The sequence below is a fragment of the Salvia miltiorrhiza genome, chromosome 3 (genome assembly GCF_028751815.1).
Source record: "Salvia miltiorrhiza cultivar Shanhuang (shh) chromosome 3, IMPLAD_Smil_shh, whole genome shotgun sequence".
Lineage (NCBI taxonomy): Eukaryota > Viridiplantae > Streptophyta > Magnoliopsida > Lamiales > Lamiaceae > Salvia > Salvia miltiorrhiza.
This window is the reverse complement of record NC_080389.1, coordinates 3,314,563-3,386,651: the sequence shown is the minus strand read 5'-3', so window position 1 is coordinate 3,386,651 and position 72,089 is coordinate 3,314,563. Positions and strand designations below refer to the sequence as shown.

General features: G+C 38.4%; 3 protein-coding genes and 1 long non-coding RNA gene across 4 annotated transcripts; all 4 read left to right on the top strand.

Moving 5' to 3' along the window:
* Positions 1–3,806: 3,806 nt before the first annotated feature.
* On the top strand, positions 3,807–6,995 carry LOC131017009 (uncharacterized). The gene is made up of 3 exons (XR_009099317.1): positions 3,807–4,197; positions 6,138–6,189; positions 6,689–6,995. It is a non-coding gene; the product is annotated as an uncharacterized LOC131017009 (long non-coding RNA).
* A 20,600-nt stretch (positions 6,996–27,595) lies between these two features.
* On the top strand, positions 27,596–28,856 carry LOC131018100 (putative late blight resistance protein homolog R1A-10). Its single transcript, XM_057946822.1, has 2 exons — positions 27,596–27,616; positions 27,699–28,856. Exons 1-2 carry the CDS (start codon positions 27,596–27,598, stop codon positions 28,854–28,856), a joined length of 1,179 nt encoding a protein of 392 aa, XP_057802805.1.
* A 16,803-nt stretch (positions 28,857–45,659) lies between these two features.
* LOC131018098 (putative late blight resistance protein homolog R1B-16) lies at positions 45,660–49,608 on the top strand. The gene is made up of 2 exons (XM_057946821.1): positions 45,660–47,732; positions 49,414–49,608. The coding sequence occupies exons 1-2, from the start codon at positions 45,660–45,662 to the stop codon at positions 49,606–49,608; spliced, it is 2,268 nt and encodes a 755-aa protein (XP_057802804.1).
* Positions 49,609–56,915: 7,307 nt separating this feature from the next.
* Positions 56,916–57,944, top strand: LOC131018097 (uncharacterized). Its single transcript, XM_057946820.1, has one exon. It carries the CDS (start codon positions 56,916–56,918, stop codon positions 57,942–57,944), a length of 1,029 nt encoding a protein of 342 aa, XP_057802803.1.
* The last annotated feature ends 14,145 nt before the right edge of the window (positions 57,945–72,089 follow it).

Here is a 72,089-nt window from a genome sequence, read left to right as displayed (position 1 = left end):
TTTAGTATGCCACCGAGAAGAAGAAACCAAAATCAAGAAGAAGAGGAAGAAGATCCTAGAGATCCTACACCGCCACCACCTTCACCAACTGAAAGAAGGATTGAGGAACTCTTTTTACAACAGAATCCACCAATTTTCAATGGAACGGGAGATCCTGCAGAAGCAGAAGAGTGGATTCGTAGCATGGAGCGAATCTTCCGATTTCTCCGGTGTAACGACCAGGAGCGTCTAATGTGCATGTCTTATCAATTGAAAGGATCGGCGGATTTCTGGTGGGAGGCTAAACAGAAAACCTTAACTCTAGAACAGTTAGAAAACTTTACTTGGGAGCAATTTAAAGCAGCCGTCTACGAAAAGTATATACCCAGGAGCTATCGCAAGCAGAAAGAAATGGAGTTTGTTAACCTTAAGCAAGGACAGAAAACAGTAGCGGAATATGATCGAGAGTTCTGCGACTTAGCCCGTTATGCGCCATATCGGGTAGATACTGATGAGAAGATGTCTGATTTATTCTGTTCCGGACTGAAGCAAGAGTTTAGGGTTGTGTTAGCAAGTCAAAGTGCACTTACTTATGCGGAGGCCTTAAATAGGGCACTCGACATGGAACTGGCCATGCAACCAGATAGAACTGCACAAGAGCCAGTAATCACGGCGACCCCAATCACACAAGTATCTAATTCACCTATTTCTGGACGAGGACTGAAGGAAAAGCGAATGTGGGATAATCGTGTTCCAGAAGCTAATAGGCCATGGCAAGGTGAGAATGCGCAGCCACAGTTCCAAGGACAAATCAAGCGACAGTTAGGTAGACCAAATGTTCCACCACAAGGGCCCCAAGGAGCACCACCATGTCCTAAGTGTCACAAGCTACACTTGGGAGTATGTAGAGCTGGAACCAATAGCTGCTTCACATGCGGGAGAATTGGGCATTTCTCCAACCAATGTCCCAATCGTCAGCAAGGAACGAGTGGGAGAACATCGAGCCAGTATCAACAACCCCAGCTCAGAGCGATGGAGGAAATTCTTCCACTACCTCAACCTTTACGACGTCGACGACGCCGCCGAAAATATCAGTCGAAGAATTACCATCATGAGTCCCAACCAGATCAACAACAAATCCAGTATCAACAAATTTTAGCGATCGAGCAAAAGCCTCAGGACGAGAATCAAGAGAATTCGGCAGGTATGGAAGGACTTAAATGAGCACTACTCGTAACCTTGTTTGATTCGGGTGCTTCGCACTCTCTTATTTTTTTTTTACACGTGCGTGAACACATTAGAACTCGATATAGAACCAACTCGGTAGCATTAAAAGTAGCTACATCCTTAGGCCATATCGCCACCATTACGTGTGTATGTCCTAACTTAGAATTCGAATTAGGAACGCATAAGCTTATGGCTAAGACTCTGAGACTAATGCGTGCGTGGAGCATAGATACTATTTTGAAAATAGATTAGTTATCCGATTTTATACGACGATACAACGCGAGGAGAAGTGGATTTCGTTCCAGCCATCCGATGAGGGACCTACACGCGGCACTAAGAGGAATTGGAAGAAAACACTAACTATCAAAGACGCGACATATCAATAGTTACCCGAACGCAGAACAAGAATCTAAAGTGAAGAACGATGACAAGGAAAATGATCTGCGCCTCACAGCGAAGCATCTACGGAGTTTCAGGACTTCAAGATACAGAAAGAAGACATCCCAACGATGGCGTTTCACACAAGATACAGTCTCTATGATGTTATAGTGATACCTTTCGGACAGAAGGATATAGATATAGGTTTTAGTTATCGAAGAAAAGAAATGATTACTACCCCAATACTCACAGTCCTCGAAACGGACGAGGAATACGTTATTTATGCAGATGTAGTAAAGAATGCTACACAGTACATTTTTGAAGCATGGAACATTATCAAGACTTGAAGACAAAGTTTCGATGGAGAGGCATGAAACGAGAAGATAGCTTCATTCGTATAACGATGCTTGGGCCATTGGGAAGTGAAGGCGCTACATCAGCAATCCTATAGGAGGCTACAATTGTTAGCAATTCCAGAAAGGAAGTCAGACCACATTGCTAGAGACTCGGTCACAATATTGCCGAAGGCGAGGAGAGAAAAGACGATAGTTTGTGAGATCATGTGATTGCATGAAGCCTCGACAACGATCACCATGGATGGGGATTCTAAGTTTACCTCACACCTCTGAATGAGCCCGCCGAAGAAGTTATGCCTTAGATTGAATTTCAGCACTGTTTTGCTTTTTCATAGACGAATGGACAATCTGAGAGGACCGTTTACATTCTAGATGATATAGTTTAGACTGTGGTTTTAGAAAAATGAGCTCAATGTGAACAACTTCTGCTCAAATCAAGTTTTTCGATGACAATAGTTCCTAGGCCGCTATGACCATGGCACCGCACGAAGCGCTCAACGGAAGAATGTGTCAAACCCCATTTTATTGGGATAAAAAAAAAGAGAGAGAAAGAGAAGATACCGAGTCATGAAGCAGTAAAAGAAACGATCGCTACCCTGCGACAAACTCGACAAAGAATTAAGGAGGCACATAACCACCAAAACTCTTACACGGATACCAGAAGAACGAAGATTCAATTCGAAGTTGAAGATAAAGTTTTTCAGAAAAATTTCCCCATCTCACGGAGAGCGTCGATTGGAAATCAAAAGACAAGCTTAAACCAATATACATAGAACGTATGATGTACTAGAGGAAGTAGGACCCGTTGCCTACAAACTGGCGTTACCGCCAAGCTTCGCGAATGTCTATGACGTTATCACGTGTTTCAACGGAGGAAGTACACGCTAAATCCTAAACTTGTCATTCGCCAAGAAGAATTCTCTCTTGAACCATATTTGAGCCATGAAGAGAAGACCTGAAGTTATTTTGGACACGAAGATTCAATAACTACGATACGAAGCGATTGTCTTGGTGAAAGTACAATGGAGACATCACGATCAAGAAGAAGCAACATGGGAACTTGAAGAGAAGATGAAAGAAAAGTACCCAGAGCTTTTTCCCGAAGGTGAGTAACACAAATTTCGGGACGAAATTTTTTTTAAGGGGGGTAGGATGTAACACCCCGCAGTTTTCCATACTATTTATTTTGAGGATTCGCTATTAGAGTGTCGAGATTCTAGCATTAGCTTATTAAGGATGAGAAATTTTTTTTTAAGATTGAGATGTGAGTATTTTAGAAGTTGATGATAGAACTAGTGGGTGAATTTTTTTTATAGAATGAGTTTTTGATAGAAATGCTGATTAAATTGAGGAGATGATGTAGTTTATGCTTCCGATAAAGAAAGCTTAATTATTATTGAGACGATTTACAATGTTAAGTTAAGAGGATACCTGGCTAGATATAGAGCCGAGGTGAGTGAGTGAGACTTACTATAGAGATGAGTCGAATTCATGAGACAGTTAAATTTTTGTTAGATTTTGACTGATTGAGAGGTCATGTTTGAGTGAGAAAAAAATTATTTTTTTTTATGTGACCTACGTGATGACATATTTGAGATTGTTTGATTTATAATTTTTCTTGGATGTTGTAACATAGAGATAATTTTTTTTTAAAAAAAAAAATGGTGAATTGTAATCTCACTTTTATATTAGAAATTTCTCCTATTGGAATTTATTGGAATTTATTTTAATGAGCTAGATGTGATGTGAATTAGGTGTATTCTAATTATGATTAATTATTGGATCACACTATTAGATGATATTGATTTATGGTTTTTAATTAGTAAGTGATTTTCCCTAACTTAGCTTTTCCTACAAGCTTGATCTCATTAATTAGTGTAGTATTTAGCAAGCCACATGTGAGAGTTTAATTTTGCATTAATTAATTGGATGACTTAGTGGGCAAGTTGCATGTGTGAAGTGTTGGAGAAGCTAAATTAGTAGCTTAGTGAGCAAGTTTAAGCTTTAAACAAAACATCTCTCTCTCTTCCCTCCCCCTCATTTTCGATCCCTCTCATTTCTCTCTTCCTTCTCACTTTCTTTTCTCTCTCTACCACCATTGATGATCTTTCCAAGCTTCTAAGATCATCTCTACACCATAGATCTCCATCAAATTCAAGCTTTAAACATCTATAGCCTTGAATCAAGAGCAAATTTTGGAGGAGTTTTCAAGATTTGAAGCAAAAGAGGAGATTTTTATTTTTGTTCAAATCCTTGAGTAAGTGATGAATCCTTTTAGATCTAGACTTAAATGTGTTGTATATGTGTATATATGGATAGATCAAGCAAGAAAACACCCCTATCCCTTCTTTGTGATTTTCGAAAATTTGGGTCTTTTACCCTTCAAAAATTTTTCTTTTCCTTTTCTTAAATTGATGTTATTTAAATACTATTGGGTTCCTAATTAGTCTATTTACATGTGTAGATAATTGAATTAAAAAGAGATATGAGATTTGAAATAGTTTAGTTTGTGTAAATTTGGGAAGTTTTGTATTTGAGGCTTGATTGATGAATTGATGGATGATATATGCTATTGAGAGTGTTTATATGAGATTTGATGGATTGGATTGATGGTTGAAATTGATTAGTAATTTTTGATATGAGTTAGTTTGATGTAATTTGGGTAAAATTGATTCTATGGTTTAATTTACTAATTGATTGTTTATTTATGCTATTAAGTGTGTCAATTTGATAGATCTAAGGTTGGATTAATGATTTATGCATGTTTACAAATTTTCAAAAAGTTTAGTTTGTTAAAAATTGGGACTTTGTGATCTATGTGTTAATTGATTAAATTGGCTAAGTTTAATTGTTATTAAGCATGATAGAAATGATAATTAGGGATCAATTTGGTTAATTGTCAAGAATGCCTAAAATTGGTTAAGTTTAGTTTGCTAGTAATTGGGAACTTTTGAGTAATGAAATAAATACTTGAATTGATGATGTTTATATGATAGTTAGACTACTAGCAAGGAGAAAGCATGATTAAATTGGTTAATGATGTTGATTTGTGAAAATTTTCCGAGTTTAGTTTGCGTGCATACATGAGATCCTGTATATAAGATGAGTTATGAGCCAAGCATGTCTATATGTGGCTTTTTGATGATTATTTGAGCTTATATATGCAATATGAGATGAAACGGACCAACCCCTAATGACCTATGTGTTGGCCGAATGTAGGGAGAAAAAGGGGAAGTCGATGTTTGAATTTTCTTGAGTTATATGATTATGTATTTATGTTATTGTGTATTATGTGAGCTTAATTTGAATTTTTGAGAATTTTGCATCGAAGAAATCCAAAGTCTAGGTATAATTGCTTGTATGTTCAAGTTTGGAGTCATTTTATGACCTTTTATACCTACTGTTTCGTTGGGTTATTGTTACCTAAAGACCTTGAAACGTTTATGGTAAGATTAAATAAGAGTCAGGAGCATACCGGTAAAATTTCACGTCAATTGGACTTTGTTTATTATTTTTATAAAATAGAAAACTAAAACTGCTACCTGCTGCCGAAATGTTCGGTGAGTATCCAATAGAGTCACCTCTTCCAGTGTCCTTCCCTAACTTTTTGGAGCCTAAATTTTTATTTTTAAGACATGAGTGTCTTATCTAAGTACCCACCAAATTTCAAGCCTTTTCGGCAACGTTTACTATTTTTCAAAAATCAAAGTTTTCAATTGCTCAAAACTGCCGAATATGGTAGACTGTAGGAAAACAGTCATATCTCCTAAACTACTTGGAGTTTTTCATCCTACTTTTTTTTGAATGAAACTAGACTCAAAGAGGTTTTAAATGGTATAGGTCATGACTCCAGTGGAGCTCTGTACCGAATCTGCTGAAGTCTTTAAATCGAATCAGTGCAGAATGATGTTTGTTTGTGACATGTCTATGTGTGAATTTATATGTTTATGTGATTATGCTTGTTTATGTGCTTGATTGCTATGGGTTTAATTTGAGTTGAGTGTTAAGTCGAGAGTAGGACTTGTGAATCCTTAGGAGTTAAGTATACCTAGGGATTGAGATTTATTTGGGTAAATAGAAGATGAGTGATAAGTTAAAGTTTGAGACGAGATTGGATTTTAGTAAATGAGTTTCTAACTGAGGTTTATCTTATCTCATGAACCACTCCGACATTGTGACATCTGAATATACAAGCAGAGGACGGAGGTAAGATCGTCCAAGTACTACGAGAGTAAGCTAAGTTTGTCAGGTGGGCATTATTTTGATATACCTATTATACGAGCTTTCTTAAATGATATGATATTTATGATTATGAATTGAGTTAATGTTATGCTTGAAACTAATTGACTTGCCGAGTTTTGTTAATAATGACTTGTGTGTTACCCTCTACTGTTGAGACGAATTCGGTCCTGCCACAAGCGGGATTTTGTGCACAGAGGTGACTGTGAGCCGTCTATCGGGTCGGCCGGTCACGGTACTTGAGAGGGAGGCCTACTTCTCAGTACCTTTAATGATGAGTAGTGGATGTGGTACATACATAATGAATGTTTAAACTGCGCAGTTACTTTATTGTGATGTTATGATTTGCGAAATTGCTTACACAGGTTCATTTATACTAAAATCCCTGTGTGATGCCTATATTGTGGCAAGTTCAATTTATAGCTCTAAGAGCAAGCTTTCTTTTGTTTTTCGGCATATGTACACTGAGTACTTTGTACTCAGCCCTGCATGTATTTCTAAATGTGCAGGATAAGCGAGAAGGAGGAAGATCGGTCTGGTGCTGGCGGGGACTTATTTTGGATGACATTGTTCCTTTTACCGTATTTATATTACATACGGTAGCTTTTTGATGTCGATGTTTATATTTTGGACTTAGTCAAGAAGTATACTCTCGGCTATATGTCTTCATACATATAGTCTGTTCACGTTTTGCTGCGAGACTCTGTAAATTGTGAACCTTTGTGAATTTTTAACTATGTCCGCTTTGTAAACTTTGTCGAGAATCCTTGTACTTTTGAACTTATGAAGCCGATAATATTTGTGTCTTTGAGATGATGTAATTGTTATTCACTTTTGCTTGTGTTGTTGTGAGCTTCCGCTTGTTGTTTGATCTAGTTTTTCCTTCTTTACTTCATTATTTTATTTAGTCGTATTGATACTCGGTCTACGCTATCACTGGCTAGACGTCGGGCTGCGACAACAAATGACACTATAATATTTTAAATAATACTATAAGATTGTAAATGGCACTATAATATTTTAAATGATATTATAATATTTTAAATGACATTATTCTCATATACAAATAACACTATAACATTTTAAATGGCAATTCGTACAATTGACATTATAAGGTTGAAATTGACACTATAACATTTTAAATGACACTATTAGATTGTAATTGTCATTTGAAATGACACTTAAAATGACACTTTGAAATTTAGAATGACACTTCAACACTTCAAATGACACTTGAAGAATGTCATAGTGTCATTTTTAAATCTTGTAGTGTCATTTGAAATGTCATAGTGTCATTTTGAATTGTTATAATGTCATTTGAAATATCATAGTGTCATTTGAAATGTGATAGTGTCATTTAAAATGTAATAGTGTCATTTGAATTCTCCAAGTGTCATATGAAATGTCATTTTGTCATTTGAATTCTTCGAGTGTCATTTGAAGTGTTGAAGTGTCATTCGAAATGTCATAGTGTCATTTTAAGTGTTGAAGTGTTATTTGTATTCTTCTAGTGTCATTTTAATTCTTCAAGTGTCATTTCAATTCTTCAAGTGTTATTTGATGTGTTGAAGTGTCATTTGAAATGTCATAGTGTTATTTGAATTCTTCAAGTGTCATATGAAATGTCATTGTGTTATTTGAATTCTTCTAGTGTCATTTGAAATGTCATAGTGTCATTTGAAATCTTGTAGTGTCATTTGAATTGTTGAAGGATTCAGGTTTAGAGTTTGGATTTCAGGTTTAAGGTTTAGGGTTTCATTTGAAATGTCATAGTGTCATTTGAAATCTTGTAGTATCATTTGAAATCTTCTAGTGTCATTTGAATTGTTGAAGTGTCATTTAAAATGACATAGTGTTATTTGAAATCTTGTAGTATCATTCGAAATGTCATAGTGTCATTTGAAATGTTATAGTGTCATTTAAAATGTAATAGTGTCATTTGAAATATCGTAGTGTGATTTGAAAGTTTGTAATGTCATTCGGAATGTCATAGTGTCATTTGAAATCTCGTAGTGTCTTTTGAAATGTCATTTGAAATCTTGTAGTGTCATTTAAAAGGTCATAGTGTCATTTGAAATATCGTAGTGTCATTTAAATGTCATAGTGTCATTTGAAATGTCATAGTATCATTTGAAATATCATAGTGTCATTTGAAATCTTGTAGTGTCATTTAAAAGGTCGTAGTGTCATTTGAAATGTCGTAGTGTCATTTGAAATCTTGTAGTGTCATTTATATACTACATACTTAAAAGAAAGAAACTACAAGTATTAAAAGAAAAAAAAACTACATACTTAAAAGAAAGAAACTATAGAAACTTATAGAAGAAAGAAACTACAAGTAAAAAGAAAGAAACTATAGAAAAAAAATAAAGAAACTATAGAAATGAAATGATAAAAATAAAGAAACTATATAATTTAAATCTGAAAAAACAAAAAGAAAGAGAAAAAATGCGTATATATATGTCAAAAAAGTGAGAAAAATGTTAAATGAAGAAAGAAACTACATACTTAAAAGAAAGAAACTACAAGTATTAGAAAAAAGAAATACTTAAAAGAAAGAAACTATAGAAATAAAATAAAAAAATAATAATTAAAAAATTGAAACGAAAAAGAAAAAAGAAGAAGACACTATATTTATATCTAAAGGACACTTTTAATATATCTAAATGATACTATTTTTCTTGGTAAATGACACCATTAATATGTAAAAAATACTTTAAACACAAAGAATAAAAATATTAAAAATCATGTTTGTCGAAAAGAAATTACACTATAACATTGACACTATTTTTGTTAATAAAAAACACTTTAAAAATACTATAACATTGACACTATTTTTAGTGGTAAAAAACACTTCAAAACAAAGAATGAAAATATTAAAAATAATGTGTAGGGAGCTGGGATTCGAACCCAGCTATAACACTTCAAAAGAAAGAATGACACTATTTTTAGTGGTAAAAAACACTTCAAACACAGCTATAACACTTCAAAACAAAGAATGACACTATTTTTAGTGGTAAAAAACACTTCAAACACAAAAAATAATGTGTAGGGAGCTGGGGATTCGAACCCTCAACCCAGTGCCTACACATAGACCTAGCCGCCCAAACCACTGCGCTACCTCCTCAATTGTTAATAATTTCATTCACATTTTATAAAACTAGTAATAAAGTCATTGCAATTTTTTTTTTTAAATATAAATTGGAGCCGGATCTCGGGTCCGACCCGACCCAGACCCGCGCTCACATACTGCGCGCAGAAATAAGCCGACGCTCATGTAAGTGCTTCTCTAATGCTTATGGAATTCCTCTTTCACACTAGCGGATCCAGCGTAGAACTTGGGGCTGCAGCTGCATCCCCCAATTTTATTTTTAGTAGTATTAAGATTAATATGTAAATTATTTTAAAATTAGTTTTTGTACCCTCAATTAAAAATATAATCTTAAAGAAAAATATAAACCCAACCTAAAAATAAACCATCAACTTTAAAATTAGATAATATTTAGGTATGTTTATTTCTATCATTAAATGTTTTTTTATATTCATAATCATGTAATTATTTATCGCATCCCCAATTTGAAAATCCTGGTTCCGCCACTGCTCTTTCACCAGCTGAAAATGAAGCATATCATTTTCAGTTTAGACGAAAGCAATTTCCTATCAAACTTCATTTTGCAATGGCAATAAACAAAGCTCAAGGACAAAATATACCAAATATTGGTGCATATTTACCATCTCCAGTATTTTTTCCCATGGATAATTATATGGTGCTCTATCACGAGGAACTTCAATGTCTACTACTAAAGTGCTAATGAAGCCGAACACAACAGATACAAGACAAAAAATGTTGTCTACACTCAAGTTTTGATCGCAGGTAATTTATTTATTTGAAAATTTATTTTATGTTTATTTATCATTGATAATAGTATATTTACATGTTTAATAGGACAACAAAATCATGAAGAATCAAAAGATGCAATTGATTCGCATTGTGTTGAAGACACTCGGCATGCAATTGGAATTTCATAATTTTAATTGTCCTTGTTGTTTTTTGAGATAGCAATATGCATTTTTATTTTTTTTTACAAATTCATAGATTTTAAAATTCATTTTTTTAATATGATTGTTTTTAAAAATTTGTCGATTTTAATATTTTTTTTAATATGATTGTTGATTCGTTATTCCATATCTTTATATATATAAAGAGTAAAGTAAATGTAAATGTAAATAAATTCAATTAGAAGGATATAATTGGAATTTATGGAAAAAATTATAAACACCACTAAACCACCTAAAATTAATTGATTACCTTGAAACCGCCGGCAGTTTAACTCTTTTAAACAAAATAAGCTATTAAATATTCCATAAAATGATAGAACAAACTAATTCAATATTAGCATTATTAAAATGTTTGCATCTTTCGAAAATTAATAGTCTATATTGATTGTGATTTAACCCATAAACTTTATCATATTAACAATTTATGTTTTAGAAAGTAATATTTTTTACTTAAAATGCGTAACTGCAATTTAACTTCTATAATTTTCATTTTTTTCTTATTTCTAATATTTTAATTATTCAAATTATGTATTTACATTCATTTTCTAAAATTTGATTTGTTAATTATAGCAACTCCTTATATAAGTAATACAATATCTATATGTACATGTTATATTTTTCTATAAATTATATTGATTATATGAAAATATTAGATTAATTTGCAAATAATAAATTTGATATCAAATTTTAATTTTATTGGTTTATATTAATAATTATAAGATATATGCACGAACTTACACGAATCACAATTACTGCGCATAGCGCGGGAGGTACACTAGTTTGACAAAAAGTATAAAATATTTTATTTACAAGTTATGTTTATATATCCTAATTAATTCAATCAAGGTGGAAATCTCAATATTGTAGCAAATGAAATTTCATAATTTTTATTGTCTTTGTTGTTTTTGGAGATAGCAATATGCATTTTAATTTTTAAAAAAATTGTCGATTTTAATATAAATTTTTTAATATGATTGTTGATTCGTTATTCGATATTTGACAAAAAGTTTAAAATATTTCATTTACAAGTTATGTTTATATATCCTAATTAATTCAATCAACGTGGAAATCTCAATATTGTAGCAAATGCAATCCAAAAGATGCAACCAATGGAAAGCATTAATGTTGGAGAAATTGAAGAAGAGCTAACTCAAGAGGAAGAAAAGAAACATTCACCCAAAAAAAAAAAAAAAAAAAATAAGAGTAGCCAATAAAAAGTTTGATGAATACATTGAAATTACAAGTGACGGCGATTTGCCACTGAACAACATTCTGAGATTCTTAATCGTCAAAAATCAAATAAGAAAAGATTTAAAATTCGTCTTGCTCCTTACTTAGATACTTTACGACATTTTTCATAGATCTGTTTGCATTTTTATTTAGACGTACATATATTATGAATATTACTTTTTTACATTTAAATTTATTCATTAATAGTTTTATTGATTTCTTTTTAAAATTTTAATTATAGTCAAATGAATAAGACAATTTCATAAATACAATTAATTAAAAAAATATTCAAAACTATATAATAATATTTATGTATTTATTTTCATAGTATAAAATCGTATGTACGTTAAACATGCATCGCACGTTCTCACTGCTAGTTAAGATAAAGTCAGTCATTAACAACTAGACGGAAGAAGTACGAATTAATTCATTGTTTATTTTTTTTACTTACGGGAGTTGGGGAGGGGGAGCAATGGGGTTTGAACCCAAGACCTCACTATCATATTTAATATGTATTTTAATTTCTTAATAATGAAAGTAAAAATTCCCAAAAATAAGAAACACAGGACTTTGGAATATCACTACAAAAAAACCGGCGATTATCGGCGGCGTTTTGCCGTCGGTAATGGCGAGACGGCCGCCGAAAATTAAACTACCGGCGGCGTCTCGCAGTCGGTAATTTTCTCGTCGGTAACACAATTACCGGCGGCAAAGTCACCGTCGGTAATTAACGGCGGTAGGTTCCGCCGTTATATTTCCTCGGCGAACGGCGGAGATATACCGGCAAATTACCGGCGGCATATACTTTGCCGCCGGTAATATTCACCGGACGGCGGCGGTGAATATCACCGGAGATTATTCTCGTTACCGGTAATTTTTTTTGTAATTTAATTAATTAATTAATTAATAATTATTATTTATTTATTTATTTATTTATTATTTATTATTTTTATTTATTTATTAATTATTTATTTATTTATTTATTTATTTATTTATTTATTTATTTATTTATTTATAAGTTAGACGAACTTCCCAGTCGGTCACCCATCTTAGTTGTGCTCTAAATCAAGCACGCTTAACTTTGAAGTTCCTTTCGAATGGTCACCAGTACAGAACACTCGTATTATTGATATATATAGTACCTATTAATTCATTTAAAGTCTAATTCAATATACAAAATCATATATATATTCATAACCTTATAATATATCGAGATGGTATCGATGAGATGCTGTTAAATACGGATCGAACTCGTTTTTGTCTTTATTTTTATGTCGCAAAAGTATTTATTTATTAATTTATTATTATTATATAATTTTTTTTAATCAATATAGTTTATATACACCATTAGTATTTTATCATGATAATTGTATTTTGAATTTATTTCCATACGTCCTTATTTTTATAAAAAACAAGGAGATAATTTGTTATAAGATAAGTAATTTGAATTTATTTCCATTCGTCGTTATTTTGAATTTATTACTTTGTTACGAAGTAATTGTAATGTTGTTTGAAAACATGAAATTAATAGTTGCTCAACATAACATAAATGTAAAAAGAAAGTGCAAGTGTAATTTTGTTCCTAAACATAGTTCAAACAAATAGTTCCAAAACATGAATTAATTAAATAGTCCAAAACATGAAATTAATAGTTCCAAAACATAAAGTGCTGCTCAAGGTAGCTGACCCGACCGCCTCATGAACTCCTCGAATTGAGCCATACGCTGCTGGAGGGCCTCACGTTCTGCTCGAGAAGCCTCTCGTTCGGCCTGAAGGCGCTCTTCCAGCGTGGAGATCCGTGTCTCATACAGCTGCTGAGACATCATGGAAGTGCCTGTGCTTTGAGAAGACCCCCTACTAACCTGGCTCCTACCGGCACTTCCAGTGCCGTAGAGCCGGGACCTGTCGGGCCATACGACCTCCAAGTAGATCTCAGCCAGCCGGTCCTCTCGGTTAGTCTCAACAGCAATGCGACGAATCTCCGCCTAATTCAGACATAACAATTGAAAATTGTATTAAAATAAATACATTTCACTATGAATTACTAATATTTGATTAAACTTAAACGCTTACATCAATTAACTCATCCCTCTGTGACAGAAAACTTCCATCCTCGCGCATGTGGAGGCGGATGAATGTGCTATAGTTCTGTGCAGTCGGGGGGAGTCCAGTCTCCAAGCTCTGTCTATGCATGCATGTAAGATAAATAAGTTATTATTTACGATATTATATATATATACTTATGAATTTATTTGATAATTACTAACCAGACCCTGCTGCAGGATACGAGTGGACCGAGACCCTCCCACGTGCCTGCTGATCCCTGTACCGGGTCCATCGGGCTCAAACATCCGGTTCGCACGTGCTCGCTCGGAAACGGCCTGAACAGCCTCCTGACTCCAGTATGCCTGGAGTCCTGTCCAGAATTCGGCAGACATCCAGAAGGGTCTATCCATCTCCCGACCTTCATCGGTACTAGCCCTGAGCTTCCTCTTGTAGTCGCTCATCATGTCACTGTACCTCTTGCTGGCTTTCTGTTCCCACATGCCCCTGACCTCAAGCTCGTCCTCAGGCGACCAAGCAAACTCTTTCTGTTGAAAAAAATAGTTAATTTAATATATAACATTTTACAATAGATAATGATAAATTTATATGCACTATAAATTCAATCATACCTGTAATTCGGCATAGTACGCCTCCTTCACATCCGGGGGAGTCAACTTCCAAGTGTACCCGCCTGGGTTATCCACCCTCTTAAATGCTTTAGTGCAGGCTTTGGCCAGGCCCACTGGCTCCATCAATGCACTGTGTAAAACTAATTTAAGGATTTGTTTGCTATACGAAAAATAATGATTTAAATTAAAATACTTACCCATTAGGCATCCTCTGAAAGACAATCCTCCCATGTGCTTCCCTAGGCGTGTTGGCCCTGTTGGTGGCAGCTGGAGGGGCGATGGGCCTTCTAGCCCGTGAACTACTAGACGTCTGGGGGGTCTCAGGAGTCGCAGAAATCCCTGTACCAGATCCATCAGATGTGTCATCAGTCGGCTGCTCATCTTGATCAGATTGACCAAACGAAAATATACTTCTACGGCGAGACATGTTACCTGTTTCAAAATTATTTATATAAGCATTGACACGTATAAAATATCATGAATTACTTGAATCTGATTACAAACAAATATTGGGTACAAACAAATACATTATCAATATGTTCCCTAACCAACACTACTGTCATCATCACTATCGTCGTCATCAGATGTCAATGGTTGATCATCTGATTCTGGTTCATCGTCATCGTCAATGTCGACGATTCCACCGAGGGGATGAAGAAGAAGTGGCTGGTCAATGTCTATAGTTGTGTGGGTAGACATAATAGTAACAACCTCTTCTTGGAATGGTTGATCTAATGTTGAATTAGATGCGTCAGTAGAGACCTGAACCTTTGATCTTGTGTTGACCTTGCATGCTGACCACCAGTTTTTCTTTGATTGGTTCTGTCACGACCGGACTTAATTAAGGATAATTAAGCCGGGAAACCATGACCAAGGGTTGGAGATAAGAAGCGGGATAGAAGGGGATGAACGAATAACAATGAAGGAACTTACATAATCATTAATAACGAGGGAATTATATGTACAGAGTTGGAGTCGTAATGACTTAGTTAATCTAATAAGTTCGGATAGTTTCGACTTAGCCAAAAACACGAAGTTTCTTTGAGTATGCAGCGGAAGAAGGTTCTGATTACATGTATGAAGACATGTACTCAAGAGTTCATTAATACATATAACTTCAAACAAAAAGGGATTTCCTACTCGTCACTTCATCACCACCTGCTACTGCTCAACCTGCACATTTAGAAATACATGCAGGGCTGAGTACAAAAGTACTCAGTGGGTACATATGCCTATAGAAACTTGCATTGAAATAATCAAATTGTCATGCCATCTTAACAGTATAACAAGGGAGTTTTCGTGAAATAGGCCCAAGCTTACTAAATTCTTTTGTGATTCTTAAAGTTCGACTGATCAGTCTAAGTTCTCTTGTAATCTATCATATCTGGAACTGTGTGTCGGAGAGGTGGCCACCTCTCACGAACACTTGACCGGCCAACCTGCTAGATGACTCACGGTCACTGGTGTACACTAGTCCTGGCAGGATAGCTATCAACTGCTCAGGACCCGAATTCGATTGCAACATTGGCAAAGCCAAAGCAGATAGATATCATACTAAAATTTAAATATTTATGGCAAGACAATAATTGAAATGATTTACAGTTCAAATAATTTGGAACGAAATAACTTGCTCGATGTAACATTTAATTCATTTGATATATATGAAAGTAAACCCACCTGATAGCAAAGCTTTGCTACAGATTAGTGACTCCTTGACGAGCTCTTATTCTTGCGCTCGACCTTTAATCCGAGAAAATAACGTAAGACTTTAAATCGAGGGAAAAATTCTCAATTAAATGAGAATGCGTAATTTAACTATGCATGAATCTCGTATGCATGAACTATTATTCTGAAATAATAATCAGGGAATTTCTATTGTTAATCCAGGCTATCGGATTTAAACAAAAGCTAAGTCTCGTCTCATGAAGCCCGATAATTAACTAAAATTAATCCGTTCTCTTCAGGGTGTTCTAATCCGTCAATTAAATAAATCCCGCTCCTTGTAGTTGATAGAAAGAGATAAATACTTCGGATTATTCGCTTTGTATCCTCATGAATTAATCGGCTTAATAATTAATATGAGAGGCCCAATTGAAATACATAATTGATTAGCTGGGCTCAAATAAATAAATCAAACGAGGCCCAACTAAAATAATACAACAGCCCAATTCAATAGAATGCAGTTGGGCCTTAATTAAAATAAACTCGGCCCAATTGAAAAATAAAATAAGTTAGGCCCAACTGAATCTGTCTCTCCCTCTCAATCAGTCGAGCTCTCGCTCCCTCTCTCTTAGAACAGTCGAGCTCTCGCTCAATCAGTCGAGAATTCCCATCTCACATCAGTCGCGGTTTCTCTCCGCTGAGGAGCCCTCCGCCGCCGCTCTGGAATCCGGCGACCATCGACCGCCGTGCCATCTCTCATCCCAACATCAGTTCCAATATCTTCCTCGGTTGCCCAAAATCCCAACGAGGGAAGCCCTAATTCTCTCCGCCCAAATGCCGCCCAGATTCCTCTCTATCAAGCTCGGCGTCTACTTCTTCCTATCTGCCCCTGGAGAAATAGAGCGAAAAGCCCTAATCTCGGCCTACTACTATCGCCGCCGCCGCCACTGTTCTCTGGCCGTCAATCGGCGAAGTCGGCGTCGTCTCGCCTTCTCCTCCGAGCCGTTCAGGTCTCGATTCAGTCGTCAAGGTGGGCAGGGAGTCGAGCCCTGTTTCTTTTCCACCTCCGCCACCATGGTTCTGCCGCCATCTCCACCGTCTGTGGAAGACCGGCGATTCAGCGTCGTTGCTCCATTCGCGATGCTGCTGCTGCTGTCACCCGATTTCCGCCGAGGCAGCAGGAGCTGCCGTCGTCATCGTCGCCGTCGTCCCCTCTCGGTTCAGCCACGCTGCTGCTGGTCCAGAATCGGCCAGGGTCGTCGTGAGGTCGGGAGTCGTCTGCCTTTCACCGCTCGGCGCCGACGATGCTTCTGTCCCCGCGAGTTGCCGCCCACTGGACGTATCTCGGTCTGAACGAACAGGGCAGCAGCCCCGCCCTCTCTAAAAGCTATGTTCTCGTCTCCCTCTATTTTCTATTAGTCCTTAAGTCTACTGATGTTATCTCTTAGAGAACATGTAACTTTGCTAAGTTTAACATGCTTATGGTCATTTATTACTCGAGACTAGTCATGCTTTGAAATGAATGCGAACTGGATTGAATACTTGGGAATTGGGATAGTGAAATACCTAGAATATGTTCAAACTGATTGGTTGGTGATTTGCTGCTGAGTTCAACGGACTGGAATGATTGAACTGAAAAGATCAAACTTGTTCCTTTCAATAAATGCAAGTTGCAATTTTGAAGGAGATGATGAATCAAGGCTACTCTTACCTTAAAGTTTGGCAGAGAAAAGAATGAATGTTTTATCTTGCTTTTTGGATACGGCATGTCGAATGAACTGGAACTGAAAATTGGTGTTATTGTTTCAGTAATTGCAGGTGAAAGCATGGAGAAGATGGAGGATTTAAAGGCTGGATTTACCTTGAAGTCTTGGCAGAATATTCAAACAAGTCCCCTTTGCTCTTTGCATTCGCTGGTGCAAGATGGAGGAGAAGTGTGAAGTGTTGGGAGCAGAAATGTGAGACTAAAGGAGGGGGTTGTGTGATCATTGAGCAGCCTAAGGAGAGGTACAACAGTTGAGTGGCTGATAGGAGCCCTTTGTGTACTAAGGCATGGCCTTGAAGGGATGGGGGTGTGGTTGTAGCTGCAGAGGTAGGGTGGCTGATTACTGTAGCAGATATGGGGATGGGATGGCTGCTCTACATGGGAAGGAGGGGTGCAGCAGTGAGAGGAGTTGGGGCTGTTACTGCAGCTCTCCTTATCCCACGCCCCTTTCCCCCTTTTTCTTTCTTTTTATTGCTGCAGTTTCTTTTCTTTGGTGGTGACTAGGCGGTAGGTAGAAGTAGGGATTTGATAACTATAGGTTGTGGAAGTAGAGCTTGTAATGTGATGATAGAAGAAATTAAATCTCGGTCTATGTAATTCTATATTCGTAATGAAAGATTCGAGTTTTGCTAATATATTGAATACACTAATAAATCTCGTATCTCGATATTAGTCTCCTTGCCTTGCTAAAATCAACAAATTGTAACATACTAACTTAAATTAAATCCGTGGATTTAATCTGCTTCGCAGTAAAATAATTCCACGACTCTGGTTTCAACAAAGTATAACTATAGCTGCATTTTGATTAATCAATAACATGACTTCACTAAGTCAGTTATAATCTTGAAATACTACTTATTGAATACTTCAATAATTCTCGTCGCGATTTATCTCACGCGATACAAAAGCATAAAGCAAAAGTAATAGCTCCATCTATGGTAATAATAATTCAGGTTTATAAGCTGAATTCATATAAAACTAGCAACTGGGCTCCATTTACCTGAAAGATGCGACATTAACTATCGCGCTACTGGATTTAAATAAAATAAAAAGAGCGGGTCATTACAGGTTCATACTGGGATAGGGGCAGTAAAACACTTGAACTGCCTGACTCGCTAAAACAAATGGATCATACTTCTTATATCTTCTTGTATGGTTCACTGAAACCAACTTGAAGTCCATATCAATAGAAGTTCCCTGAGCCGACAAGTCAAACCATTCACATTTGAACAAGACTGTCTTCTTAATTGGATACCCTGGATACTCCAGCACGCAAACCTCGAGCAGACGCCCATAAAAGTCTAGCACATCTCTGTCATAGACCGAGCCTTTAATGCAAACTCCACTGTTCACAGTCGCACTATGAACAGTGGACGGCGGCGGCGGCTGGGGGCGGCGCGAGGCGGCGACTAGGGCTGGAGGCGCGGCAGGGGGGGGGGGGTTTGAGGGGAAGTCGATTTGTGCGTGAAAGGGGATCTGCACATTTTTAATAGCAGAATTACCGGCGGCAAAATGCCGCCGCTAATTACCGACGGCAATGCCACCGGTAATCTGCATATTATATAAATTTAAAGGTAAATTAAATTATTTAATAAATAGAGGCGGTGCGCCGCCGGTAATTACCGGCGTAGACAATGCCGCTGCTAATTAGAGGCGGCAACAATGCCGCCGGTAAACGAAAAAAACGACCCGCCCTATTTCGGCGTCGTTGGGCCGTCGGTAATTACCGGCGGGAAGTTCGCCGCCGGTAATTTCGCCGGTATTGAGGCGTTTTTTTTGTAGTGTATGTGATTGGGTTTTATCCTGTTAATCAAAAACCCAACATGCAACAAAGAGTCCAAATTAAGTTAGTTAGGAAAGATAATAAAAAGAGATTGGTTTGAAATTTATCAAGTAGGTAGTGGGTAGACTTAAACCTAGTCAAAGAAATGCACAGAAGTTTAGTGTTAATTTCAGTTTATATTCAACTTTTCACTCTTTTTATAATTCTATTCCCACTTGATTAATTCTATCCCAATCTTTTCAATATATATCAAGTAGAGCATTTTAAACCTCAAAATTGATTGATGATTTTTCAAGATCATGATATATATGTTACTCATATTTGTAGATAAAATTAAAAGTATTGTTGGATAATCCAAAACATGAGTATTCGACTCATCACGGAAAAAATAAAAAATTATTATTAACTCTCTTCAAAAAAGAAGAAAAAAAACTTATAATACTAAACAAATAGTATTGTGAATTACCTTTAGAGTTCAGTACAATTAATTTATAGATATAATGAAAAAAGTTCTCGCCATTGTCACAGTAAGAAGTTTAATTGAAATTGGAGATGAATGGAGGTTTTTCATTAAGAGGTCTAAACTTCCCTTTGCAGTTGAGAAAGTTAACCTTGAGTGGTTGGAGGCTTTCTTGGAGTGATATGACGACCATTGGTTCATTACCGTATCTTCAAGTGCTTAAACTACGAAACTTTGCTTGCTACGGCACTCACTGGGAAACAACTGAGGGAGAATTTCGTGAACTGAGACTTCTGCTAATTGAGCAATCAAATTTGAGGTATTGGGGTACTGAAGCTAGCCACTTCCCGAGACTCGAGTGTCTAATACTTCATCAGTGTGATCTAAATCTCATTCCAAGTAATATTGGAGACATTCCAACACTTAAACTCATCGAGGTTGACGATATGTGGCCCAGAGATCTTTTGGCATCAGCAAAAAGTATAGAAGAGAAACGATGGAATTCTGGAAATGATAGCTTTCAAGTTCGTGTGAAGCGTTCCTGACAATATAGATACTCCTTTTCAGGTTAGATATTTTGTAGTATTTGAATAATTTCGAAACTGCTCTTCATAGATTCAAGTTATCATTATGTTTGTGATGATAAGTCGTCTAAAACTCTTTTGAGATCAGCAAAAGGAATAGAAGAAACAACAAAATTCTGGAAATGGTAAGCTGCTCTTCTAACAATATAGATACCATGTCTGCTCCTTTTCATGAAAGTAATAATAAATTTATTTCATAATGTAATGTTTTAAAAATAGATAGCTAGAGAATTTTCTGATAGTTTTTCATTTTAAAGGGTGTAGCTTCACTATTTTTTTTATTTTTTTTTAAATAACATCATACATATGACCATGGACTATTGAGTCCAGTGTTATAGATTATTTTTAATATTCCAAGTACCTATAACAACAAACAAATAAGTCTGATGTCTATTAGCATATTTTCATGCTAAAAGACCACAGACAACATAAGACTACAAATAAAACACATACGATCATAGGCTTTGACAAAAACCATTGTCGTATGTGTCATGTCGTATCCAATTTTTGTTGTAGTGATCAGGTTAGAGATTTGTAAAATTTGAATAATTTGGTTGCCTTTATTTCGAGAACTGCTCTGTATGGAGCCATCATTTTCTTTTTGAGAAAATATTGGTGAAAATGCACACTTGCATCTTGCTCTCGTCTGAACATTTAATTTGCTACTTGGTTTTGTTAGATGACTCCTATAGTGGATAGGAGTGGGCCTTTTGTTTTATGCTTTTTATTGGGCTTTAGCCCACTAATTAAGGCTTATATATTAGTCCACATTGCTTGTGATTTGTGAAAACACCTATAAAATTAAGGGCAGATATGCTTGTGTATGTGTGCTAGGAAAGAAGAGAGAGAGGTTGAGAGAGAAATGAGAGGCTTGGGCTCTCTGGGCCATTTGTTTTATGGTTTTTATTGGTCTTTAGCCCACTAAAACTGATATTTTAGTCGTCATAGCTTGTGATTTGTGAAAACTATAAGGAGGTGTTAAGTACAAACTCGGGGATTTACGAGAGAATTAACTATCGAAATTCCATCATTAAATTTTAGAAATCTATATACTAATAGAAAAAGAGCGAATGACAATTTAAGGGACAACTTGTGGATTGCCTATTTTACCCCTAAAATATAAATTTGTTAGTATAGATTAATAATTATCAACATCACGATATTTCAATTAATTTTGACTCCTTTCTTTTTTACCTTTTTAAAGATAATGACTCACGATTTTTCAATCCATTGACTTCATAATTATCTTAATTAAGGGATATAATATAATTATCTATGGAAGAAGTTCACTCTAATTCCGTATATATTTATATATATCAAAATCTTTATCTTATGTACTAACTAAACTAAACTCTAAATATAAATAAAAATTAATTAAAGTTCTAATAATTCTTCTCCAACTCAATCAATTATCTCCTCGCAACTAACCTCAAAGCCATCCTTCCGCACCATCGCATACAACCTCGCCGCCGCTGTGAGCCTCCGGTCCGCCGCGCTTCACCGTTGCTCTTAGTCTTTTTTCCGGTCGCCGCCTCCCCTCTTCGAAGGCCGGTTGAGGTTAGTTTTGATTCTCGCTTCGTCTGTAATAAGCTTGCTCTTAATTAGTCGGGCAGAGAAGCTTGAAGGTGATCTATCAAGGTAAGGATATCCATGTTTTGGTCATGGAAGGATATATGCAAATAAGATTGACATTATTATGGATTAAAGAAGCAATATTTTGTTTGCCAATTTGCTCCGCAGGTCGCCGCCGTCGACTGGAATTTCATAATTTCCTCCGCACATGGGTACGCCTATGATATTATATTCAAATTTCAGGAGATTATATTTTGTTTTCAGTATGAATATGCTACAAAATAGTTTGCGATTTTATGGTATTTGATGGTTTGTATTTCTCATTGCTCAATATCTAAGATTATCAATCCCAATAATAAACTAAGATATAGATTCAGACTCTCTCAAAATTATATCTCCATAACTTCTCTCAAGAACATAAACTTTGCAGCATGAATTTTAAACATTTATTTGTTTCCAAATTGGATGTCCTATCACCTTGTAAGTAAAAAATATCTAAATATCTAAATATATATCGATATAAATCGATAGTAAATTATATATTTATAAATTTACTAGCAGCTAGAACATAGTACGTATTATTGAATGTGGCTTAATTGTGTAATTTATCAAAATAAAATTAGTAAGGCATAGTTATATTTTAATTTATTTTTTGAGAGAAAAAAAGGCATAATTTAATTCAAAATTTTGTGCTCCAATTATATTCGGGAAAACATAAAAAGTTGAGAGGTGAAAATTCATGTGAGGGGCAGGAGCACATCTCACGATTTTGGGTTACAATTTTCTAGAGAGTAGCAATACTGAGTGGCCTTTGTCAGTTTGAGGAAGACAATTGAGATGATTGTAATTAATACACTGTGAAAAATTCTTTCGAAGATTGAAAGATTATCCTTCAATGGACAATGTTCAGCTTCATATTTCTAAAGATGTCAACTTAGATCAACGAGTATATAATTCTCCACATGCAGATCAAATTGCAGCTATATGGGTTGAGGGAAATAATGAAAATATTCCATTGGAGCGGGATATTGTAGTTCATGCTCATTCCGGCGACAGACATAGAATAAAGCATTATTATGGATGTTATGATCCTTTGCAATATTCACTTCTTTTTCCAATGGGCGAAACAGGTTGGCATCAAAACATTAGAAAGATTGATCCAGCATCTTTGGTTCTGTTCGCTAATATTTTCACCACGCCGCAAGTATACGGGTAGTTGTAATATATGGAAGCAAGGTCGTATCCCACAAGGATTAGTAGTTCAATCTAGTGATTATCCTAAGTCATTATGCTATAGCTATTTAGACTAAACAATGAGGTGAGTGGTTTGATTAACTAACAAATTCAAAGACAAAATAAGAACAATCAAACAAAGTGGATTAATTAAGTGATGAAGGTGGTTTAGGGATTAGGCATCGATGGATTAGCAATGGACTTCAAATTAGCTCAATATTAGTCTTGATATTCCTATTTATCTAGAGTGATCTCCCCACTAGTTCTAGCCCCCTCCCGGACGACTAAAACGGTAGATTACGGGTCATAGTTGCCGTCCCCGGTCAACTTCTAACCTATAACTCCCAAAAGCACAAAGGATCGGTAAACTCTCACCCAACTCTCAACCTCCCGGTTTATTGAGTCAATATGTTTCAAGCTCCTAATCTATTATGATTATCCTCTCCCAATTCAAATCACAAATTAGAAATGCATAGAAAGTGGCCAACAATCCATACAAGAATTAAAGCTAGGGCTTGAAAAGATAATAACAAGGAAATAATCAAGACATATATTAAGCATAATAATCAATCCATCACATAATCAACTAGCCTAATCCCCAAACCAATGGGGGATTTATTCAAACATGTTCACAAACAACAAACCTAAATCAAAGAAATACATAAATGAAAGAGAGAGTAAGAAGTGACAAATCCTATTAATGAGCTTTCTTCAATCTTCTCTCCTCTTCAATGCATTCAATCTTGGTAAAAAGATGTGGTAATGGAGGCTAGGGTTTGGTGTGGAGGAATTGGGGAAGATGGAAAATGGGTGTGTTGAATGTTGGGGATGATGAATAATGTGAGGAAAAGGGGGAGAAAGGGGTTTAAGGGCTGAAAAACGCGACTCCGCTCTTTTCCCGCGGTCATGGCCCGCGCCCGTGGTGCTCAAACGTGGGCAAAACTCAGGGAACCCGCGGTCCCGCCCCGCGGCCGCGGGTGGTGACCGCGGTACACCCCTGGAATTGGGAACAGCTGACCCGCGGTCCCACCCCGCGGCCGCGGGTGGTGACCGCGGGGTACTGGGCATTTTGCACAGTCCGCTCGTTTTGCTCCGTTCTCCCTCGTCCGGACTCGGATTTGGTCGCCGTTTGCGCTCACGGATTCCTCTCGAGACGTACTTCAATCTCATATCTTCAAAATGCTCCAATTAATCCTTTATTTTTCCTGAAATTACTCCAAAACTACACCAAGATATCAAATCTTCATAAAACTAAATATTCGGGCACAAACAAGCATTCACAAGCAAAACATGAAGGGAAATGACAACAAAACATGTGGAATTGAGGTATGAAAACCATGTTTGTCAGGTTCGTAACACAAATTCTGTTTCTACTTCTACTTCATTAGCAAGAACCATAACTACAGGCGATATTATCTCCAATGAAGAACAAGGTATCTCTATTAGCTTTTTATAAATTGATTGATGATTAAATTAGTTAAGTATCATATTTTATATTTTTATAATGTTTATAATTGATTTTACTAATTTGATAAATTGTAGTATTAAACTTTTGGATAATTTTATTCTTCTAAAGTTATATTATTCCAATTATGAGATTATAATTTAAAATACGTACATTCATTCAATATCACGTGTAAAAGTTTTCGTCTTGGAATTTTTTTTATTTTTAGCCATCCAAACTACGAAGGGATTCAACCCATTGCTGCCATTGATCACTAATTAACAGCAATTAATGAGTTAAGCCTCATAGAGTAAATATAATATAGTAAGCGGGTTTAGAAAAAGTTGAAGTTGTCGAAAACTTTGATAAATAATCTAGAGTAGGCTATTTTATTTCGGGCGACGTGGGCGAAATGCTTTTACATTAATTATCTACAGATTCAATTTTGCTTATTGTTGACATATATATTTATTTTGTATATTGTTATGTTTATTTTATTTTACTAATCACTTAATATAACTTTTTTTATTTTTATTTTGTATTTTTCTATGTTTTTAGGTGTTAGAAGAGAAAACGTTAAGAATGTATCATGTCGAGAATATATTTGCTATAAGATACAGATTAGAAATCCAAGACAATATTCCATACTCTTATTAGCTGGAAGATTATTACAGCAATATATAGTGGATATGTACATAAAATTGGAGACAACAAGACTGGATTATTATCGTCAAAACCAATCAACTATGAGAGCAGAATTGTATCAAGGAATTGTGGATAGTGTCTTTAATGGAGAATTAAGAGGGAGTGAAGTTGGCAAAAGAATTGTTCTACCAGCAACATTTATAGGAGGACCAAGAGATATGCGTCGTAGATATCTTGATGCATTGACATTAGTACAAAGATTTGGAAAACCAGATCTATTCATTACAATGACTTGCAATCCAGAGTGGAAAGAAATACAGCAAGCATTATATGATGGTCAAACAGCTCAAGAACGTCCAGACTTAACTACACGAGTATTTCGAGCAAAACTGCAAGACCTGAAATATCAATTATTCAAGAGGAAAATTTTTGGACATGTAGCTGAAGGAATATTAAATTGAATTAACGTTCCGTTTGCCCGATGATCGTTTCTTGGATTATTACTAATTTATCATACAACGATTAATCCTAACATGCTCCTATGAATTTACAGCTGCACATAGGTGTCAGGAATTACTTACTTGTAAATTGGATGCACAAGTGGTTGATGATCGTATCGAACAACTCCAGTTCTGATCTTCTAGACTGTATCCCGCTCTAGTCTCACCGTTGGATGGACAACGAACTGTGAGAAAACCCAAGCCAGAAATATCCCACGTTTCCTGCGCCTCCCTCAGTTCTCAAAACCCTAATTAATATCAGTGTATTTTTTCTGAGAGCTGACAGCTGTATTTAAATAAATTAAATACGTGTGGGGCGCAGATTAGGGTGTGTGGGGCGTCTTCTGCCTATCGTATGTGTCATGTCGTATTCAATTTTTGTTGTAGTGATCAGGTTAGAGATTTGTAAAATTTGAATAATTTGGTTGCCTTTATTTTGAGAACTGCTCTGTATGGAGCCATCATTTTCTTTTTCAGAAAATATTGGTGAAAATGCACACTTGCATCTTCCTCTCGTCTGAACATTTAATTTGCTACTTGATTTTGTTAGATGACTCCTATAGAGGCTAGGAGTGGGCCTTTTGTTTTATGCTTTTTATTGGGCTTTAGCCCACTAAGGCTTATATATTAGTCCACATTGCTTGTGATTTGTGAAAACACCTATAAAATTAAGGGCAGATATGCTTGTGTATGTGTGCTACGAAAGAAGAGAGAGAGGTTGAGAGAGAAATGAGAGGCTTGGGCTCTCTGGGCCATTTGTTTTATGGTTTTTATTGGTCTTTAGCCCACTAAAACTGATATTTTAGTCCTCATAGCTTGTGATTTGTGAAAACTATAAGGAGGTGTTAAGTACAAACTCGGGGATTTACGAGAGAATTAACTATCGAAATTCCATCATTAAATTTTAGAAATATATTTAAAAAAGTAGTAATGATATTCGATCGTTATATTGAAAAAAAAATCATTATTAGCAATCGATATATCAATCGTTATTTTTTTGTAATAATAATAAAATAAATAAATACTACTACCTCCGTCCATAAAAAATAGTCCTGGTAAGGGACAACAAGAGTTTTAATAAAAATGGTTATTGTATTGTGAGTGAAGGTGAGAGAGTCTCACTTAACAAGTAGTGTTTATAAATAATGATAATTAATTGTATTTTGAATGGAGAATAAGACCCACCATGAGATAGTTTTTTAAAAATGCAAAGGACCTAATTTTTGTGGACATCTCAAAATGATAAAAAAAAAATGACTATTTTTTGTGGACGGATGGAGTATTAAGAGCACCTCCAGTGGAGGATTGAGTATTAGATAATTTTTAACGATTGATATTTTTATTGTTAAATATAAAAAAAATTAAAATAAAATGATCCCTTGTTAACGATCGAATATTCACTCGTTATTATTTTTATTAAAAAAGACTGAAAACATAATAATTATCGATTAAATTGGATAATTATTTCTCAATCATCCTCAAAAGTAATTGCATTGTATTCTATACTAAATAAGTATCGTGAATAATTTATAGATTTCGCTAGAATTAATTTGTAATTTCAGTAGAATTGATTTATAGATTCAATGAAATAATTCTATCTATTTTCGCAATAAGGAGTTTAATTGAAATAAGGAGAATCTGTAAGTCACAACGCTTATATCTCCTCAATTATTATCAGAAACATTATGTGGCTACCTTTCTTCTACCTTCAGCTCTCACAGTGGCTACCTTTCTTCTACATTATGTCGCTTAAGATTCTATCAAATTCTCGTCCAAAATTCTCTCCCTTCGACTGACATCGATCATGGCGGCCTACGCAGCCTTGGTTTCTCTAATGCATATCATAGACGACCTCGAGAGCCATCATTCCCCTCCAATCCCTCACTGAAAATGTCTTGTTCTTGCAGCAGTTTCTCGAAGCTTATATCTCCCCTGTTTCCGACGAAGCAGATCCATTGGAGATGCGTATTGCAGATGCAGCTTATGCAGCTGAAGACGCCATCGAATCTCATATCGTGGCCAAGATTCAGCTGAGCAGATCCAGAGAAACCATTCGCGGCCGATTCCTCAGCTGCTTTCGAGCTGAGGAAGAGATGAACTTGTTTCAATATGTGCAAAATGTGATACAAGAAATGGATCAGATCAAGACTTTGGCGAAGCAGAGCAATACAGAGAAGGTGGCGCTCCATGATAAGCCGCGTAGCTTCATCTCTGCTTCTTCTTCCACTGAGAAGAACAGTAGTGGCATGGTGGTGTGGTCCGAGGGTGTCGTGAATGGAATCTTGGAAAGGCTCGTTTCGGACCAACGCCAGCGCCAAGTCATCCCGATCACAGGAATGGGCGGGATAGGTAAGACCACTCTTGCCAAAACTGTTTATTCGAAAAAAATTATTGAGCAGCGTTTTGATGTTTGTGCTTGGACTACTATTTCTCAACAATACAACACAAGGGAAATTCTTTGTGAACTTGTTTCTCAAGCCACTAAAAAAACAAAGGAACAACTGAGTGAAAAGAGTGAAGATGAACAAGGATTAGAGCTCCACCAGTATTTGCCAGGTAGAAGGTTTCTAATTGTGATGGATGATATGTGGAGTATCAAAGCATGGGATGGGATACAACGTTTCTTTCCCGAAAATGAGAATTATAGTCGGATATTAGTGACGACTAGGCTTTCCCACTTGAGTTCCCAGTTGAACAACAACTATAGCCTTCAAATGGAATTTTTAGATGAGGTTAGAAGCTGGGAACTTTTCTCAAAAACTGTGTTTGGGTTTGGAAGTTGCCCTCATGAGTTAGAGAAAATTGGAAAGAAAATAGTAGAGAATTGCAGAGGACTTCCTTTATCAATTGTTGTAGTGGCGGGTATTTTGAGAAATAGGGAACACACTCTAGGAGTTTGGGAATCAATTAGGAAGAACTTAGCTTCAGAAGTGAATTTGGAGAATGATAAGAATTGCATTAAACTGTTGAAAATGAGCTATAATCATTTGCCAGTTTATTTAAAGCCATGTTTTTTGTATATGGGAGTGTTTGAGGAGGATGATTCGGTTAGAGTCTCAACGTGAAGCTATGGGTTTCTGAAGGATTTTTAAAACCCATGAATGGCAAAAGTTTGGAAACTATTGCCATAGAGTTCTTAAAGGACTTGATTGATAGAAATCTCATTCTAATTGGTGAAGTGGGGTCTACAGGAAGCATAAAATTCGTCGAAATTCATGATTTGTTGAGGGATTTATGCTTGAACCAGAGCAAGAAAAATGGGTTCTATCATGTGATAGGGTAATCTAGTCCTCGAGGCATGAGTAGCCAACACCGCGTTGTTATACCCAGGAACACGCCAAAGAAGAAAGTCCTTGACGACTTGCAGTCTATGCCACGTGCTCGTTCCATTATCAGTGAATATGGGAATGTCCCGCGTATTAAGAATTCCGGGTTGCTTAGAACATTACATGCATACAAGTTTCCTTATTCTGAATTAGATGAACGCCACGTGATCAAGTCCCTTGCGTCTCAGTATGTTAACTTGCGCCACCTTGCTGTTAGAGTTGGTAGCATGTCCTCGATCTTTACCTCATTTACTTGCTTCTGGAATCTGCACATTTTGATTGTTTCTTGTATTGGGAAGGAGTTCACTGCACCTGCTGAGATTTGGAGAATGCCACAACTTAGGCATATTGAAATGATAGGAAGTTTTTATCTTCCAGAACCTTCGAGTGATGATGTCGTCGTCATGGAGAATCTACTGGTGCTAGAGAGAATAACAGATTTCAAGTGCAGTGAAGAGGTGGTTAAGAGAATTCCCAATATAAAAAAATTGAGGATAGAGTATTTTAGGAGAGGTGGAATCGAGCAAGATGATTATTATTGTCTGAACAATATCAAACGTCTGTGTAAATTGGAATCCCTCTACATATCGTGCTGGTATGATTTTAGAGCTTCTCTGTATGTACTCACATTTCCCAAAGCCTCAAGAAGTTGACTCTTAACATGAAAAATGACTTTGAATGGGAAAAAATGTTGGAAAAGATAGGTGCATTGCCCCTTCTCGAGAAGTTCAAGTTGTGGTACGGGTGCTTTGGAACAGGCAAGTGGGGAATGGTTGAAGGCCAATTCCCTTCCCTCAAATACTTGGGATTGCATTTGTCCCAGTTTGGAGCATTGGACTGCGGAATCGAGCTCCATCTTCTGATTATGAATTTAAGAACATCAAGTTGTGAATTCAAAAACATTAAGATGTGAATTCATACATTTAGTCGTGAATTCAAGAAATTGCCAATAAATCGGAGTTATTCAGAAAACCAACACATTAACATCAGCATATCAATGTAAATACGCTTCCTTCACAGTATGACAAAATCATTTAAAAAATCAAACAAATTAACTAAACAATTTCAATTGTAGTTAAGCTTCAAACAATTCGCCCGCTTCTCATTAAGAGGATCCATCAAATCAACAAAACTCCTCACTAAAATCACCAATTCACCCAAATCTCAGTAGATCAACTTCTATTTCGCCCAAATCTCAGTATGTAAGAGAGGGTCCATTTTTCCAAATCTCAGTATGTAAGCTCGGCCTGCGTGGTACACATTTTTCCAAACCACTGAACGCAAAAAAAAATGAAAATAATGAAACCAAATGTTAAAAACATGTTATCATCATAGAAGAGAGAATTTGTTTCTTGAATATTGTTCTTGTATTTCTTTTTTCTTTTATTTTACCTGCTGATACAATCATCCCCTTTTATAGTGTTTAGAAAGGGAGCTGATATTCTACAACATCATGAGGATCCCTACAACATCATGAGGATTCCTACAACATCATGAGGATCCCTACAACATCATGAAGATTCCTACAACATCATGAGGATCCCTATAATTAAGGGATCCTTGATTATCTTTTGACTAACTTTATCTTTTGACTAACTTTTTTTATTCTCAACACTCCCCCTCAAGTTGAGTGACGGGATTTCCGATACTCAACTTGGAAAGAACTTCTGAGAAACTTTTGAAATCTACAGCTTTGGTTAGGATATCAGCGAGCTGATCTTCGGACCTCACGAACGGGAGCTCCACAATCTTTTCCTCAATCTTTTCCTTGATGAAGTGCCTATCCACTTCGACATGTTTAGTTCTGTCATGTTGAACTGGGTTCTCAGATATGCTGATGGCAGCCTTGTTGTCGCAGTACATTTGACACGTCTTTGTTGAGTGAAGTCCTAATTCCATCAACAATCTTCTTAGCCAAAGGACTTCGGTTAACCCACTCTTGATCCCTCTGAATTCTGATTCTGCACTTGAGAGAGCTACCACCTTTTGTTTCTTACTCCTCCATGAGACAAGATTCCCTCCGATGAATGCAAAGTATCCAGCTGTTGACTTCCTGTCTACTGGGTTTCCAGCCCAGTCAGCATCTGTGTAAGCTTGTACCTCGAGGTGTTCAGTCTTCTTGAACAGCACTCCATAGTCAAAAGTCTTCTTCAAATATCTCACAATTCTGAGCGCAGCTTCCATGTGGTCAGCCTGTGGTTGGTGCATGAATTGGCTAACAACACCAACAGCATAAGCAATGTCAGGTCGAGTATGGGAAAGATAGATAAGTTTCCCTACCAGACGCTGATATTGTCCTCGATCAGCTAACTGAGCTCCTTCCACAATTTGTAGCCCATGATTTACGATCATAGGAGTTTCTGCTGGCTTGCAATCTAGCATCCCAGTTTCAGCTAGGAGATCTAGAGTATACTTCTTCTGGTTGATGAAGATCCCCTTCTTTGATCTGAGAACTTCAATTCCGAGGAAGTATTTTAGTTTTCCTAAGTCCTTCATTTCGAACTCTTTGAACAAGCTTTCTTTCAACTTTTGAATCTCCTCTGTGTCATCCCCTGTTATAATCATGTCATCAACATAAATAACCAAACAAGAGATTAGATCACCTCGTTTTTTTAAGAATAAGGTGTGATCTGAGTTGCTTTGCTGGTACCCAAACTTCTTCATGGCTGCGGTGAATCTTCCAAACCAAGCTCTAGGAGACTGCTTGAGCCCATATAAGGTTTTCTTCAACTTGCAAACTTCACCCTCTCCAAAATCTCCTGAAAAGCCTTGAGGCACCTCCATGTAGACTTCTCTCTCTTCTTCAAGCTCTCCATGTAGGAAAGCATTTGTAACATCGAACTGATGAAGATCCCAGTCCTTATTAGCAGCAATTGAGAGGAGCACTCTGACAGTGTTCATCTTTGCAACAGGTGAGAAGGTCTCCTCATAGTCGATTCCATACATCTGTGTGTATCCTTTTGCGACCAATCGAGCTTTGTAACGCTCAATAGATCCATCCGGTCTCCTTTTGATTGTGAAGACCCATCTGCATCCTACAGTTTTCTTCCCTTTTGGTAGTCTACACTTCTCCCATGTATGGTTTCGATTCAGTGCACTTATTTCTTTCTTCATGGCATCTCTCCAGTGTTCACTTTTCAGAGCCTGTTCTGCTGTTTGTGGTATTTCTTCATCATACAGGGCCGCCTCATAAGCTGCGGCGGTTTTGGATATGTTTCCTTTTGCTACATTCCCAATTGCGTACCGAGAATTCTTCCCAAACTTTTCCGGGGAATACCGTTTGGGAGGGATACCCCGAGTACTCCTGGGTGGTAGAACATATCCCTTTGTACCTTCATTTGCTGTATTCTCCTCATGATCCCTTTCAACAAGGCATTGATTCTCTCCCTGATTCCTTTCAACATCTTGAGACATATGATCAGTGAAACCATAAATCTCAGTGGTAAGTTCAGGGGTGTTTACCTCAGATACCAGCGGCGGAGGAGATATTGGCTGAGGAGGCGGACTTTGTACAGTAGTGGATGGAGTTTGCTCTGTGGCAAGGTTAACTTTTTCTGTTGGATCTGCTTCCGGGCTGTTTGGCATTGGTAACCAACTTAACAAGTCAATCTCACTCTCACTCTCCCCCTGACTGGTAAGGTGGTTATTGTAAAAATACTCAGTTTCAAGGAAATCACAGTTCATGGTGGTGATAATTTGACGGGTTTTGGAATTGTAACACCTATATCCTTTTTGATTAACCCCATATCCTACAAACACACACTTGACTGCACAAGGAGAGAGTTTGGTGCGTTCATGTTTAGGAATGTGAACGAAAACAGAGCACCCAAAGACCCGTGGTTGAAGTGTAAGGGCAATAGGTATGGAAGCCAGGGTAGACAATTTCTGTAATGGGGTTTTAAGTTTAAGAGTCCTAGTAGGGAGACGGTTGACAAGGTAAACCGAGGTTGCCACAGCCTCGGGCCAAAAAGAGGAGGGAACATGAGACTCAATCATCATAGAACGAGTCATTTCAAGTAAAATTCGGTTTTTCCTTTCGGCAACTCCGTTTTGTTCAGGAGTGTGGGGGCAAGTAGTTTGATGAATAATCCCTTTTGTTTGACAAAAAATTTTCATGGAATTATTAACAAATTCCCCCCATTGTCGGTTCTAAGGGTTTGTATGTTTTTCTGAAACTGAGTTTGAGCCATAGTATGGAAATGAGTAAATTTTTCAAAAACTTCAGATTTGTGTTTTAAAAAATATACCCATGTCATCCTAGTGCAATCATCAATAAATAACAAAAAATATTTAAAACCTTGTCCCCCTATCACGGGCGAAGGACCCCAAACGTCAGAATGAACTAAAGAAAACATAGAGTTCACTTGTGTATCATTTGATTTGAAAGATTGTCTATGGCTTTTAGCTAAGATACAAGTTTCACAAGAAAGAGTATCACTTTGGAGTAATTTTGGAAATAAAAGTTTAAGGTATCCCGTGGAAGGATGTCCTAACCGACGATGCCAAAGCCAAGCTTCCCGGTTTGCAGTTCCGTGAGCCAGCATCACATTGCCTTTTTGAGCAATCTCATCCACATAGTACAGTCCATTTTTCTCAGTGCCACGCCCAATAATCTCCCCCGTCCTGATATCCTGAAGAAAACAGAAGTGAGGATGCATTAGCATGGTACAATTGAGTTCTTTGGTAACATGACTAATTGACAACAACTTATGAGATAGGGACGGAACATATAGACAATTGGATAATCGCAAGGTTGGGGTAATTTCTATATTTCCGGCCCCTTCTACTTGAGTTAAGTCACCATTAGCAGTTTGCACATGAGTTCTAAAGGATTTTGATGACTCAAGTATATCTGATTTATCAAAAGTCATAGTGTCTGTAGCCCCACAATCAAAAATCCAATTTTTGTTCCTACTGATTTGTTTATTTGAGACTTGACATGCAGTAGGGGTTTTTTTCGAATTTTCACAAAGTTTAGGGTCAAAATTAGACTTTTGCATAACTGTGGGGCTGTTTTGAATAACATGGGGTTCATTCTGGGATTTCCCTAAACTTGAGGGACTAGACTCAAAAAAATGGGGTTTCTTTTGTAATTTTCGAAAAAATAGGGGACTGAAATTGAGAGAAGGCAAAAATGGGAGGGTTTGATGGATATTCATCAAACCCTATACCTAATATTTCCTCCCTTTGACCGAACAATCTCGCCTCTCTCTCCCTTTGACTGAAATCATCCGCTGATTCCTCCTTTCCTCTCACTGCTCCGCCTCCATTAACGCCGGCATAGGCTCCGGCAGTCGACAGCCTGCTGTTTCCTCGGCCATCTCGGCCTGGGAAGGCGGTCGCGGTTACGCCTCTCTCGGAATTCTCGGCTCCACCCACGGCTACCGCCGATCCGGCGGTCTCTCGGCCATCAACGCCGGCCGCCGCCTTCCCTTTTGCTTCCCACCATTCGGGGTAGCCGATGAGTCGAAAGCACCCTTCTTTGGTGTGCCTCGTCATTCCACAGTTTGTGCAAATGAGCTTCGATTTGTCCTCCCTTTTTGGTTTCGAAAATGGTAAGCCGGGACCTCTGCCGCCGGAGGTGCTGGCAGCGTGGGGTGGTCGGCCGCTGGTTCCAGAGTGGTGGCGGGAGGAGGCGAGTCCAGCCCCTATTTCTCCCGATGATGAGCCTTTATTTTCGGTAGAGTTGGTTGCCGGCTGCAGGATCTGTAGCCGGGCGGCCTCTCGTCTTACTTTTGAGAAAGCCGATTCGGCTGAGGGAATGGGTGTTTCTTTGAGGATGTTTCGCCGGATGTTATCGTATTTCCGATCCAACCCAGAGAGGAATTGATAGAGTCTCCGGTTCTCGATTAATTTCCGGTATTTATTGATTCCTTCTTCACAACACCCGAGAGGATCCGGCTCCCTTCGATCGATGGTGAGCCAAATCGCCTGCAGTTCGTTCCAATAATCCTCTAGAGTAAGTACTCCTTGGCTTACTTTGTTGGCCTTAACTTCAAGGTCGTAAATCTGAAAAGGATCGACCCCGCTTCCATAGGTGATAGCGAGGCTATCCCAGACAGCTTTTGCCGTTTGGTGTTGAGCAAAGTTCACCACTAACTTTGTTTCCATGTTTTGTATGAGCCATGAAAAAACTGATAGATCTGTTTCCTCCCATTTGTAGTAGTCGGGATCCGTTGTTTTTGGAGGTGGTGGTCGGCCGGTGATGTGGCCGGATTTCCCTCTACTCCCTATGGCCACCTTCATGAGGCGAGCCCATAGGGCGTAGTTATTGCCATCAAGCTTGATTCCCAGCGAGATGGTGTTTGAGTTTTGCACTAAATTTGCAATCTGTAGTGATAATTCTTGTGAGGCTGTTGTTTTTGGATCGGTAATTTGGGTTTCTTCTGACATGTTTTGTTTTGTGGTTTGTTTTCAGGAGAAACAGCGTGAGATAAGAACAGGTTTGATCGAGAAAAAAAAAGGTTTGAGTAAGGGATTTGGAAACTATGATGATAATTTTCTGAGTTTCAAGGATTTAACCCGCTCTGATACCATGTTAAAAACATGTTATCATCATAGAAGAGAGAATTTGTTTCTTGAATATTGTTCTTGTATTTCTTTTTTCTTTTATTTTACCTGCTGATACAATCATCCCCTTTTATAGTGTTTAGAAAGGGAGCTGATATTCTACAACATCATGAGGATCCCTACAACATCATGAGGATTCCTACAACATCATGAGGATCCCTACAACATCATGAAGATTCCTACAACATCATGAGGATCCCTATAATTAAGGGATCCTTGATTATCTTTTGACTAACTTTATCTTTTGACTAACTTTTTTTATTCTCAACACCAAATCCTCTCAACTCTGAAGTCCCGGCCACCGGTAGCAGACGTCGTCGTATCGATACCGCCGCAGCCTAGCAAGCATCCGCTCCTCCGCCGCCGGAGTTCAATCCCCTCCTCGATCGTAGTAGCGTCGACCAAGCTCAATCTCCTCTACCACCACCACCACAGCTCGTCCTCCGCCACCACGTCATCGTCTTCTGACGATCTCGAGCTGCTGTCGATCAAGCCTAATTCTCATAGCTACACCTCGCTGAAGGACCTCCTCCCGACAACGGTGGTCAACTCGCCGCGGCCGAGCTCCACGCAGGGCGGATTCGATATCTGCATCCAGAACCGCCTCGTCAAGTAATACGAGATGTATTAACAATCACGTTAAAGAGAACGTGAAACTCCTTCTACCCTCGCGATCACGCAAGAACAACCGACTCAAGTCTAATTTTCTGCATAACCTAGCCAAAAGGAATCCTTAGCCTTTTATATACGAAGGCATAGGGGACAAGAAACATAAGCTACTGTAATGGGCCTTAACAGATTGGGCCTATTAAGTAAATAAGGATAGCTATTCATTGTAACGAGTGGGCTTGCGAATATCTCGACGCGGGCGTCGCACAGCAAGGCTCGGCTCCGGATCGACTTGTACCTCAGCTTCCTCTTTGCCAACCTCAATATCTTCGGTGTGGGCATGGTCGGCAGTGTCGATGGTCGTATCAACTCTCCCCTCGTTAAAAACCACCTTGTCCTCAAGGTGAAAATCCAGAAAAGAAGCCCGAAAGGAATCTAGCGGCTCCTAAGTAGCAGCATCAGGAGGAAGGCCTTGCCATTGAACGAAAACTTGAGCTTCGGGATTACCACGGCGAAGGATAGTGCGAGAGGAAACGATAACCAACGGCATCAAAGAAGGAAAGCCAACAGATTCAATTGGCACCGGATTAAGGGGGTGGTGGAAGACCCAACAAAAGGCTTGAGTAGAGAAACGTGGAAGATAGGATGAATACGGCAGCCCGTAGGAAGCTCAAGAAGGTAGGCGACTGCACCAATCTTCTCGAGGATAGGATAGGGCCCAAAATAACATTTGGCCAACTTCGGAGTAGGACGGCGAGCTACAGAAACTTGACGGTAGGGCTGAAGTCGAACCCACACAAGATCACCAACAGAAAAAGAGATGTCCCGACGATGCTTGTTAACTTGTAGCTGCATGCGATGTTGTGCCGATGAAAGAGCAGACTTCAAATCAGAGAGCAATTGATCGCGTTCCAATAGCAGAGCATCAAAGACATCAACTGTAGTCGAGCTAGGGATGTAACGGGGAATGGTGGCAGGGAGACGGCCATACATAGTTTGAAAAGGACACATATTGATACTAGAATGTTAGGTAGTATTGTAATGAAATTCTGCCCAACCTAGAAACTCCGGCCACCGCTCCGGACGATCCGATGTCATAGCCCACAAGTATTGCTCCAAACATCGACTACCAACCTCGGATTGGCCATCCGTCTGAGGATGATAAACAGAGCTGTGTTTGAGTGAAGTTCCGCTGAGCTTGAATAGTTCGGCCCAAAATCGGCTGAGAAAGATCGGGTCTCGGTCAGAAATGATGGATGAAGGAAAATCATGTAATCAAACCACCATATCAGTAAACAAATGGGCTACCTTCGAGGCGGTGAAACCATTCGGCAATGGCCCAAAATGAGCTGCTTTAGTGAGGCGATCGACTACTACATGAATAACAGAGAACCCACGAGAAAGTGGAAGATGTGTGATGTGTGTATTTTAGTTACTTAGTTTAGTGTGTGTTTGCCATGATTTTTATATGATTTTACATGGTGTGTGATCTTTTGGATGTAGGAATTGAGTGGAAAGTTAAGAAGAACTCGTGTGATGAAGAAAATGGAATTGATCGAGTTTGCATGGATTTTGATGAAGTTTGGATGACTTGTGAAGATGGAAGAAGATTTGGGCTTGGAATATTTGCTTGGATTTTAATTAAACTCTAAACATTTGTTATCGATCTCGGTCAAAAGACAAGGAGTGGTATCAGGAGTCGGAGAGCCATCAGGAGCCCGCGAGAGGGCATCAGCCACGATATTATGACGCCCGGGCTTGTACTCAATAATAAAATCATATCCCAAAAGCTTACTGATGTAGCGGTGTTGATCTGGGGTGTGCAAATGTTGGTGTAGCAGCTCCTTTAAACTATGGTGGTCCGTGCGAATGACGAAACGACGACCCAAAGTGTATTGGCGCCATTTGCCGATGGCCTCGCTTATAGCATGCAACTCCTTGATATAGGTGGAGGAGCGAGAGAGAAGAGCTCCCAATTTGCGACTATGATAAGCTATGGGAAGATTATCTTGTAAAAGCACCGCGCCCAATCCGACATCAGATGCATCAGTCTCGATGACAAAGGGTTTGGAAAAATCCGGTAGCTGCAAGATAGGGGTAGAAGACATGGCTTGCTTAAGGGTGTCAAAGACAGTAGAGGTGGAAGTTGACCATGTAAAATTATCTTTCCGGAGGAGATCGGTGAGAGGAACAGCGATGGTGGCATAGTGGCAAACAAATTTGCGATAATAACCAGTTAAGCCGAGAAAACCACGGAGTTGTTTCAGGGAAGAAGGAATAGGCCATGAAAGCATAGCCTCAATCTTGCGGGGATCTGCTTGAACCGCACCGGCGCTCACGATATGGCCGAGATATTCCACAAAAGGTGTGCCAAAAGAACACTTGGAAAATTTAATATAGAGATGATTATCATGGAGGCAGCGGAGCACCATGCCCAAATGCACGGCATGTTCCTCTAAGGACGAGCTATAGATGAGTATATCATCAAAGAAGACAACAACAGAGCGTCGAAAGAAATCCTTCAAAATAAAATTCATAGTAGCTTGAAAAGTGGACGGGGCATTCGTCAGACCGAAGGGCATAACAAGGAATTTAAAATGGCCTTCGTGAGTACGGAAAGCGGTCTTGAAAATATCCTTGTCGTGGATACGAATTTGATGGAAACCAGCACGTAAATCAAGCTTAGAGAAAACCACCGAATGGCCCAATTCATCGAGAAGTTCATCAACGGTAGGAATTGGAAATTTATCTTTGATGGTGACAGCGTTGAGAGCACGATAGTCGACACAAAAATGGTACGAGTCATCTTTCTTCTTAACTAGGAGTACTGGAGAAGAAAATGGGCTATGACTAGGACGAATAATCCCCTGATCCAGCATCTCACGAACGAGGCGTTCCATATCATTTTTTTGGAAATAAGGGTAACGATATGGCTGAACATTGATAGGCTTACTGCAGGGTTCGAGATAAATGCCGTGATCGAGCATGCGGCACGGCGGAAGACCACGTGGTTCTTCAAATACAGCACAAAACTCATTTAGAACCAAATGTAAAGACAGGGGAACACGCTCCAAATCAAGAGCAGGAGACGGGGTGGAGCTGGTGGGCGTAGCATGAACGGGCCAAAGTTCGTAGATTTCCACAACAACATTAGAAACTAATAGAGATTGGAACATGGAGAAGGTAATCTGGCGAGAAGCTAGAGAACTATCCCCCTGCAGAATAACCTTTTGGTCATGCCATTTAAACTCCATGCGACTACACCGATAATCATGAGTAACAGATCCCAATTCTTGTAACCATTGGACGCCAAGAATAATGTCGGGCCCTTTAATTGGCAGAACAAACAAATCTAAGGTAAATGAGGTGCTTTGGAGATCGATCGGGACAGCTAGACATTCAGTTTTACAAATAATCGAGTCACCATTGCCGATATACACCCGAAATTGGGGAATAGATACTATCGATAATTTAAAACGCTCTGTCAGATCGGGCGTGATAAAATTATGAGTGCTACCATTATCAATCATTACCTGAAACCGTTGCTTGTGGAATGTGCCCCATAAGCGGAGGGAGCGTGGAGCCGGATAGAGAATGGAGGCTAGAGACGTCGGCTAGAATGACACCATCGTCGGGAGGATGTTCCGCAAATTCGGGCAATTCTGGGTCCTCCGAAGAAGGATTAACATCATCGCTTGCAAGGAGCATAACAGTGTGGGGAGTCTTGCAGCGGTGGGATGGGTTCCATTTCTGGTCGCAGTGCAAACACAACCCATGCTCACGTTTCTCACGCGTCTCTGCTGGGGTGAGGCGTCGAATCAAAATGGTAGGTGAGTCGCGTCGAGCTGTAGAGATAGGTGAGGTGGTGAGAGGCGGTCGAGGCGAGGCGGGAGGAGCAGTATGAGTGGTGGTTGGGGAGGATACCACTGTTGTGGCAAGAGGTCGAGAGAACGAGCGGGCAAAAGTACGAGTCTCGGATTGGGTGTCCAGATATTTGCTCTCGAATACACGAGATAAGGCAAATGTCTCATCCAAGGTTGCTGGCCAATTTAGTTGGAGATCCCGGCGAAGCGAAGGCTTGAGGCCTGAAATATAGAAAGAAATAAGCAAGGGTTCATAGATGCCCTTAGTGCGACCTATCAACGATTCAAAAGTCGACTGATAATCGGCAACACTCCCTTGCTGCGTGAGTTTGGCCAGAGTGCCCTCCAGATCATTGAATTGAGAATCACCAAAGCGAGATTTAACACGACCCAAGAAATCCGACCAAGAAGAGAGCAGGTTCTGTGACTTCAGCCATTGAAACCACGTGGAGGCTTTGCCATCAAGATGGAAAGCAACTATTTGGAGGCGTTGAGCATCAGGGGTGTTGTGATATTGGAAATACTCTTCAATCTTGAAAATCCAAGTATGAGGGTCGTCACCGTCAAAACGAGGAACATCCAGGCAGACTGTCGGGCCATGTGGCGTCGAGTTGTCGACGATGGCAGAGGATGAAGTGGTATGAGAGGATTTGAACATAGAAACAAGTTCATCGATCTGTTTCTGGATGATGGCATTGTGGGCGTCAATGTGTTTCTTCCATTCGGGTACATCGGAAGTCATGGGAAGAGCAATGAAAGCACCAATTAATACGAGATGTATTAACAATCACGTTAAAGATAACGTGAAACTTCTTCTACCCTCACAATCACGCAAGAACAACCGACTCAAGTCTAATTTTCTGCATAACCTAGCCAAAAGGAATCCTTAGCCTTTTATATACGAAGGCTTAGGGAACAAGAAACATAAGCTACTGTAATGGGCCTTAACAAATAAGCTAATGTAATGGGCCTTAACAGATTGGGCCTATTAAGTAAATAAGGATAACTATTCATTGTAACGAGTGGGCTTGCGAATATCTCGACGCGGGTGTCGTACAGCAAGGCTCGGCTCCGGATCGACTTGTACCTCAGCTTTCTCTTCGCCAACCTCAATATCTTCGGTGTGGGCATGGTCGGCAGTGTCGATGGTCGTATCATCAAGCAGGCGACGTGGGCGTACCTCCAGCCGATGTCCACCTCCTCCGGCTCTGCCGACGGTGGCTTCCTCCGCCGCATCTGCCCGCGTCTCGCCGCCTTGTTTGACCTGGTCCGCCGCAGCGTCGCTCGAGAAAGAGAGATGAGAGAGAGAGTGGAGAGAGAGATGAGAGAGAGAAGAGAATGGGGGAGAGAATGCGTAGAGACAGAAAGAGGAGAGAGAGAGAATGAGAGAAAAATGGTTAATTTTTATGTTTTTAATGTTAAGGGTATTTCCGTCTTTTTAATCAAAAAGTGGACAATTTTTATAAGGCGTATTTCGAGAGCGGAATTGAAGTGATTGTGAAGAGGTTGAAGAAAGTGTCGGTTTCGGAGGGCGAGTTCAGAGCCAAAATGGAGGAGATCGGAGCGCTTCTTCACCGGAATCTGGAGCCTCTCAGGGGCTACTTCTACGGCACTAGATGCACTCCACCCGTAAGGCTTGCCGGAGTCAAGCAAGGCGGCGTAGACCGCGGCGGGTCTCGAGTAGGAAGAAAAAACGTAGAAGAAGAAGAAGAAATGAAGGTGGGCCCCACAAGTAGAATTAAAAAAACAAAAAAAAATTAAAACTAACGTTGACTAACGGTGTTAGTCAAGAAGGGCTTAAATGTGCGATTTTTGGTAGTTTAGGGGGTAAGTTGCACACACAGTTAGTAAGGGAAGTAAATCGCTCTAAGGGCTCACACTTCAGGGGCTTATCTGCACCTTAACCCTTATTTTTATCTTAGTGGACAATTTTTATCTTTACAATATGAAAGTGGATAGTTTTATATATTTACTCATTTTTTTATTTGAAAAATTATTTTATGTTGTTATTTATCATTGATAATAGTAGATTTACATGTTTAATAGGACAACAAAATCATGAAGAATCAAAAGATGCAATTGATTCGCATTGTGTTGAAGACACTCGGCATGCAATTGGAATTTCATAATTTTAATTGTCTTTGTTGTTTTTTGAGAGAGCAATATGCATTTTTATTTTTATTTTACAAATTCATAGATTTTAAAATTCATTTTTTTTAATATGATTGTTTTTAAAAATTTGTCGATTTTAATATAAATTTTTGGGTTAATTGCCGGAAAAACCATATACTTTTTCGATTTTTGGTTATTTCCCATGACAAAAAAAGTCTGAACAGAAATCCATGAATTGAAAACTTAATTGTAATTTTCCCCCGCGTCCATTTTTTCCCCAAATTGAATCCGAGGTGGCAATCGGATTTCCAGCGTGTCATCGCCGGGAATTGAACGAGACGACGCCGTTTTAATTTTAATCAAACGATGCCAGCAGACCAGTCAACGGTCGCCTGAATTGGAGTTTTGCGGCGATAGTGAAGCTTTTTTTAGTCCCGTCACCTCGACCTCCGGCGCCAGCAAACCAGTCAACGGTTGCCTTGCCTGAGCCTCGTGACTCCACCCCGAGTCCCCGACGCCGGCGGCGATTGGCAGTTGGCACGACAATTAGTTTTGAGAGAACTGATTTAGATCCCAGCTCCCACCTCTGCCGCCCTCATCTCGCCTCCAACCTCCGCCCTCTCGCCTCGCCGCTTCCACACACCGCCTCCGCCCTCCCCTTTCCTCTTCCAGTTCGCTCGCCTATATTCTCATTAATTAGGGCTCATTGCTTGACAAAGCAGGGGGAGGGAGACATAACCAGATCTGCGGCGCCTCTTTCAGAAATTTGGGTAACTGATTCAGCTCCCGACTCCCACTTCCGCCGCCCTCGTCTCGCCTCCAACCTCTGCCCTCTCGCCTCGCCGCCTAGGGGCTGCCTAGTCATCAGGCGATGTGGCTGCCTAGTCATCAATTTATTTTGACAGATGGAATGAATTATGCCACGTTGGATCGGAGCTCCATCGGAGATCGCCGGAAAATGGACGCGGGGGAAAATTACAATTAAGTTTTCAATTCATGGATTTCTGTTCAGACTTTTTTTGTCATGAGAAATAACCAAAAATCGAAAAAGTATATGGTTTTTCCGGCAATTAACCCTAAATTTTTTAATATGATTGTTGATTCGTTATTCCATATTTGACAAAAAGTATAAAATATTTCATTTACAAGTTATGTTTATATATCCTAATTAATTCAATCAACGTGGAAATCTCAATATTGTAGCAAATGAAATTTCATAATTTAAATTGTCTTTGTTGTTTTTGTAGATAGCAATATGCATTTTTAATTTTTTTAAAAATTTGTCGATTTTAATACAAATTTTTTTAATACGATTGTTGATTCGTTATTCGATATTTGACAAAAAGTATAAAATATTTCATTTACAAGTTATGTTTATATATCCTAATTAATTCGATCAACGTGGAAATCTCAATATTGTTGCAAAATGCAATCCAAAAGACGCAATCAATGGAAAGCATTAATGTTGGAGAAGAGCCAACTCAAGAGGAAGAAAAGAAACATCCACACAAAATAATAATAATAATAATAATAATAATAATAATAATAGCGTCTAGAAAGACAAAAAATCTACGATGGAGTTGAAGTCTACAAAATCGCAAAAGAATAAAGAAGAGTAGCCAAGAAAAAGTTTGATGAATACATTGAAATTACAAGTGACGGCGATTTGCTGCTGAACAACATTCTGAGATTCTTAATCGTCAAAATCAAACAAGATTTAAAATTCGTCTTTCTCCTTACTTAGATAATTTACGATATTTTTCATAGATCTTTTTGCATTTTTATTTAGACGTATATTATGAATATTGCTTTTTTACATTTAAAATTTATTCATTAATAGTTTTATTGATTACTTTTTAAAATTTTAATTATAGTCAAATGAATAAGACAATTTCATAAATACAATTAATTTAAAAATATTCAAAACTATATAATAATATTTATGTATTTATTTTCGTAGTATAAAATCATATGTGTTAAACATGCATAGCACATTCTCATTGCTAGTAAAAGGAAAAAAAAAAAGCATTTTCACTCAGTTTTCTATACCTTGCTTGTTTCCATTTTTACACATAATTCCATTTTTGGAGCCGAAATTTCCTTGCAAGTATTTTTAGAGATTGCTTTTTTTTTTTTGGATATTTAAAAGGTCATACTATTTTTACCATTGGGACTAAAGGCCGGGCCATAAAATGTAATTATCCCTTAAACAAATTAAACCAGCTAAGACAATCATTATTAATATTTTAGAACTAATCAAGCTGGTGAACCTGGTCAGAGAAATGAAAAAAATATTCAAACAAATAGTGATCGGATCACTCAGTTTTGCATTGATAAATTAGAATTTAACAGATCACACAACTCACAACTTAGAGGTTTGACAAATTATTTAAAAAAACAGAAAAAATAATAATTATCGATTAAATTGAATAATCATTACTCAGTCCAAAATTGGATTAATCATGCTCCAATGTAATTGTATTGAATTCTACACTAAACAAGTATCGTGAATAATTTATAGATTTCGGTAGAATTAATTTATAATTTCAGTACAATTGATTTATAGAATCAATGGAATAATTCTAACTACTTTCACATTATTGCCAACTGGTATGATAAGATTTGTCGGTTGGCCCTACAGTTTTCTAGTCGTTGATATCGCCTACTTATTCTTTTTAATACTACCCACAGTTTTGGACCGAGTCAAAAACCAGCAAGTTTGGCACCAAAAAATGACCAATTAAGATTGAGTTGCTTGCCATTATGTTAGTATAAATAAGAAGTTAAATTAAGATTCTATCAAATTCTTGTCAAAAATTCTCATAATTATACTCTGTTTCTCTTCAACTGATATCGATCATGGCGGCCTACGCAGCCTTGGTTTCTCTAATGCATATCATAGACGACCTCGAGAGCCATCATTCCCCTCCGATTTCTCTCCACAAACAACAAATTCAATCCCTCACTGAAATTATCACGTTCCTGCAGGAGTTTCTTGAAGCTTATGACTCCCCTGTTTCCGACGAAGCAGATCCTTTGGAGATGCGTATTGCAGATGCAGCTTATGCAGCTGAAGATGCCATTGAATCTCATATTATGGGCAAGATTCGGCGGAGCAGCCGCTTCTTCAGCTTCTCTCGAGCTGAGGAAGAGATGAACTTGTTTCAAGATGTGCAAAATGTGATACAAGAAATGGATCAGATCAAGATTTTGGCGATGCAGAGGAATTCAGAGAAGGCGGTGCTCCATGATAAGAAGCATAGCTTGGTCTCTGCTTCTTCTTCCACTGGGAAGAACAGCAGTGGCATGGGCGGAGGGTGTCGTGAATGGAATCTTGGAAAGGCTCGCTTCGGACCAACGTGAGCGCCAAGTCATCCCGATCACAGGAATGGGCGGGATAGGTAAGACCACTCTTGCCAAAACTGTTTATTCGAAGCCAATCATTGAGCATCGTTTTGATTTTCGTGGATGGGCTACTATTTCTCAACAATACAACACAAGGGAAATTCTTTGTGAACTTGTTTCTCAAGCCACTAAAAAAAGCAAGGACCAACTTAGTGAAAAGAGTGAAGATGAACTAGGATTAGAGCTCTACCAGCATTTGTCAGGTAGAAGGTTTCTAATTGTGATGGATGATATGTGGAGTATCGATGCATGGGATAGGATACAACGTTTCTTTCCCAGAAATGAGAATTATAGTCGGATATTAGTGACGACTAGGCTTTTACACTTGAGTTCCCAATTGAACAACAATTATAGCCATCAAATGGAATTTTTAGATGAGGCCAGAAGCTGGGAACTCTTCTCAAAAATTGTGTTTGGGGTTGGAAGTTGCCCTCATGAGTTAGAGAAAATTGGAAAGAAAATAGTAGAGAATTGCAGAGGACTTCCTTTATCAATTGTTGTAGTGGGGGGTATTTTGAGAAATAGGGAACACACTCTAGGAGTTTGGGAATCAATTAGGAAGAACTTAGCTTCAGAAGTGAATTTGGAGAATGATAACCATTGCATGAAACTGTTGAAAATGAGCTATAATCATTTGCCAGTTTATTTAAAGCCTTGTTTTTTGTATATGGGAGTGTTTGAGGAAGATGATTCGGTTAGAGTCTCAACAATCGTGAAGCTATGGGTTTCTGAAGGATTTTTAAAACCCATGAATGGAAAAAGTTTGGAAACTATTGCCGTAGAGTTCTTAAAGGACTTGGTTGATAGAAATCTCATTCTAGTTGATAAAGTGGGGTCTACAGGAAACATAAAATTTGTCAAAATTCATGATTTGTTGAGGGATTTATGCTTGAACCAGAGCAAGAAAGATGGGTTCTATCATGTCATAGGGAATTCTAGTCCTCGAGGCATAAGTAGCCAACGCCGCGTTGTTATACCCAGGAACACGCCAAAAAAGAAAGTCCTGGTCGACTTGCAGTCTATGCGAAGTGCTCGTTCCATTATCAGTGAATATGACGAAGTCCCGCATATTAAGAATTCCGGGTTGCTTAGAACATTACATGCATACCGATATTTTGAATATAATAGCTACGTTATTTTAAATTTGCGCCACCTTGCTGTTGAAGTTGGTAGCATGTCCTTGATCTTTACCTCATTTACTCTCTTCTGGAATCTGCACATATTGATTGTTTCTTGTGAAGAAGATTTCACTGCTTCTGCTGAGATTTGGAGAATGCCACAACTTAGGCATATTGAAATGACTGAAAGAAGTTTTTATCTTCCAGAACCTTCGAGTGATGATGTCGTCGTCATGGAGAATCTACTGGTGCTTAAGAGAATAGCAAATTTCAAGTGCAGTGAAGAGGTAGTTAAGAGAATTCCCAATATCAAAAAATTGGGGATAAAGTATTTTGGGAGCGGGGGAATCGAGCATGATGATTATTATTGTCTAAACAATATCAAACGTCTGTGTAAATTGGAATCACTCCACGTATATTGTTGGTTTGATTTTAGAGCTTCTCTGTATGTGCTCACATTCCCCCAAAGCCTCAAGAAGTTGACTCTTAACATGAAAGATGGCTTTGAATGGGAAAAAATGTTGGAAAAGATAGGTGCATTGCCCTTTCTCGAGAAGTTTGAGTTGTGCGCGGGTTGCTTTGGAACAGGCAAGTGGGAAATGGTCGAAGGCCAGTTCCCTTCCCTCAAATACTTGGGATTGCATTTGTGTCCCGGTTTGGAGCATTGGACTGCGGAATCGAACTCCATCTTTCCACGCCTTGAGAAGCTTCATCTTGTTTATATGCTAGAGTTAAAGGAGATCCCGATTCAAATTGGAGACATACCGACGCTGCAAAAGATATGGATGACCAATTGTGGCGAATCCGCTATGATGTGCGCAAAGGAGATCGTAGAGGAACAAGTGGAATTACAAGGGGAAGATCTTTCATTTCATGTTCGAGTTTGGCTTCCGTATGAGAACGAAGCAGTGCAGAGCTTGGCAGGCCCCAACTTCGAAGTATATGTGATATAGCTAGCTAGGTTTTACCACCATTATCTCTCTTGTTTTTGTGTGTTTGCTTATTTGTCTTAAATCCTCTTCCCTCTTACCTCTTATCATCTCCCAACAGAGAGAGAGAGAGAGGGAGAGAGATGGTTGTGAATAAGGGGCAATGTACTTATCTTTTCCAACATGTCATCCAACGCTAACTCGACATTCATCTTGAATATCAACTTCTTAAGAGAGTGTGGGAAGGTAATCTTAGGCTGAGAAGCAGTATATATAATAAAACAAAGCTAACAAATACTACAAGAATACTTCACATTACTATAATGTGCAGCGACTAACTATTGTCGCCCGAGAAGGAGGCTGTGTCTCCAAAATTAAGTAGAGAGATTGAGAGAGAAATGATAGGGTTGGGCTCAATTTTCATTCTTAATTAGACTTGGGCCTTTTCTTTTATGGTTTTTATTGGCTTTAGCCCACTAAGGCAAGACTGCTATTTTACTCCTATCCCTTGTGATTGTGAAAAATTGTAAAGAGGTGTTTGATTTGAATGATAATAGATGATTGATAAAACAATTCAATTTTATAGAATAATTGGCTGTATGTTTTGACCGATGATGAATAGCTTTTGCTATATAGTAATTGGTTAGTTCTATACGATGAGTGAATTTTTGGTAGAAAGTATTCAATATCACTTAAGATCCACTGTACCCAGACCCTGAAAGAGAATACAACCCCCTTGAGAACGTGCAGGAACTTTCGCTGGCAACCGACTTCTTTTGCAATAAAAGAATGGTGGAAATTATTCCAAACATTAAAAAGTTGGGAATTTGTTACTCCAAGGATAAGTTTGATGTGGATGCGCGCTATCGCTTCAACAATCTTAAATATCTATGTGAACTTGAGAAATATCTATATAAATAATACTATTCTGGGTTCGGATCAATTTGATTGTACGGTACGCCCAAGTATACCCAAGATTTTGTGTTAAACCTAAATATAAGGATGGAGTCATGAAGTCATCAGTTTCAAATTTAGTTTTTTCCAAAACAATTGGTGAAAATGCACACACCTTGGCCTAAGCATCTTCCTCTCGTTTGAAAATTTAATTTCCTAGTTGGTATTTTAATGGTTTAGTTAGATGACTCCTATAGTTTCTTTTTTTTTTTTTCAGCCGCGAAGTTTTGAATTGCTCAAATTAAAGAAGGCAAAGAGTTGATGGTATGAGTATTTTCGTGGACAACCTTCAATTTAATTTTATATCATTCAAGGAGCATCATTTGGTGATGTTTGTTTGAGCAAATTCATGACTCTTCTACTTCTTTTTCATGTTGTTGTAATTGATGCTCTGTTCATGTATATATTTCCAACAGCTGAATAGGGTGGCAAAAACCAGTTTTGGACCGAGTCAAAAACCAGCAAGTTTGGCACCAAAAAATGACCAAGTAAGATTGAGTTGCTAGCCATTATGTTAGTATAAATAAGAAGTTAAATTAAGATTCTATCAAATTCTTGTCAAAAATTCTCATAATTATACTCTTTTTCTCTTCAACTGATATCGATCGTGGCGGCCTACGCAGCCTTGGTTTCTCTAATGCATATCATACACGACCTCGAGAGCCATCATTCCCCTCCGATTTCTCTCGACAAACAACAAATTCAATCCCTCACTGAAAATGTCATGTTCTTGCAGGAGTTTCTCGAAGCTTACACCTCCTCTGTTTCCGACGAAGCAGATCCCTTTGAGATGCGTATTGCAGATGTAGCTTATGCAGCTGAAGAAGCCATCGAATCTCATATCGTGGCCAAGATTCAGCTGAGAAGATCCAGAGAAACCATTTGCAGCCACTTCCGCAGCTGCTTTCGAGCTGAGGAAGAGATGAACTAGGATTAGAGCTCCACCAATATTTGATAGGGAGAAGGTTTCTAATTGTGATGGATGATATGTGGAGCATCGATGCATGGGATAGGATACAACGTTTCTTTCCCAGAAATGAGAATTATAGTCGGATATTAGTGACGACTAGGCTTTTACACTTGAGTTCCCAATTGAACAACAATTATAGCCATCAAATGATATTTTTAGATGAGGCCAGAAGCTGGGAACTCTTCTCAAAAATTATGTTTGGGGTTGGAAGTTGCCCTCATGAGTTAGAGAAAATTGGAAAGAAAATAGTAGAGAATTGCAGAGGACTTCCTTTATCAATTGTAGTAGTGGGGGGTATTTTGAGAAATAGGGAACACACTCTAGGAGTTTGGGAATCAATTAGGAAGAACTTAGCTTCAGAAGTGAATTTGGAGAATGATAACCATTGCATGAAACTGTTGAAAATGAGCTATAATCATTTGCCAGTTTATTTAAAGCCTTGTTTTTTGTATATGGGAGTGTTTGAGGAGGATGATTCAGTTAGAGTCTCAACAATCGTGAAGTTATGGGTTTCTGAAGGATTTTTAAAACCCATGAATGGAAAAAGTTTGGAAACTATTGTTGTAGAGTTCTTAAAGGACTTGATTGATAGAAATCTCATTCTAGTTGATAAAGTGGGGTGTACAGGAAACATAAAATTTGTCAAAATTCATGATTTGTTGAGGGATTTATGCTTGAACCAGAGCAAGAAAGATGGGTTCTATCATGTGATAGGGCAATCTAGTCCTCGAGGCATGAGTAGCCGGCGCCGCGCTGTTATACTCAGGAACACGCCAAAGAAGAAAGTCCTTAGCGACTTGCAGTCTATGCCACGTGCTCGTTTCATTATCAGTGAATATGGGAATGTCCCGCGTATTAAGAATTCCGGGTTGCTTAGAACAATACATGCAAACAGAAAGTTTCGTTACTTCGGAGATGACGTGTTCAAGTCCCTTGTGTCTCAGTATGTTAACTTGCGCCACCTTGCTGTTGAAGTTGGTAGCATGTCCTCGATCTTTACCTTGTTTACTCGCTTCTGGAATCTGCACATATTGATTGTTTCTTGTTGGAAGGAGTTCACTGCACCTGCTGAGATTTGGAGAATGCCACAACTTAGGCATATTGAAATGACTAAAGGAAGTTTTTATCTTCCAGAACCTTCGAGTGATGATGTTGTTGTCATGGAGAATCTACTGGTGCTTGAGACAATAGCAGATTCCCAATATAAAAAAATTGGGGATAAAGTATTTTGGGAGCGGGGGAATCGAGCATGATGATTATTATTGTCTAAACAATATCAAACGTCTGTGTAAATTGGAATCCCTCCACGTATATTGTAGGGATGATTTTATAGCTGCTCCGTATGCGCTCACATTCCCCCAAAGCCTCAAGAAGTTGACTCTTGGGATGAGTCGTGGCTTGGAATGGGAAAAAATGTTGGAAAAGATAGGTGCATTGCCCCTTCTCGAGAAGTTCAAGTTGTGGTACGGGTGCTTTGGAACAGGCAAGTGGGAAATGGTTGAAGGCCAATTCCCTTCCCTCAAATACTTGGAATTGGATTCGTGTCCTAGTTTGGAGCATTGGACTACGGAATCGAACTCCATCTTTCCACGCCTTGAGAAGCTTCGTCTTGTTAATATGGAAGAGTTGAAGGAGATCCCGACTCAAATTGGAGACTTACCGACGCTGCAAAAGATATGGATGAACTATTGTGGCGAATTTGCTGTGATGTGCTCAAAGGAGATCGTAGAGGAACAAGTGGAATTACAAGGGGAAGATCTTCCATTTCATGTTCAAGTTCAGCTTCGGAGTAAGAACGAAGCAGTGAGAGCTTGGCAGGCCCCAACTTCGAAGTTATATGTGATAGCTAGCTAGGTTCTACCACTATTATCTCTCTTATTTTTGTGTGTTTGCTTATTTTTCTTCAATCTTCTTCCCTCTCACCTCTTATCACCTCCCTACAAAGAGAGAGAGAGAGAGAGAGAGAGAGGGAGAGAGAGATGGTTCTCAATAAGAGGCAATGTACTTATCTTTCCCAACATGTCATCCAACGCCAACTCGTCGTTCATCTCGAATTTCAACTTCTTAAGAGAGTGTGGGAAGTTAATCTTAGGCAGACAAGCAGAATATATAAAATAAAACAAAGCTAACGAACACTACAAGAATACTTCAATTCACATTGCCATAAGGGCAGATAGGCTCTCTGCGTAAGAAGAGAGAGAGATTAAGAGAGAAATGATAGGGTTGGGCTCACTTTTCTCATTCTTAGACTTGGGCCTTTTCTTTTATGGTTTTTATTGGGCTTTAGCCCACTAAGGCAAGGCTGCTATTTTACTCCCCATCCCTTGTGATTGTGAAACATTGTAAAGAGGTGTTTGATTTGAATGATAATATATGATTGATAAAATAATTCAATTTAATTGAATAATTGGCTGTATGTTTCAACCGATGATGAATAGCTCTTGCTATAAAGTAATTGGTTAGTTCTATACGATGAGTGAATTTTAGAATTAATCAAGCTGGCAAACCTGGTCAGAGAAATGAAAAAGATATTCAAAGAAATGGTGATTGGATCACACAACTCACAGGTTTTGACAAATTGTTTCTGCACAATCGAGATATATGGCTTATGAAGCTTTTGATACTCTGCTTCAAACCTTAGATCGAATTCTAAAGCATGGCGACGATCACGCCATCACTACTCGTTCTGTTAAACAAGAACTTTTATCCATCCGCGTCCAAGCTGTTGTCTTGCTATTGAATGTCAAACATTATCCTAACAAAGAAACAATCAGAGATACGGACCAAAAATGCAAGTAGGCATTGAATTAGTGGACGAAAGGAGTAAATGAAATCTGAGACCCGCAAATGCAATAGGCCCTTTTATTTTTCGCTCTATTTTCTCTAAATCACTCATAGTCATAATGGATTCAGGCACCCCATGAGAAGACATTGCTTCGACGTTTACTCGAGAAATTACAGTCAACAGAAATTTACCAAATCAAAGCAAAACGAAATTGAAAAAAAAAAAGAGAAAGGGATAGAGTATACCTAGCGGGACTTGGAGAAGGTACACTCGGGAAATCAAAGGTGCTCAAGGAAATGAAGAATGGAGAAAGAAATATGGAGGAAAAGACTTAAATACCCTTGTTGTAACCTTATAAATAGAGCTTTGCATTGTATTTGATGATATGACGTGAAATATGGAGAAAACTTCTTTCGTTCTCTTTGCTTTGGTACTTGAAAACAGGTGATTAAACGAACCATGCATACAACGTAGATCTTAGGTTCACATTTTTTGAATTCATCATGTAAAATTTATTTATAGGTTTATATGATTATTTAATAGTATTTGATTTATCTATAAGTTTGTATAATTATTTAATACTAATTTTTAGATCTATTGAATTTTGCTATCCTACGTTTATTCATTTGAAGTTTATAAAAATAGAAACTGAAAATTAAAATTATAAAATACGTATAGAATTCGTATATACTAATTTATAGTGATGTTTTAGATGTGAATTTCATAAATTAATTTTATGTTTAACAAACATAAAGATTCGAACATGCTGTAAAATTAGAATTGAGTGATTATACGATGCCACGTAGGATATGGTTTATTTTGTTATAATTATTTTACTAGTAAGTAGCCCGTCGAAATTCGACGGGGATCTATTAAAATATAAATTTATAAAATTATTTAATGCATTTTATGTTTAAGAAATTTATTTTCACTAAAATTGAGAATTTAATGAAATTGTTTTACAGTTAATTTAAATGTCTTATGAAATTTATATCTAAGCAGGGTTTCGATCCACAAAATATTAAAAGAGAAGTTGGAACAATTATTTGAAATGTATCTATATTAGATGTCTGTAGCTGGAACCATTAATTGAAAAAATAAGAAAAAAATAAATTAAATATTATCATTAATGACTTAAACTTTAAAAGTTTGAATAAATTATTAAATATGCAATTACCTCATAATCTATCGAAAATTTCATCATACACCACGATAGTTGTTGCATGTTGCGTATGACCACTCTCATCACATACTAAAATCTTTAGATCATTTTTTCTAGTGACTCTTGAGATTGCCACCTAGAGTTTTCCATGACTAAAAATAAGTTCTGGTAGGTGTAATCCTACATTTAAAGAGATTGTCCTTGTATTTTATTTATTTTCATATCAAAACAAACACTTACAGGGAATTGCCTTCTCTGAAATCGAATTAAAAATTTAGTGAAATTTGATGGACTCATAATCATTCTAGCTATAGAAAACTTCTTGCCCGCATTTTTTCCTGAAATGAGTTTGCCCTCAATTACGCGTTTCCCAAGTTTAGTTACTATCAACCTAGTGTCATTGCAAAGCTCATTAGATGGATCAATATTTCTGAGAAGCATGATTATTCATCCCTTTCTCAATTTAATTTCATGACTCGACAATTCTAAACATTTGATCGTATTAGGATATTCAACCGAGAATACATGTTCATTGAGGTTCACTTGTCCATCTTCTTTGTAAATGTTGTTTGAACTTAGGTAAATCCTTTCTTTTATCAACATTGGAGATTGAAGAAAACTTTGTCATAATGACAATGTTGTCTGTAACATCTTTAACGGTATAGGCGCGATTTCCAAACCTCATAGTTGTCATTTCCATAGTTTCCACTCTACAAATTGGAAGATAATTATTTTCTAATTTTGAAAATATTTTAAAATGTGTATAGCAAAATTAAAATTACCTCAGAGTTTTTATCTCCTTAATTGTTTTCACTAAAGCAGGTTTCAATCATTCTTTACTTTTTACTTCTCGACTAACGTTGCAAATATCAGCTATGCTATTATTATTTGAATCTTCACTAAGACCGGGCTTGAAATTATTTTAAATATGAAGAATATGTCCTGATCAAAAAATAAAAATAAACAAAATATGAAGAATATGTGAAAAACCGGTGATCAACACTTGATGTAACAAATTATGAGAAAGAGAAAGTATGTGTGGTGCATATTAAGGATGATACATGAACAAATCTTATATCCAAATGTATTTGTAAATATATATTTATACAAACCTTAATATAAAATCTTTAACTTCTTGAATATCAAGGCTTATAAAAAATATGGTTGTGTGCTTCATTGTGGAAACTTTGGTTACACCTAAGATAAAATTTAAATTATGAGAAAATCTTTGTAAAGTTAATTTAGTTGAATATTAATAAATGAATATTGCAAATGATTAATAACATATGAACTCTGGATTTTGATAAGATAGCAAATTGTAAAGCTATCATTACTAGTTCTTTATCCTCGCTTGATCTACTTTCCATAAACATTTTGAGTTCATCGGCATATGATTATCACAATACAAAAATTACTCGTGAGCCACTGTGACAAACATGGATTTCATACCTTAATATCGCACGAATTGTTGTCATTTTTCCCCATGATTTGATTGCATATATGTGTTTGTATCCCAATTTTGAGTTTTTATGAAGATTTGATTGCTTGGTATAGTTTTTGAGTATTTTCAGGGCAAATCAGGAGTTGATTGGAGAATTGAGAGAGCATAGGATCGAAGTACGTCTCGAGAGGAATCCATGAGCGTGAACGGCGCCCGAATCAGAGCTCGGACGAGGGAGAACGGGGCCGACAAAGGCAGCCGCGCACAGGAGGCCGCGGCCGCGGTCGCGGTCGCGCGTCCGTGGGAAGGCACTCGCCCGCGGTCACCACCCGCGGCCGCGGGGCGGGACCGCGGGCATCATCTCCAGCTACAGGGCTCACCCGCGGTCACCAACCGCGGGCGCGGGCCAGGACCGCGGGAAAAGAGCGGAGCCTCCCCCAAGTGGGCCCCAGTTGGGTTTTTCAGCCCTTAAACCCCATTTCCCCCCCTTTCGTCACACCATTCATCTTCTCCATCATTCAATACTCATTCCTACCTCCATATCCAAGCCCTAACCCCCATTAATACTCCTTCCTATCCATTTGAAGAAGGCATTGAAGAGGAGAGAGGATTGAAGCAAGCTTCTCAATAGGATTTGTTTATTCTTTCCCTCTCTTTCATTTATGTTTCCCTTTTTAGTGGGTAGGTTGTTGTTGAACATGATAGGCTAAATTTCTCTTTGATTTGGGGATTAGGATAGATGATTATTGTAATGGATTGATTATTTGTGCTCAATATAAACCTTGTTTGTTCCTTTGCACTTTATCTTTTCAAACCCTTGCTTTAATTCTTGTATGGTTTGTTGGCCACATTCTATGCATTTCTAATTTGCAATTTGAATCGGGAGAGGATAATTGCAATAGATAAGGTGTTTGAAACATATCAATTCGATTTACCGGGAGGTTGAGAGTTGGGTGAGAGTATGTCGATCTTTGTGTGCTTTTGGGAGTTATAGGTTAGAAGTTGACCGGGGACGGCAACTATGACCCGTAATCTACCGTTCTAGTCGTCCGGGAGGGGGCTAGAACTAGTTGAGAGATCACTCTAGATAATTAGGATCGTCAAGATTAGTATTGAGTTATAATTGAAGTCCTTTCCTTAATCATCGATGTCTAGTCCCTAAATCGCCTTAAACATCTTATTAATCCACTTTGCTTATTTGATTTTTATTTGTCTTTGCACTTGTTAAGTATTTAGTTAGATAATCAAACCAATCACTCAATTGTTTAGTCTAAATAGTCTAGTAAAATGAATTAGGATAATCACTAGATTGAACTACTAATCCTTGTGGGATACGACCTTGCTTCCATATATTACAACTACCCGTATACTTGCGGCGTGGTGAAAATATTAGCGAACACACTGTTACATACTCCCTCCGTCCACCAAAAATAGTCCCATTTGGGGTTCGGCACGGGTTTTAAGAAAGTTGTTAAAGTAGGTGTAAGAGGAGAGAGAAGTAAATTTATAGGGGTAGTGCTAATATGACTTTTAAAGTTCTTTAATCCTTAATTAACTTTTGATGGCAATAATTTAACTTTAATTAAAAACTTGAATTAATTACATAAATTAAATCATTTTAAATTGATTACAGTTGTTAATTTAACTTTTTAATTTGTTTACTGAAATCAACAAATGAACAGCAAATGGAACGAAATAAAAATGGGCTGAACAAAACTGCACAGATTCCAATGCCATTAACTTCATTTCCCTGTAAAATTTCAGATTAACTTCACAAATTGAAGCCAAATTAGCGTCAGCAATTTTCCTCCACTAAATCTATAAATACAAGAGCTGCTCCAACAATTCACAAAAGCTGAAACCTAAACTAAATAGACACAATGGCAGACAAACGAAAAAAGGCCACCTTGACAGAAATTGAGAGAAACAACGTTGCACAATGGCTTCTCCAAAACAGCAAGGACTTCAAGCTTCGGTACGACGCGAAGAAAGAGGCAGCAGCTATGTTCAACATCGATGTGAGGACGGTTTGGCGACTGTGGACAGCAGCACGCGCACAAAAAATGATGGGAAGACCTGTACAACTCGTTTCAATGAAGAAGGGATCAACACATAGCGATAAAAAGGTAATCGACGTGGAAAAAGTAAAGCAACTATCCGTTCTAGAAAGATCAACTATAAGGAAAATGGCAAACAAGCTTGAAGTTAGTAAAAGCTTGGTTGGTGTTTGGATAAAGGAGAAAAAGATTAGAGCACATACCAATGCAATTAAACCTCTTCTAACACAGCAAAATAGATTAAGTAGGCTCACTTGGAGCCTTAGTCAATTAAGTGCAATTAGTGCAAATGGAAGAATCAAATTTCAGCCTATGTATAACACAATACACATAGATGAAAAATGGTTTTATTTAACCAAAACATCGGATAGATACTACCTGCTGCCAGATGAGATAGAGCCTTATAGAGCATGCAAATCTAAGAGATTTATTGAGAAAATCATGTTCATTTGTGTTGTTTCAAGGCCACAATATGACAATGAAGGTAAAATGATTTTTGATGGTAAGTTTGGGATATTCCCATTCACTACGGTGGTGCCGGCAGTTAGGAACAACAAAAACAGAATGAGAGGCACGATTAAGACCGTTTCCGGCACCACAGTGTCCGGCTCCAAAGCCCAAGACGGAAAGGACAAAGCTTCAAAGTGGGTCGCCGTCAAAACGTCTGAAAACGTCGGAGAAGACTCTGTCATTGGCGCCGTATCACCGAAAACCAAAGGGGGGAACAACAAATCGGGTGATTCTTCGGTAGAATCACCGGTGGTTCCGAGATCCATCGGAGATGGTAACAGATCCGGTGATTCTTCGGTAGAATCACCGGCTGAACAGAGAGAAGTGAGAATTTGTTCTTGATCCATAAATCAGGGGTGGGGCGACGAGAAATTGGAGGCCGAAGGGGAAATCGGCGAGGAAACAACAAATCGACTGACGCCGAAGGAGAAATCGGCGAGGAAACAACAAATCGGCGAGAACAAAAATAAGGGTTTTCAGGGAGAGAAATGATGTGGCGCTGATGAACTTAGGGTTTGAAGGTGAATGGATTTTTAACATAAGTGGCAGAATACAATATTGGGGGGTGGGATGATTTAATTTTCGTTCAGGCTACATTAATATTGGGGGGGTTGGTTTTAATTTGACACATTTTTAGAGGTTAATTAAGAGTGTTTAATTAGGTATGACTTTTTAATTAAAGGAGTTTAAATTAGATTTGTGGTGGGCCCAACAATGGCAATTAAAGTGAATTGTGATGCAACATAAGGGTAAATTGGTCAAAATAGTGAAACAGGAGTCTTTTTCATGGACAAAAAAAAGAGGGGAATCAGGACTCTTTTTCGTGGACGGAGGGAGTATATAATTAATATCATAATTAAAAATAAAATGAAAAATATTAATCATTATTCAATGAAGAATTTAAAATATTATTTTGCATCAGTCAATGTTATGTCACACTTCTTAGCTTTGTCATGCTTCATTTCTACACAATCTATGCTAATATTTTCGATTTTTACCTCCACACGAATATCTGCAAATAAATGTAATTTAAATCCAAATTCATGAATAATATTAGGAAATTATAGAATAAAATATTTTTTTTTCTATAATATATTATACTTATACACAATACCAATTTGGGATCATGTGAGTGGATATTTCTAAAATGGATGAAATCAAATCCATTTTCAGTAATATTTGGGCATTCAATTGATTCAGAAACATTGGTTCTAAGGCTAAAATCGATTTTTCACTAATGATTGATTTTTGCATGCTGGAAGTTAGGCTTGTTTTTCAGTACTTAAAAATTTTTAATAACTGTTATTTATCCCTCTTTAAGAAACTCATGAAACTTTTTCTTGGACCCTACTGAGACGGATGCTTGGATTTTGTTGTCCTATATAAAAAAAATATATATATTTATTATATTATATAAATTAAAAATTAAAAATTAATAATTTTACTTTTTTTTTTTTTTTCGACGATGAAGCGCAGTCTGTTGGTAAGACGCTTCCCCTCCAACCAATAGGTCGGGGGTTCGAGTCACCCTAGGAGCTAGAGTGTGAGTGAGTTTTTTCATTTCTTTGGTTGTAACAAATTTAAAAAAAAAAATTAATAATTTTACAAAACTATTTATTCAATAAAATTGTGCTAAGACTTACCCATTCATCAATCACAATCATTTCCAATGCTTCCTTTCCCAATTTATCTTGTTGCACCGATAAGCACAAAATGCTTACCACTTCTGCTCATATCTTGTTAAGCTGGATGTTGTGATAATCGTTTTGCTCATGTCTGCTGGGCTTATTCGGCACCGACGGATTCATTTCACTCATATTCATCGCGAGGAAAATCGTCCTACACCAAATGATTATGAAAGGAAAACATTAAAAATCGCAGTACAAAGAGCCAGAATATAATTTGTCACATTATTTTCTTATCACAAAGCATTCCAAAAGGGAATCAAACATCAAGGCACAGACTTGCACAACCCAACTTTAATCGAAAAAATGTTACACAAATTGATATTTATATAATATGGATTGAAACCGATTATGTTTCTCATAAGTCATAACATTCATTCATTAAGGGGAAATGAGAAATATACCGAGATGACTAATTCCTCCATCTTACTTTTTATTTCTTAGTAAACTATTTTTTTATTTTATTTTTTTGCTTTTCTGCCTTTTTTTGGAGTTAATAATTAATTATTTTATAATCAATTAGCAATCTATGTGAGTAGCTAAAACAAATTAGCTGCAAAAGGAAAGCGTGTATATATTACTCAATAAATGGATTATTAGTACTAAAAATTAACGAAAAAACAAAACAAAATAAATCATAAATATCCTAATTTATTTAGAGTTTAAAATCATAATTTGTTTAGAGTTTAAGATCAAGTGGAGTTCTAGATTAGTACTAAAAATTAACGAAAAAACACAACAAAATAAATCATAAATATCCTAACTTATTTAGAGTTTAAAACATAATTTGTACTTAGAGTTTAAGATCAAGTGGAGTTTTGGCATAGTCATTGTGCATTAAATATATGATTAAAAATAAATTAGATATGGAAATTGATTAAAAATTAAGAAGAAAAAGTAAGAATGAATGAGAATTGAGAAAAATTAGAATAAAGCGATTATAAGACGCCACATAGGATAAGATTTATTTTGCTTATATATATATATATATATATATATATATATATATATATATAGGGTAGGGATCTATAGAGAATTATATTTTTCGAGAGAATGAAAAATAACGAATAAGTTTATAAATTTTACGAATAGATCAGCATAAATGTGAACAGATGTATTCAGTAAATATGGTAAAAATAGTGAAAATCTCGCCCCTATCAGGATTCGAACCATGGCCAAAAATCTTATTCATACGATATATTGATTTATTCATCGAAATTACAGACTTATTCGAACGCATTCTCTATTCTCAAAATATTTAGCATTCTCCATGGATCTTCTCCCTATATATATATATATATATATATATATATATATATATAGATTTATTATTATTATTTAATAATTAATAAAATCAAGAGATTGAATTGAACGGTTAATTGATGAGGGGTTCTAGGCTTCTAGCATACATAAGTCTCGTTTAATGGTTGATTAGAAATTTAACATCATGATAAGTTCGAATATTTAGAGTTTTAATTGAAGAGGAGTTCTAATAAATGTTAAAGGAGTTCTAGCACATATAAACCGTTTGTTGTAGATACAAAAACCAAAACCCTCCCCTCTACAAATACAAAAACCTATAACCCTCGAAACATATACCGAAGCTTTGTCAATGAAGAAGATCGTAAAAAAAATCAAATTACCTGTCCGTCTTTTCACTCTTGAGATTTAGGTGCGTTTCAAAATCATGGCGCTCTCTAATTGGCAGCAAACGTTTCATCAAAACCCAGTATCGAAATTCAATAAAAAACCCATGTTTCCCCTATCAAAGGGTCATTATATATAATGTTCCTGCTGAGAATCCTGTGCAATGTTCTCTGTTAGAAAGGAAAGATTACGTTAGAATATTTTAGGGATTAAATCCTCTATCAAGGATCCCTAATTTATTTGTTTCCTTTGATGTTACTTTCCTTGTACATTTCCTTTTCATCCCTATAAAAGGGAGTGCTTGTAATGATCAAAACACAACTCAGATATACAAGAACAATCTTTACAATCTCTCAAATTATCTTACAATATGTTGATATCATATTTCAACATGGCATCAGAGCAGGAACTCAGAAAAAATATCATCACTGTTCCATACCTTTCTCAAACCCTTTGAACCAATCACGGCAGCCTCTGCCTTATTTTTTTTCCTTTCCACCTCCTGAAAAATATCATACAAAATGTCAAAAGAAATAGAAACCACCAGTTCAAATCCAAACACAAATGAATTAACTCTACAGATCGCAAATCTGGTGAGAAATTCAGACAATGTTACACTGGGGATCAAACTCGATGGAAATAACTATCCCCTATGGGCACGTCTCATGAAAGTCGCCATCGGAAGCAGGAGAAAAATCAAGTCACATTACAGGGCAACCTCCCCCGCCGCAGACAACGGACCCGGAGTACTATAGATGGGAAGAAACGGATCTGTCCGTTTTTTCTTGGCTAATACAGAACATGGAAACGAGATTGGTGATTAACTTCGCTCAACACCAAACAGCTAAGGCCGTTTGGGATAGTCTGGCCATCACCTACGGGAGTGGGATGGACCCGTTTCAGATATACGATCTGGAAGTGAAAGCTAACAAGGTGAGTCAAGGGCAACTCATGCTAGAAGACTACTGGAACGAGCTCCAGGCCATTTGGCTTACCATCGACCGAAGGGAGCCCAACCCCCTTGGCTGCTGTGAAGAGGGGATTAACAAGTACCGGAAATTGATCGGAAACCGGCGATTATACCAATTCCTTTCTGGATTGGACCCCAAATATGACGGAATCCGACGAGACATCCTCAAAGAGACCCCCGCTCCCTCAGCCGAGTCGGCGTTCTCAAAGGTAAGAAGGGAGGCCGCCCGGCTGCAGATCTTGCAACCGGCAACCAACTCCGCCGACTCCGATGGCACATCATCGGGAGGAATCGGGACAGGCCTCGCCGCCGCTCGACCCACCTTCTCTCGACCAGAGAATCACCAACAACACACCACCGCCAAAGCTCCACCTCAAACTCGCTCCGACAACCCTTCATCACGGAAAAAGATGGACAAATCCAAGCTCCACGGTAGCCATTGTGGAATGCAGAAGCACACCAAAGAAATGTGCTTCCAACTCGTCGGATATCCCGACTGGTGGGAAGACAACCACAAGACGGCGAAAGGGAGAACGACGATTGGAATGGAGGGTCAAGAAATGGCTGGATCGGCGGTGGCGGTCAGTGGCCTTCGGCGAACTGACGAGAAAAGGAGAGGAGCAGCCGAAAAGGGGGAGGCGGCGCATATGATCGAAAAGGGGGAGGATCAGCAGCCGAAATCAAGTGTAGGGTTTGGTGGATATCCACTAAACCCTTCGAATTCTACATATTTACATAAGGAACCCCATTTTATTCCCTCTAGTCCTTTAAGTTCTGCTAATCTGCAAAAAGAACCCCATTTTATTCAAAACCGACCCCAAAATCTGCATAATCCCAAATTTGACCCTAAATTATGTTTAAATTCCAAAACAACCCCTATTGCATGTCAAGTCTTAAGTGACCAAACAAATAGTGATAGAGGTTGGATTTTCGATTGTGGTGCCACAGATACAATGACTTTTGATAAATCTGATATACTTGAATCATCAAAATCTGTTAGAACACATGTTCAAACTGCTAGTGGTGATCTAACTCAAGTAGAAGGGGCCGGAACTATAGAGATTTCTCCAACATTACGGCTGTCCAATTGTCTATATGTTCCGTCTCTATCTCATAAACTGTTATCAATCAATCATGTTACAAAAGAACTCAATTGTACCATGCTAATGCATCCCCACTTCTGTCTTCTTCAGGATATCAGGACGGGGGAGATTATTGGGCGTGGCACTGAGAAGAATGGATTGTATTATGTGGATGAGATAGCTCAACAAGGCAAGGTGATGCTGGCTCACGGAACTGCAGACCGGGAAGCCTGGCTTTGGCATCGTCGATTAGGGCATCCTTCCACGGGTTATCTTAAGCTTTTATTCCCTAAATTAGTGCAAAATGAGACTCTATCTTGTGAAACTTGTGTTTTGGCTAAAAGCCATAGACAATCTTTTAAACCAAATAATACACAAGTGAACTCTATTTTTCTCTAGTGCATTCTAATGTTTGGGGTCCATCACCGGTTGTGGGGGGACAAGGTTTTCAATATTTTCTTCTCTTAATTGATGATTGCACTAGGATGACATGGGTATATTTTTTGAAACACAAATCTGAAGTTTTTGAAAAATTCACTCATTTCTATACCATGGTCCAAACTCAATTTCAGAAAAATATTCAAACCCTTAGAACTGATAATGGGGGGGAGTTTGTCAATAATTCCATGAAAATTTTTTGCCAACAAATTTACTTGAAATGACTCGTGCTATGATGATTGAGTCTCGTGTACCCACCTCTTTTTGGCCCGAAGCCGTTGCAACCTCTGTTTACCTTGTAAACCGTCTCCCTACTAGAACCCTTAAACTTAAAACCCCACTGCAAAAACTATCTACTCTTGCCACTATACCCCTCGCCTTTACTCTTCAACCTCGGGTCTTTGGCTGTTCTGTATTCGTTCATGTTCCCAAACATGCACGAACAAAACTCTCTCCTTGTGCCATTAAGTGTGTGTTTGTAGGATATGGGGTTAATCAAAAAGGGTATAGATGTTACAATCCCCAAACCCGTCAAATCATAACCACCATGAACTGTAATTTTCTCGAAATCGAGTATTTTTACAATAACCACCTTAACAATCAGGGGGAGAGTGAGAGTGAGATCGACTTGTTAAGTTGGTTACCAATGCCAGGCACGGAAGCATATCCAACAGAAAAAGTTAACCTTGCCACCGAGCATGCTTCATCCACTTCTGAACAATCTAGTCCGCTGTCGCCCCCTATATCTTCTCCGCCGCTGATATCTGAGGTAGGAACTTCTGAACCTACAAATATGGTTTCCGATTTGACTAATCATATGTCTCAAGTTGTTGAAGAAGAACAGGAGGAGAATACGGTGGATGGTGATACTGGGAGATATGTGCTACCACCCAAGAGTACTCGGGGCGTACCTCCTAAACGGTATACCCCAGAGAGAATTGTGCGGAATTCCCGATACTCAGTTGGGAATATCGCCAAGGGAAACTTGTCCAAAAATGCCACAGCCTATGAAGCGGCCTTATATGATGAGGAGATTCCACAAACAGCAGAGCAAGCCCTGAAGATTGAGCATTGGAGAGATGCTATGAAAAAGGAGATAGGGGCCCTGAACCGAAATCACACATGGGAGAAGTGTCGGTTGCCGAAAGGAAAGAAAACTGTGGGATATAGATGGGTTTTCACAATCAAACGAAAACCAGATGGATCTATTGAGCGATACAAAGCTCGGCTGGTTGCAAAAGGCTACACTCAAACATATGGGATTGACTATGCAGAGACTTTCTCGCCTGTGGCAAAAATGAACACTGTCAGGGTGCTCCTCTCCATTGCTGCAAACAAGGATTGGGATCTTCATCAGTTTGATGTTACAAATGCCTTCCTTCATGGTGAGCTTGAAGAAGAACGTGAGGTATACATGGAAGCACCCCAAGGTGTTTCAGATGAGTTCGAGGAAGGGGAGGTATGCAGATTGAAAAAGACTTTATATGGGCTCAAACAGTCTCCCAGAGCTTGGTTTGGAAGATTCACCACAGCTATGAAGAAGTTCGGGTACCAACAAAGCAATTCAGACCACACCTTATTCCTGAAGAAACGAGGTGATCTTATTTCTTGCTTAGTCATTTATGTTGATGACATGATCATAACAGGGGATGACTTAGAAGAAATCCAAAAGTTGAAAGCAAATCTCTTCGAGGAGTTCGAAATGAAGGACCTTGGGAAACTAAAGTACTTTCTCGGGATCGAAGTACTTAGATCAAAGAAAGGGATTTTTATCAATCAGAAGAAGTATACTCTTGACTTTCTTGCAGAAACAGGGATGCTAGATTGCAAGCCAGCTGAGACACCTATGGCTGTCAATCATGGGCTACAGATTGTGAAAGGAGCTGAATTGGCGGATCGAGGAAAATATCAACGTTTGGTAGGAAAACTCATATATCTTTCCCATACTCGACCTGATATTGTGTATGCTGTTGGAGTTGTGAGTCAGTTTATGCACCAACCACAAGCTGACCACATGGAAGCTGCACTCAGAATTGTGAGATACTTGAAAGGAACCTTTGACTATGGAGTACTGTTCAGGAAGACTGGACATCTCGAGATACAGGCCTACACTGATGCTGACTGGGCTGGAAACCCAGTTGACAGGAAATCAACAGCAGGATACTTTGCCTTCATTGGAGGAAATCTTGTCTCTTGGAGGTGTAAAAAACAGAAAGTGGTGGCACTCTCCAGTGCCGAAGCAGAGTTTAGAGGAATCAAAAGTGGTCTGACCGAAGTTCTTTGGTTAAGAAGACTACTCTCAGAACTGGGTCTCCTTCCAACAAAGACATGCCAGATGTTCTGCGACAACAAAGCTGCTATCAGTATATCAGAAAATCCTGTGCAACATGACAGGACGAAGCATGTGGAGGTTGATAGACACTTCATCAAAGAGAAGATCGAAAGTGGTGTTGTGGCTTTACCCTTTGTACGATCCGAGGACCAACTCGCAGACATTCTTACCAAAGCCGTCAATTCTAAGAGTTTTACAGAAGTTCTCGACAAGTTGAGCATCGGAAATCCCGTCACTCAACTTGAGGGGGAGTGTTAGAAAGGAAAGATTACGTTAGAATATTTTAGGGATTAAATCCTCTATCAAGGATCCCTAATTTATTTGTTTCCTTTGATGTTACTTTCCTTGTACATTTCCTTTTCATCCCTATAAAAGGGAGTGCTTGTAATGATCAAAACACAACTCAGAAATACAAGAACAATCTTTACAATCTCTCAAATTATCTTACAATATGTTGATATCATATTTCAACATTCTCCGCTGTCGATTTTGAGCGAATTAATGATCCCTGTATCTCCTTTACCTGATCCAATGAATACTACATTGATGCGATTTCGAGTTATGGGGAGCTGTAATGGGCTGCTCTGCATTCGTGACGAACAAGGTAGATTTCACATGTGGAACCCATCCACTAGAATCTCCAAGATACTGCCAGAAATTTCTAGACCTTTTATGGCTTTGGGGTTCGGTTGGGTTGAATCGAGTGATGAGTACAAGTTGTTTGTTCGTGTTGGTGATTTTGATTATTACCTGTACGAGATGAAATGGGTTTACAAAGTTTATAGTTCAAGGACAAAATCATGGAAAACAAGTGAGCACTTTGCAGATTTCGATTCACATTATGTATGGGGGATATTTCCAGGTGGGAAGCTTTACTGGAAGAATCGCGGAGATAAAGAGATAGATATTATTTTTCTTGGACTTGAAGAGTGAGGTGTTTGGAAGGATTGAGCTTCCCTTTGATCACGAGTTTTGCAAGAAAGAGCACTGGGCTGTGGGTTTGCTTGGTGGCTTACTTTGTGTGCTATGTGTTGGTATCAAATGCAAATCCATACAATAATACCAATGCAGCGGAAACAATTTATAACGCACATACAACCGAGAAACGTCCCCAATCTTAGCAAACAAGAAAATCTCCACAAGTAATCAAGATAATATGCAAGATGATAAATGAGACAAGAGATTTACGTGGTTCGGCAAATGCCTACGTCCACGGGAGCAACACCAATCGTAATATTGAAGAACTCCGACGATTCGCACAACCCGCGAACTCGTCACACAATGAATCGAGAATTACACCCAAGATGAGATCAACCTCTCACTCTCGTACACTCTCAAACCCACGCTGGAAAAACCCTCTTAAATCACCTCACGATCACTCGTGTATATCTCACCCCAATCTCTCTGTTTTTTCTCTCACAGCTCTCTCTGCGCTCAACTTTTTTTCTCGTCTGAATTTCTTCTAGGAATGAATCATTCACGACACATCCCCAAACAACTATGGAAAGAAGTCAACAAAAGAAAAAGCAAAACAGTAAAAGCAAAAGTGATGTCTCCCACTTAATGAGTTTTGTCTGCCACCAACAATTCTCCACCTCGTACTTCATTTGATAAACCTCAAATGTAGGACGAATACGAGCACCGCCCACGAACATGGACACCCGTACAAGCTGCACCACTTTTCCATGGTTGCCTACATACCCAATCCAGGGATCAAGCTCCTGTAGTTCGAACACAAAAGGATAAGCTCCACCTCACCCCATCACCGCCCCGAAAGGCTGTCCCGTTTGATTATCAACACGGGTTGATATGTAGCAAGTCCAAACAGTGTTTAAACTTACCACCCGTCACCACCTTGGTTAACATGTCTGCTGGATTTTCATCAGTGTGCACTTTCATAAGAGAAATATCACCTTCCTCTATGACATCCCGCACAAAATGATACCTGATATCAATATGCTTGGTACGAGCATGATGAACCTGATTCTTTGCCAAATGTATAGCACTCTGGCTATCACACCACAGGTCCACGCGATCCTGCTTAATCCCAAAATCACCCAGAAGACTCCACAGCCACAAAGCTTCCTTAACCCCCTCTGCCAAAGCCATGTACTCAGCCTCGGTAGTGGAAAGAGCCACTGTAGCCTGCAACATCGATCTCCAACTAACGGGGGCACCGTGTACACAGAACACATATCCCGTAGTAGATCGTCGTCTGTCTAGATCACCCGCATAATCCGAGTCCACAAACCCATTAACCTGACATGTATTTCCACTAAAACACAATCCTGTGTCGCTGGTACCCTTCAAGTACCTAAGGATCCACTTCACAGCTTCCCAGTGTGTCTTTCCAGGATTAGCCATAAACCTGCTCACAACACTAACTGCTTGTGAAATGTCCGGACGTGTACACACCATAGCATACATCAAACTGCCAACTGCACTAGTGTAAGGCACTTTCTCCATCAATTTTTTCTCTTCAGGTGAAGTGGGAGATTGCTTTCTAGAGAGCCTGAAATGAGGAGCTAATGGAGTTGCCACCGATTTTGCATCTTGCATCCCAAATCTCTGCACAACCCGCTCAATGTAGCTTTTCTGGCTCAGGAACAAAACACAGTTTGTCCTCTCTCTTCTAATCTCCATACCCAGTATTCAGGGCCGGCCCTGACATTCCGGGGGCTCTAGGCGAAAACGAAAAAAGGGGCCCTTATTAAAATGAAAATTTGAGATTTTTTTTATATATGTTTTTTCTTATTTTATAAACAAACATTATTAAATAAAGAGATTTAAAGGCCGCTCCATAAGGGACTTGAACCCAAGACCTTTGGCTTTAAACATTAACCATTTACCGCTTGACCAACACATGCACACTAAAATTTGATATTTTTGTCATCGAATAGAGATAGCATGTGATTGTCTCTCATGATTGTGTGACTACATAACTTTATTATTAATTATTAAATATAATAAACTAAATAACAATAATAATTTTGATCTTCTAGCTTTTGAAAAGCAAAATCATCAATAACATTTTTAAGATCAAGTTTACCAGCCCTAAATAATGTGTTTTCAATATCTCATTTTCAATGCACAAAATTGTTAGCACATTTAATATATCTTTCTTCAGACATAGTAATCGGCAAATGTGAATTTATCAATTTTAATTTACAAAAAATATTTCTATTCACACTACAATAACTGGTATACTTAACATTATCCTACATGCATTTGAAACATTAAATTAACAATATGATGTTTTGACAAACTCAAAAACTTCTACAATTAACTTTATTTTCTTATGATAAGTATAACACATTTGTATCACTTATAATTTTAAAATAAATCTTTAATATCAATATCAAATAATATTTATTTAATAAATTTAAAATTAATAAATAATACTAACTTATAATTTTTTTTAAGGAAAATACTACTAATAGAACTAATTTTAAATTTGGGGGCCCCTCAAATTTGGGGGCCCTAGGCCTTTGCCCCATTTGAATTGAAGAAGGGCCGGCCCTGCCAGTATTTTCTTAGCAGTGCCCAAATCCTTCATCTCAAACTCTTTACCAAGTTGAGATTTCAGTCTATCTATCTCCACCTTGCTCTTCGAGGCAATAAGCATGTCATCCACATACAACAAAAGATAGATATACTCACCTCCAGGAAGTCTCCGAATATAGACACAACAGTCATAATCACTTCTGGAATAACCATGCTTCAGCATGAAAGAATCAAACCGCTTGTACCACTGTCGAGGAGATTGCTTCAATCCATACATAGATTTCCTCAAGCGATAAACATGATCCTCTTTACCCTCAACCTTGTAGCCCTCAGGTTGACGCATATAAATCTCCTCCTCCAAGTCTCCGTGCAGGAAAGCGGTTTTGACATCGAGTTGTTCCAGCTCAAGATCACTGTGAGCCACAACACTCAACAACACCCGAATAGAAGTGTGCTTCACTACTGGAGAAAAAATCTCATTGTAGTCCACTCCCTCTTTCTGTGCATATCCCTTTGCTACTAACCTCGCCTTGTACCTGATCCCACCGAGCTCAGAATTATCCTCTTTCTTCTTGTAGATCCACTTACAACCAATAGCCTTCTTTCCTTTGGGCAAAGGTAGAACCCCTTCCAAAACTTGATTCTTCCGAAAAGACTCCATCTCTTCTTCATTCGCAGCCAACCAGCTTGCGCTATTCTTATCCCGAATAGCTTCCTGGTATGATGCTGGTACCGCATCATCCTCTGGTAGTGCGCACCTGACCAAGTTTGCCTGCCCATAATGCTTCAAAGGCTGATCTGACCCCAGCTTTTGAACTCTCTTGTATGCTCGCTTTGGCCTAGTGGAAGCCAAATCATCCGAGAGCCGCTGTTGGTGTAAAACATCTACATTCTCTTGATCAAGAGCTTCGAGTTCAGACTCCTCATCACTCTGTTCTCGAGTGTCTCCATGACCTGCTTCTTGAACACGACTAGAACCTGGTTGATCCTTAGGTTCTATCTCGATCACCTGAGACTTGACCGTCTCATTTTCATCTTCACCGGGCATTGTAGCTTTAAACTTAGCTGCCATGGAATACTCATCAAAGATAACATCCCTGCTGATTATGAACTTTGAATTTTCTAAACACCACAAGCGATAACCCTTCACTCCTGTTGCATACCCCAAGAATATTGCCTTCTTGGCCCTCGCCTCAAGCTTTCCCTCGCTGACGTGATAGTATGCTGTGCATCCAAAAGTTCTGAGTCTCTCATAATCTGCATGTTCCCCAGACCATAGCCTGTATGGAGTATCTCCACCTAAGCTCGAATGTGGAGATCGATTTATGACATGAAGTGCTGTAAACATCGATTCTGCCCACCATTCTCTGCCTAGCCCTGCATGAGACCGCATGGACATTGCTCGCTCTCGCAGCGTGCGATTCAGTCTCTCCGCGACCCCATTCTGCTGCGGTGTATTCCTGACAGTCCAGTGCCTAGCAATTCCCTCCTGGTCACAGAACTTCTTGAAGGCACCATCTGTATACTCTGTACCGTTATCAGATCTCAATGTCTTCAATTTCTTTCCTGTCCTGTTTTCAACCATTGCTTTCCACTTCTTGAATGTGTCAAACACCTCATTCTTATGCTTCAAGAAATAAATCCAAGCATATCTAGAATAATCATCAATAAACGTGACATAGTACCTGGAGCCTCCCTTGGAGGTAACTGTAGCTGGCCCCCAGACATCAGTGTGCACATAATCTAAGATGCCTTTGCTCCTGTGTTTGCTGGCCCTGAACTGAACTCGGTGTGTTTTCCCGTACACGCAATGCTCGCAAAATTCCATGCAAGGCTTCTTCAAGTTCTTCAGCAAACCTTCTTGACAAAGTAGATGCAGGCCCTTCTCTGACATGTGTCCGAGTCTCCTGTGCCATAACCGGGTGTAGTCCCCTGGATTTCTACTAGTTCCATCTGCTCCAACTGCCGCACTTCCCGTCACTGTTGTACCCAAAAGCGTATACAAATTTCTTTGACGGATACCCTTCATCACAACTAAAGAATCCCGAACAACCTCCATGACTCCATTCCAAGTGATAATTTTGCATCCACCGGAGTCCAAAGTGCCAGCGGAAATAAGGTTCTTACATAGTTCCGGGACATGTCTCACATCCTTTAAGGTTCTGATAACCCCATCATGCATCCTGATTCTGATCGAACCGACCCCCACTATTTTGCAGGAATGGTTGTTTCCCATCAAAACAGTTCCACCATCTATTTCCTCATAGGTAGTAAACCACTTCCTATTCGGAGACATATGATAAGAGCATCCCGAATCAAGTATCCACTTACCGGCGCTTTCCTCGTTACCCGTGGCATTGAAACAATCACCGATATCCCCTTCCTGCGAAGCAAAACCAGCTTCTTGTGTTCCTTTTCCCTTCCCGCTGTTGTTGTACTTGTTCTTGTTCTTCTTCCAAGTTGTCTTCTTGCTGGGGCAATTCGCTTTGAAATGCCCAAGTTCCCCGCACTTAAAACATGGTCTCTCTGCAAGAGGTTTTGGACTGGATCTAGCCTTTCCTCCCTTGTCTTTCTCTCGATCACTTGTCTTGCCCCTCGTATACAATCCCTGTGCCTGCTCCTTGCTCCCACTAGTAGCCATGCCACTAGTTGCAATCTTTCGAAGATCATCCGCTAGGAGTGAAGTCCTAGTCGCATCCATCGTCAGAGTGTCGCCCATGAGCATCAAGGTTTGTACAAGATTTTCATACGATTTTGGCAATGAGAGTAGTAGCATGAGAGCTTGATCCTCATCTTCCACCTTCACATCAATATCCTTCAAGTCTGATA

Coding starts and splice junctions, on each gene's coding strand:
- LOC131018098 (XM_057946821.1), top strand. CDS start 45,660: ATGGGCGGGATAGGTAAGACCACTCTTGCCAAAACTGTTTATTCGAAG. Junction 47,733..49,413: donor TGGCAGGCCCCAACTTCGAA/GTATATGTGATA, acceptor ATGTTCTTGCAG/GAGTTTCTCGAAGCTTACAC.
- LOC131018097 (XM_057946820.1), top strand. CDS start 56,916: ATGGCAGACAAACGAAAAAAGGCCACCTTGACAGAAATTGAGAGAAAC.
- LOC131018100 (XM_057946822.1), top strand. CDS start 27,596: ATGGCGGCCTACGCAGCCTTG. Junction 27,617..27,698: donor TGGCGGCCTACGCAGCCTTG/GTTTCTCTAATG, acceptor TTGTTCTTGCAG/CAGTTTCTCGAAGCTTATAT.